The sequence below is a fragment of the Coregonus clupeaformis genome, chromosome 9, assembly GCF_020615455.1.
Source record: "Coregonus clupeaformis isolate EN_2021a chromosome 9, ASM2061545v1, whole genome shotgun sequence".
Lineage (NCBI taxonomy): Eukaryota > Metazoa > Chordata > Actinopteri > Salmoniformes > Salmonidae > Coregonus > Coregonus clupeaformis.
In genome coordinates this window covers 10579711-10651799 of record NC_059200.1, presented here as the reverse complement: position 1 = coordinate 10651799, position 72089 = coordinate 10579711, and the positions used below count along the sequence as shown (strand labels likewise).

General features: G+C 40.4%; 3 protein-coding genes across 3 annotated transcripts; 2 read left to right on the top strand and 1 right to left on the bottom strand.

Annotated features, from left to right (window-relative positions):
• Positions 1-16596: 16596 nt before the first annotated feature.
• On the bottom strand, positions 16597-22700 carry steep1 (STING1 ER exit protein 1). The gene is made up of 7 exons (XM_041885921.2): positions 22468-22700; positions 21506-21623; positions 21242-21283; positions 20194-20338; positions 19806-19895; positions 19481-19573; positions 16597-16831 (listed from the first exon to the last, which is right to left on the bottom strand). Exons 1-7 carry the CDS (start codon positions 22589-22591, stop codon positions 16769-16771), a joined length of 675 nt encoding a protein of 224 aa, XP_041741855.1. The 5' UTR covers positions 22592-22700; the 3' UTR covers positions 16597-16768.
• A 2669-nt stretch (positions 22701-25369) lies between these two features.
• LOC121574190 (relaxin receptor 1-like) lies at positions 25370-53243 on the top strand. Its single transcript, XM_041886829.1, has 6 exons — positions 25370-25514; positions 48283-48444; positions 48727-48798; positions 49074-49179; positions 49338-49409; positions 53168-53243. The coding sequence occupies exons 1-6, from the start codon at positions 25370-25372 to the stop codon at positions 53241-53243; spliced, it is 633 nt and encodes a 210-aa protein (XP_041742763.1).
• Positions 53244-55731: 2488 nt separating this feature from the next.
• Positions 55732-70547, top strand: LOC121573726 (relaxin receptor 1-like). The gene is made up of 10 exons (XM_041885920.2): positions 55732-55800; positions 56059-56130; positions 65758-65829; positions 65921-65992; positions 66807-66878; positions 66973-67044; positions 67704-67933; positions 68085-68495; positions 69000-69212; positions 69349-70547. The coding sequence occupies exons 1-10, from the start codon at positions 55781-55783 to the stop codon at positions 69543-69545; spliced, it is 1431 nt and encodes a 476-aa protein (XP_041741854.1). The 5' UTR covers positions 55732-55780; the 3' UTR covers positions 69546-70547.
• Positions 70548-72089: the final 1542 nt, after the last annotated feature.

Here is a 72089-nt window from a genome sequence, read left to right as displayed (position 1 = left end):
CCATTTTGTATACATCTGGCCCTTCATTGGACACTGTGTTAACAAACCTCCAAACGAGCTTCAACGCCATACAACACTCCTTCCGTAGCCTCCAACTGCTCTTAAACACTAGTAAAACTAAATGCATGCAATTCAACCGAACGCTGCTTGAACCCGCCCACCCGACTAGAATCACTACTCTCGGCGGGTCTGACCTAGAGTATTTTATTTATTTATTTAACCTTTATTTAACCAGGTAAGCCAGTTGAGAACAAGTTCTCATTTACAACTGCGACCTGGCCAAGATAAAGCAAAGCAGTGCGATAAAAACAACAACACAGAGTTACATATGGGGTAAAAAAAACATAAGGTCATAAAATACAACAGAAAATATATATACAGTGTGTGCAAATGTAGCAAGTTATGGAGGTAAGGCAATAAATAGGCTATAGTGCAAAATAATTACAATTAGTATTAACACTGGAATGCTAGATGTGCAAGAGATTATGTGCAAATAGAGATACTGGGGTGCAAAAGAGCAAAATAAATAACAATATAGGGATGAGGTAGTTGGGTGGGCTAATTTCAGATGGGCTGTGTACATGTGCAGTGATCGGTAAGGTGCTCTGACAACTGATGCTTAAAGTTAGTGAGGGAGATAAGAGTCTCCAGCTTCAGAGATTTTTGCAATTCGTTCCAGTCATTGGCAGCAGAGAACTGGAAGGAATGGCGGCCAAAGGAGGTGTTGGCTTTGGGAATGACCAGTGAGATATACCTGCTGGAGCGCAGACTACGGGTGGGTGCTGCTATGGTGACCAATGAGCTAAGATAAGGCGGGGATTTGCCTAGCAGTGATTTATAGATGGCCTGGAGCCAGTGGGTTTGACGACGAACATGTAGTGAGGACCAGCCAACAAGAGCGTACAGGTCACAGTGGTGGGTAGTGTATGGGGCTTTGGAGACAAAACGGATGGCACTGTGATAGACTACATCCAATTTGCTGAGTAGAGTGTTGGAGGCTATTTTGTAAATGACATCGCCGAAGTCAAGGATCGGTAGGATAGTCAGTTTTACGAGGGCATGTTTGGCAGCATGAGTGAAGGAGGCTTTGTTGCGAAATAGGAAGCCGATTCTAGATTTAACTTTGGATTGGATATTCTTAATGTGAGTCTGGAAGGAGAGTTTACAGTCTAACCAGACACCTAGGTATTTGTAGTTGTCCACATACTCTAGGTCAGACCCGTCGAGAGTGGTGAGTCTAGTTGGGTGGGCGGGTGCCAGCAGCGTTCGATTGAAGAGCATGCATTTAGTTTTACTAGTGTTTAAGAGCAGTTGGAGGCTACTGAAGGAGTGTTGTATGGCATTGAAGCTCGTTTGGAGGTTTGTTAACACAGTGTCCAATGAAGGGCCAGATGTATACAAAATGGTGTCGTCTGCGTAGAGGTGGATCTGAGAGTCACCAGAGCGACATCATTGATATACACAGAGAAAAGAGTCGGCCCAAGAATTGAACCCTGTGGCACCCCCATAGAGACTGCCATAGGTCCAGACAACAGGCCCTCCGATTTCACACATTGAACTCTATCTGAGAAGTAGTTGTTTAACCAGGCGAGGCAGTCATTTGAGAAACCGGGGGAGAAGCGGGGGGGCATGGGCAAGTTGCAGCGGAGGGTGCAGAGTTTGTGGCCGGGGTAGTGGTAGCCAGGTGGAAAGCATGGCCAGCCGTAGCAAAATGCTTGTTGAAATTCTCGATTATTGTAGATTTATCGGTGGTGATAGTGTTTCCTAGCCTCAGTGCAGTGGGCAGCTGGGAGGAAGTGCTCTTATTCTCCATGGACTTTGCAGTGTCCCAAAACTTTTTGGAGTTAGTGCTACAGGATGCAAATTTCTGTTTTAAAAAGTTAGCCTTTGCTTTCCTGACTGCTTGTGTATATTGGTTCCTAACTTCCCTGAAAAGTTGCATATCGCGGGGGCTATTTGATGCTAATGCATTACGCCACAGGATGTTTTTGTGCTGGTCAAGGGCAGTCAAGTCTGAGGAGAACCAGGGGCCATAGTGGAGTTTGGAGTGTGACTGTTTGAGGTTATGGACAGGTGTCTTTTATACTGATAACAAGTTCAAACAGGTGCCATTAATACAGGTAACGAGTGGAGGACAGAGGAGCCTCTTAAAAAAGAAGTTACAGGTCTGTGAGAGCCAGAAATCTTATTTGTAGGTGACCAAATACTTATTTTCCACCATAATTTGCAAATAAATTCATAAAAAATCCTACAATGTGATTTTCTGGATTTTTTTCTTCTCATTTTGTCTGTCATAGTTGACGTGTACCTATGATGAAAATTACAGGCCTCTCTCATCTTTTTAAGTGGGCGAACTTGCACAATTGGTGGCTGACTAAATACTTTTTTTCCCCACTGTAAATAAAGGTTAAATTAAATAAATTAAAAAAAGACACAGCTGTAATCGCTGCCAAAGGTGCTTCTGCAAAGTATTGATTTAGGGGTGTGAATACATACTTATATTTCATTTTCAATACATTTTCTAAAATTCTAAAAACATGTTTTCACTTTGTCATTATGAGGTATTGTGTGTAGATGGGTGAGATTTAAAACATATTTAATCCATTTTGAATTCAGGCTGTAACACAACAAAATGTGGAATAAGTCAAGGGGTATGAATACTTTCTGAAGGCACTATATGTCCTGCGATAGTGATACAAAACTCCACCAAAATAAAGTTAGCTAACTTTATGCTTTGTTTTTCAAACAAAAGAACACCACATCACATGAAAACATTATTTTCATTACCAGAATACAGTACATTCTGCGGGAGTATAGCTCATAAAATCCAGAGAGCTTTAGTGGGAGGGATGGGACAGCTAAAACAAAATAAATATGCTCCAAGCCCATTCGCTGTGGTCTTCACACGCATGCCAAAACTAACAGGGGAACTCACAATCCTGAGATGACTGCCACGCCTTGACTTGCTCCACAGCCTGATAGGGTCAGCTGCGAGAGCCATTTTTACACTGCGTATGCAAATTCATGGCAATATGGCATTCTGTTTTTACAGTTTTCCATGCAACCTCTCTGTGCCCCTATAAGAGGTTAGAATAAATCTGCTGAGGGTGATGCGAAGCCTTTGAGAAGAATGTGCAGCGTGGTCCGAGACCATGAACCCTGATATGCAGTGAAATCTGGAAGTAATTTCCATTGCATTTGGGGATTTAGGATGACATGCCCGCTTAATTTCCTTTGAGGAAATACAACCCGCGGGTATAATTATAGCGTTATTGCATATACAATCCCATATTGTTTATTCAATACAAATTAAAACACAGCTCTCAAACTTATAATGCCAAGCAGATAAAGAAAGGCCAGGCGGAATTCATTAGGTTGTGGCGCGTCCTCTGCTTTCCCTTTAGATGGCAGAAATTAGGGAAATATGATTAGAAGAGACAAGGGAAAAGAAGAAAAAAAACTATTCCTGTTCTGATATCCTTGAAAATCTAAATAAACTGAACATAAGAAAAGGAAAAACAAACCTATTTAATGGAGCGATGTGACTTCCAATCACTCTAAAAAATGTGAATACAAAAAAAATAATAAGTTCACTTTAACATGTTTATATTCCTTTGTGCATTTATTGGTCTACAAGCTATTTAGAGATTTAAAAGGGAATTCTATGATCGTGTGAACACTCAAGTAAACCTGAGGGAGAAAAAGAAAATGAGATGAGAAGTTCTCCATAAGATTGTTTTGCTTTAGGGGTGTGTGAAAATAATCACAATGTGAAACAGAAGTTCTTCCACCTGCCCAAAGAAACCTTGCTAAAACTTAATAATAACTGTCATGAATAAGCATTTATAAATTATTTATAAATAATGTACATTGTACTAATTACATATTGTTAAAAGCATTCAAATTAATTTATAACATGTATAATTCTATATAAATATTTACTAATTTATTTACATTTATAGAAATGTATATTGGCTTATTTATGAAAATTATTATAAGGTGTAACAAATCCTTTACTGGTGTTTAGTGTCATGGTGCAGCCACAGCAGTGCCCCGGACCCCTGTTCTGTTGAGCGGCATGACACAGTGAGAGTGAGACATAAAAGGCCTTCAGGTCAAAGCAGTGAGAGGTGCACTTCTGAGCATGCCCTACCAAGTGTAAAGTGCACTGAGCAGATGTGGTTCATGTGCTGAGGTCATGCAGGCTACACGTCTGCCTAGGGAAAAAATGCATTTGAAAAGAAAAAGGTACAAGGAGAAATTATGGCACCCATTAATCACCAAGTTCAATCTAGCCCTGAGGGTGAGAGACCAAAAACATGGTACCTTTTTGAAGGTTGTTGAGAGGGCAGTGGTAAGGGAACACAAGGCATGATGGTTAGGAGGGTTATCGTATAACATTTGAGGGCTAAATAAAACAACAGCTAAGACTGGGGAAATAAATTGAACAACACTTTTGAGATTGTTACTTGGTGCATCACAAACCCTGTTCAACTAACTGGATTGGTCCCAACAATTTCCCTTCCTACTAATGTTTCAAATAGCGTGAGTAATTGTCAATCCAACCCTAACTGCTACTTTTCATGCCCCAAAGTAGCTAAACAACTAGATAATCACAGTAATTTTATTTTGACTATATATGTTTTGTTTAATCATAGCTGTAATTTGTAAATTGTTGTAAATGTATGTTTATACAGTATATTGTGTTAAATCAGGCTGTTTATTTTATGTACAGTTGAAGTGATACAGCCCTCCTACAGTAATTGAGTTACTACTTTTTTCCCTATCCCACATATACCATTGTAAAAATAGGTTATCTGTCTAATATTGCTGTCTCATTTAATGTTCATGTCTGCTCGTAGAGACCCACTTCAAGTCTCTGTAGTACCTATGTAATGAGGAGTCCTCTGTTGAGCAGTGAGGGTTTGATTACTTTTCCTCTTAAGTTCATGTTCCTCTGGAAGATGAATTTCCTCCTATGTGCTCCCACAGTAGACACACATCCATTAGGGGAGCCATCTCATCCAATCATTCCCTCATCCTGATCAGCAGCACTCAGCTAGGCTCCACTAGCAGCTGCCTGGTTGCCTTCTCTATTAACCTCTCATTGTTAGATTGGGTCAGGGAACATACACCATACACAGTACCGTGTTGGTCAAATCTAATGGCTATAGCATACATTTGTACAGTTATCTGTTTAGGTACAAACCAGGCTTTTATCAAAATGGCACAGAAGCTGTAAAAGCTTTGAAAAATACTGAAATTATCAAATTAGAATTTATTAGTAATTCAGACCTGTTCAGGTAAAGTTCAAAGTCCAATCATTTATCCAAAACTTTGATATTGCATTCTTTGGCATATGTGTAATGCTTTCATTGATTTTTTTGTTATTTTTACAATTATTTTTGATTGCCATGAGTGCATGGTCATTGCTAGCTTTTTGGAAATTACAGTACCAAACGGTTAGTTTAAATCTAGACATGTATACAGTTACTACTACGAGATTCTTTTTTTGCCCTGTGCCAGTAGTGCAAACTGATCATTATATGTTAGTATGTCATAATTGCAACGGTTGAGCAGCTTTCTTAAAATGGGGCCTTGTTTCCACTTTAGACTATGGACTGCGTGGGGCTGGGGACGCTTTCCTTTTGTTTTTATGTTACTGTAGCTAACACAACCCCTCTAACAGAGTGTGCCACAGGGGCTGTATGGAGCAGGGGACAGAATGCTATTTATTAGCTGAAACTTCAAGTAAAACAGGTGATGTCATGTGACAGAGTCGGCGAAGGGACATTGCTGCAGGTCAATACAGCCAGGTTGATAAATGTCAGTCCCAATCTGAGATTTCACTAACAAGTTGTCAGAAAGAATATAATAATTGTGGCTTTCAGTATGGGAGTCCATGGACAGTGCTGTCCCTTCTAAAGGTTTCCCACAAGGGCAGAACAGCCTAAATGCCAAACATCACAGTTTCCCAGCAGGGTACTGAGGAAATAGCCGTGTCGTCGTTCTCCTTCAGTGATTTTTTCAACGCACTATAAACATCAAAGCGCTAGATTACTGATACTGTTGTTTTTAGTCATCATTGTTATTCGTTAATCACTTTGTATTTATTACTCGTGTCATTGTTTATATTTAATTTTTAATTTTTAATTGTTGCGTTGTTGAAAAAGGACCTGTAAGCATTTCACTGTTAGTCTACACTGGTTGTTTACGAAGCATGTGACAATAACATTTGATTTGATTTGATTTGATACTGCATAAACACAGTGCTTCTTAGCTTCGTTTACATGCACTGTATGGTCTCTTCATTTTCTAAATGTTAATCCGATCATGATGTCTAATTTTTTTCCTAAACAAAATGTGCCTTTTGTCTCTTTAAGAACCCAACTAGGTCGCTAGCAGAGCTTGCATTCCCAGTTTCCCACTGTCTCAGAGGAGCTGATATGATTGGTGCTGATGAGGTCCATTTCACATAACTTAGTTAATGTGGGCCCAATGTCAGGAAGTATCACTTCCACACGAATGCTTCTCAATGGAGAGCACAAAAGGCCTGCCGCTTGAACTTGTAATCCAAAACTTGCATGTCTACTTACTTCAAAATAAACAGTTTGCTTACGTAAGGGGTTCGAGCAAGGTCCTCTCCAATGTTTTTTTGTTTCATTGGCAGTTTCACTAGACTACATAGAAGCAACTTTGCTCGGAAAGCTGACCAAATGTTGAAAGGTTGATAGATTACAAATTAAGTAACAAATGACCATATTTGAATCACTTGTTGTTTTATACAGCTATATGCCTAGTAGCTGTTGTTTGCTAGTGTTTTGCAGTAGGCCTGTGCTTACTTTTAACGAGCATTGTTGACTTATCTGTTCTGCAGGAGGCAGGGATGCAGCAGACAGGCATTCAAATTAATTTCAGAGTTTTTCATGGTGTAGAGAATCCACTGCAGCCTAATTAATTACATGGGTAGATAAATGATAGTGTTGTGGGCAGCCAGTCCACCATCCAAACCTCCCATGAGCTGTAGCTCAGTCGAGGTTCTGGAGGGCTGGAAGGCAGGTTTCATAGGACTATGGGGATCTCAGCAGCAAGCCAAATATCATAAGACATGGCAAACAAGCCAGTAGATGCCATGCTTTAGTCATGAGTAGAGAAAATGTCCATGCAAGATAGGATTTTCAATGTAATTGTAGGGGAACCTCCCATCACTTTGGACTATTCATTAGGGCTGAGGGGTTAACTTAGGGCCAGAAACATACTCAATATCAGCAATGACATGATACTCATCGTCTTGTAACAGAAAGCCCTTTTGATCTTAGGGTGTAAATCAATTAATAGTAAATGCTCCATTGGGACTTGAAGAGACATCTGCCAAGTCTGACAGTCATATGTCATTGCATCCTTTGAGTCTCTTCTCTGGTTTTATCTCAAAGGCGTTCTTACATTTTCATTTACATTTTCGTAATTTTGCAGACACTCTTAGCCAGAGCGACTTACTTCTCTTTTGATATGATATATTCATGGTAATTTAGAAATGGAAGTGCATAATGGTTTGATATACATCCAGCTTATTCACATGTCATTAAATAATTCACTATATTTGACAAGATACATGATAATGAAATTATTTTCATCATTTTCAAAAGACAGTACGGTGTACATACTGCATGCAATGACAAAAACTGTCTTTGATTGTAATTCCTCCATTTATGTTGGAATAGGTATACCAACAAATGTAGGTATTCAGACAAAGTAACCTACTGTAGGCCTATGCTTTACAAATTAATGTAACATGAATCAACTTGAATTATTCAGAATTTTACTGCATTTTACTACATTATCTGTGCTACTGTACTACTGTACTGTAGCTGTACTGCGGATGGCATTACCCCTACCTACATGTGCATAATACCTCGACTAACCTGTACCGCCGCACATTGACTCTGTACCGGTACCCCCTGTATATAGCATCGTTATTGTTATTGTGTTACTTATTTTTATTTTTTTTACTTTAGTTTATTTAGTAATTATTTTCTTAACTCTATTTCTTTAACTGCATTGTTGGTTAAGGGCTTGTAAGTAAGCATTTCACGGTAAGGTCTACACACCTGTTGAATTTGGTGCATGTGACAAATACAATTTGATTTGATTTGATACATTCATTTGTACCATGTGACCGACCGAGCGTACATGTCTGTTTCCAAAGCCTCACTGTTCAGATAGATAGTGTGTGATAGTGATAACCAGGAACTCACCCTCCCAGTGAAACAAAAGGAGCATGTGATCCCTCCCCCAATTACTGCGCTCTAATCGGATCATAATGCGTGGCCCCTCGGTGAGGCAGGCCTGATCACACGAATAATGAGAGGATTAATTGTGTATCAACAAGGTGCCCTTCTCGCTTGATTGAGATGCGCTCAGACCCGGATGGCTCTGCCATCTGAAATGGCCATTTGTCACCGAGGCTGCAGACTGGTGCCCGTCTGTATTAACCACATCAGTGAGCCATTATCTCCACAGGGCAGCATGAGAGAGAACCCCACTGTTCCTGTCCTCTCAATCACCAGCCAGCGCCAAGGACAGCACAGCATCATGCATCTCTATTGAGACTTGTTACGCTCACTTGTTGTGTGGTACTTTATGGGTGGTACTAGATAATTGTATTATAGATCTATTACTGTGTTTGCAAATATTGAACAAGGCTTTAAATTATTAATTAATTATTAATTAATTAATTAATTATTGCCATTCCATTGCTTAGGTATTTCTCCTCTAGTCCATATTCCAAAAAGCATTAAATGTGCTATTGACTCTCCAAATGTATCTCAATTGTTTTCTACACCTGAACACAAAGTGGAAAACTGCAGGACTGACATACACCTGGACTGGCTCAATTTGGAGGCAATCACACATCAATGTATATCATTGTAGCACTATGGCATGATTTCTGTATTGTCTTCACAGTTTAAGAGCCATTAAAAACAACAAAGATTAAGACTGGGGCAAAGGTTCCTCATTTACTGGGTAAATGCCTGGTCTGTGGTCTCAGTCTGGTGTTACTTGACATGCTGGACTTGCACTTTCGTGGTTTTGAGTTACACACTCAATTCTCCAAACGTGAATAATGCCTTTCATGCCATAATTTCCTATATTAATGGCCTAACCCACTTCATTCGTCCCTGTTGAATTGATCTGATATTCAACCTCTAGGTCATGTAGTGTACATGTAATCTCATCTATACGTTCTGGTGCTGATATGTAATGCATGCCAATATTAGCAAGATTGCTTGTAGTGTCAGATTTCTCTAAAGTATCACCCCCTACCATTAACACACTGCAGTATCGCTCCACATCGATGATGTGACTATTTCCTGTAATGCAGGATGGATAGAATAAGAGCTGATCTCCCCCAGGGAAACAGGGAATAATGGAGGGAGAGAAGGTCAGTAAGAAACACATGAAAGTCAGCAGAGCAGAGAACTTCTGACTGAAAAACACAATAACACTGTACTGTAAATGAAACACGAACTGTATGCAACCTTTTGACTTTTCATATCATCAGATTGTGTAGAATTATGAATCAACTCCAAGTTTACACCATCTTCTGAAACATCTCTGCAGTTGTTTAGAATCTATCCAAAAGACATTTGCTTTTTGAAGTTAAATTGAGGACACTGATCCAAAAATGTTTCCCCTTGAAAATACAACAAATTGGGAGAGTTATTACTTTCAAAAACTCTGGTGCGTATGCCCAAACAATCAAGACAAATTAGGGAACACTGAAGCTTAAATGTTGTTTATAACCTACTTGTGCTTTGAAATTTGCAGGCATGCCAATTTTGGGTATGTAATTGTAATAGGACACCCTGCTGGGTACTGATTGCGCCCAATCCTGATTTTTTTTTCTCTCCTGCCATTTAGGATTGACAACACTGTTAGTTAGCCCTGATGTATTTCAAAATGTGTTAAGTTTCCTATTCCAACATACTGACATTTTGTTTTACTTCATTGCAAAGACTCACTAAAAAAAGGGCACTGGTAAACTGAGTAGGCCTATATATTTATTTCCAATGTACATTATTCAATGTATAAACATCTTTCAATAATTTTGCCTAGTTACTTGGCTGGATAACCCTTTGACCCCTAAATTCAAAATAAACTGAGTAGTTCTGCTTCTCCTTGAACAGTCTCATCAATATCCAGAACACAACTTTGACTTAATGCTGCCACCAAGTGGAACTATATAATAAAAGTATATAGGTCGTCAGCTGCTGAGCAGTTTTAAAGTAAGATCATCATCGTATCATCAACTCCCTCTCTCTACCGCACCTGCTGTCTCGACCTCTGAATGCTCGGCTATGAAAAGCCAACTGACGTTTACTCTTGAGGTGCTGACCTGTTGCACCCTCTACAACCACTGTGATTATTATTTGACCCTGCTGGTCATCTATGAACATCTTGAAGAACAATCTGACCTTAATGGCCATGTACTCTTATAATCATCACCGGGCACAGCCAGGAGAGGACTGGCCACCCCTCAGAGCCTAGTTCCTCTCTACACTCTAAAAAGTAAAGGTTCCTGGAGGATCCTTTAGGGGTTCTTCAAATTGAAACTGTGGGGGAAATCCTGTAAGTTCTTCAAATAACCCCTTTTAATGGATCCTCGAAGAACCTTTTGAATAACCTCCCCTATTAATATTATTATTAATAATACGCTTAACAATAACAACAATAGCACAATATTTCAGTTGTCAGTGTTTATAATGATTTTAGTGGCAAAGCAGAATATTTTTTTTAAAAATATGAGGTAAACTCCCAGCAGAGCCCCAAGTCCAATGGGTATATCCTCTGGCGTGTTGATGTTAATGTGTTGATGTTCTCCATATCCATAGCCAGAATGATTTTTGCAGTGCATGGTGATCGAGCAAGTTTCCTGTTATATTCATCAGAGGTGTAAGGAGGGTGAAGTCTGTAATCCAAAATTTTTTAGTTATACAGATGATTAACAAAACATGCACACAACAGTATTCATACCTTGGTTTTTGTGGTAAATGTGAATGAAAAAAACTGTTTTGATAATGGTTTTCATACACATACCTTGTCCATAATGTAGAGGCCTATGGGATATTCATTGTAGAGGTAAGGGAGAAGGATGGTAAATGTGATCTGCATAACATACCAATACCAATTGACATACCTTTGTATGCCTCCTCGTCTGTATACCTGCAGACACAGACACAAAAGTGAGCAGTTCAGTCATCTGCACGCAATACAGCTAGCCTTCAACATATTCTTATAGCCTACAGTACATATCCTTACCTCTTTGTTGATTGATATCCATTGAATTGTGTCCATTTTCTGTTTTAGAAAGATTTGCACAAATATGAAAAGATGGATAGTGTCATCAGAAAACAATATCAACTTAGATCATACAAAGGACAAACCTAACCTTAAATTGAGGAGATCTTTACATTTTTCAGTTAAGTGCCTGCACCTGCTGTCCTTTCAAATTCAAATCCAAATGAAGAATGCCCACCAACTAAGGAGGCTCCTTGATGAACCCCACCTCATATGGGGTTCTTGGAATAACCTTTTGGGTGCAATTTTCAGTGCCAAGGACCCTAAGGTTCTTCAAAGAACTTTGAAGATCTTAGAAGAACCCTTGTTGAACCTTTAATTTTTAGAGTGTATGTTTCTTCCTAGGTTCCTGCCTTTCTAGGGAGTTTTTCCTAGCCACCATGATTCTACACCTGCATTGCTTGCTCTTTGGGGTTTTAGGCTGGGTTCTGTATAAGCACTTTGTGACATCTGCTGATGTAAAAAGGGGTTTAATCCAGGCTCTGTCGTAGCCGGCCACGTCCGGGAGACCCATGGGGCGGCGTACAATTGGCCCAGCGTCGTCCAGGGTAGGGGAGGGAATGGCCGGCAGGGATGTAGCTCAGTTGGTAGAGCATGGTGTTTGCAATGCCAGGGTTGTGGGTTCGTTTCCCACGGGGGGCCAGTATGAAAAAAATTTAAAAAATTAAAAAATAATGTATGCACTCACTAACTGTAAGTCGCTCTGGATAAGAGTGTCTGCTAAATGACTAAAAATGTTTTTAAAAATGTAAAAAATGTTTAAAAAACAATTTTATTGATTGATTGATAGGATAGTAAAACCCTACGAAGACAATAGATAAAATCAACAATTACAGAACATAAAAGCATAATGGTAAAACACTACAAAATGTAGGCTGTAATTCAATCGTAATGGCCTAATTTAGAAGTCCAGCTTGGTCACTACAGCTGTGGTGGCTATAAGGTGACAATATTGCATTCTCCTCCCCTCAGCAAGCCCATGTCCTATAAAAACAGATCAATTTAACATAACCCATTAAGTTAGGAATGACAGCTTGTCAGTATTGAACACCACACAGTTCTTATTTCAACATGCCCCTGTTCCTCCTTATACAGCTGACACTTCTTGCACTCATTATTCTTTATTCTAGGCAAAACTGAGATATTTCACATATTTGTACAACATGTATGCTACAGCTTTAGTTCAATAATGTTAAATACTGATCTACACATTGCTCTTATTACAGGGATGGATGTGCTTCTTTACACCACCAGGTGGCAATCCAGCTCTGTAAACGCTTCATCTGTTCTTGCCACATCAACCACGTCAGGCAATAAACAAGTCTTACTGTATGTGTAGAAACTCCTATTTCTTCTTGGAGAACATCCTACCACTGATGAAAACAGGCTGCTACCAGAACTCTCCTATCCCATACTAAACAAAATAACATCAACATGCACACAAGTTTATAAATCTGCCAATATATATTTGTATTTTGTCAATCATAATCACATGTATTGTAACATTGTAGGTTTATTATACTTTGGGGAGATAACTTATAGTTGTAGGCCTACTGTAAGTTCATGCATGTACTGTAACTATGTCCTGTAAATTGGCATACAATACAGTCTATGACTAAACCTGTGGCTGTTCTGTAAATAGTGGATAAGATCTGTCCTCAAAAGCAATATTCTTTAAAACATCATATTTTGTACATTAATTGGGTGGAGTGACTTGGGAATTGGATGATTATTTTTCTTCATCCATACATACTCTGGTTAAGCCTAGAGCAATTATTTTGAGTCCTATCCTATTGCATTCTTTTGACAGCCAGACAATTTTAGGTGGTTTCAAGAATTAATAAAAAACCTAAGATGTATTAAATGTAGGCTATAAACCTTTTATTAATACACAGCTGCTGGTGTAATGTAATAATTTAGACTTGATCCCTCATAGTTTTACTTACAATCTGAGTATTGCTACATGCACACAATAATGCGATTATTGTGGATAGATTAATACACTGCTCCAAAAAATAAAGGGAACACTAAAATAACACATCCTAGATCTGAATGAATGAAATAATCTTATTAAATACTTTTTTCTTTACATAGTTGAATGTGCTGACAACAAAATCACACAAAAACTATCAATGGACATCAAATGTATCAACCCATGGAGGTCTGGATTTGGAGTCACCCTCAAAATTTAAGTGGAAAACCACACTACAGGCTGATCCAACTTTGATGTAATGTCCTTAAAACAAGTCAAAATGAGGCTCAGTAGTGTGTGTGGCCTCCACGTGCCTGTATGATCTCCCTACAATGCCTGGGCATGCTCCTGATGAGGTGGCGGATGGTCTACTGAGGGATCTCCTCCCAGACCTGGACTAAAGCATCCGCCAACTCCTGGACAGTCTGTGGTGCAACGTGGCGTTGGTGGATGGAGCGAGACATGATGTCCCAGATGTGCTCAATTGGATTCAGGTCTGGGGAACGGGCGGGCCAGTCCATAGCATCAATGCCTTCCTCTTGCAGGAACTGCTGACACACTCCAGCCACATGAGGTCTAGCATTGTCTTGCATTAGGAGGAACCCAGGGCCAACCGCACCAGCATATGGTCTCACAAGGGGTCTGAGGATCTTATCTCGGTACCTAATGGCAGTCAGGCTACCTCTGGCGAGCACATGGAGGGCTGTGCGGCCCCCCAAAGAAATGCCACCCCACACCATGACTGACCCACCGCCAAACCGGTCATGCTGGAGGATGTTGCAGGCAGCAGAACGTTCTCCACGGCGTCTCCAGACTCTGTCACGTCTGTCACATGTGCTCAATGTGAACCTGCTTTCATCTGTGAAGAGCACAGGGCGCCAGTGGCAAATTTACCAATCTTGGGGTTCTCTGGCAAATGCCAAACGTCCTGCACGGTGTTGGGCTGTAAGCACAACCCCCACCTGTGGACGTCGGGCCCTCATACCACCCTCATGGAGTCTGTTTCTGACCGTTTGAGCAGACACATGCACATTTGTGGCCTGCTGGAGGTCATTTTGCAGGGCTCTGGCAGTGCTCCTCCTGCTCCTCCTTGCACAAAGGCGGAGGTAGCAGTCCTGCTGCTGGGTTGTTGCCCTCCTACGGCCTCCTCCACGTCTCCTGATGTACTTGCCTGTCTCCTGGTAGCGCCTCCATGCTCTGGACACTACACTGACAGACACAGCAAACCTTCTTGCCACAGCTCGCACTGATGTGCCATCCTGGATGAGCTGCACTACCTGAGCCACTTGTGTGGGTTGTAGACTCCGTCTCATGCTACCACTAGAGTGAAAGCACCGCCAGCATTCAAAAGTGACCAAAACATCAGCCAGGAAGCATAGGAACTGAGAAGTGGTCTGTGGTCACCACCTGCAGAACCACTTCTTTATTGGGGGTGTCTTGCTAATTGCCTATAATTTCCACCTGTTGTCTATTCCATTTGCACAACAGCATGTGACATTTATTGTCAATCAGTGTTGCTTCCTAAGTGGACAGTTTGATTTCACAGAACTGTGATTGACTTGGAGTTACATTGTGTTGTTTAAGTGTTCCCTTTTTTTGAGCAGTGTATAATAATTTGATTAAAACATTTACATGCTTTGCAAGAAGATAGATTTCCCAAATAATCCTGTTACATGGACAAATCTGAAATCAGGCTACTTGATGGCACTCTGATGAACGCAGAAAATCGTCAATCAAAATAAACGTTCTATCACAGCGAACATGTTATTTCTGGGTTCGACATAGAAACTTTATAAATTATGTGAAAACGACTTCCACTACGCATACATTCGTTGTTCCGAACTCACTCCACGAGCACTAAAGAGGGAGGCTCCCTCGGCTGGTACCAGCACATGCGCAGAACAAATACACCGCTGGAACGCCGATGAAGGTGTTTAGATGTCCTAATAATTCGAAAGATTGCTCAGAAAACAAGGTGTTTTAATCGGTGTAGGCTTACTTCGATTTTTACTTTACGACGATTAAGACAAGCAGAGTAAGGTGTTTACATGACTATTGCATAATCTGCCTGCTGCCATAATCCGTTTAATATCGAATTATTAGTGTGCATGTAAACGTAATTAATGAGAAGCAGCCTCAGCTCGTTACCTGTGCATGAGTGACTTTCCTGAGCTTCACATCTTCATTGCTTTTTAAGCGAGTCCCAGTGCAACCCAGCTGGAATAGGGATAACCTTTTCCCTTAACAGGCAGCTCAACCAGGGTTGTTTCCTCTCATGCAGAGAGGTTACTTAAAATGCATGCCTTCCTCCTGGTATAATAATGTCTGCTGAGTATGGTTGTATTTGCCTTATGCTCATTAATATATATGTTTGATCTCAGATGTCTTATTGTACAGCCTCAGTAAGATGCTTCATAAAAACCTTTCATAGCATTTTTGACACAAAAAAATTCTGGCAGTGTGGTGAAGTTCAGTGATGTCCACCTGACATCATCTCCTCAGTCACCACTTTCTCTTGTAGTTTCAATTCATATCAAAATATTTTTGATCATATGAAACGAAATTAAACTATTAAAAAGCATATTTTTTGACATGAGATAGATATTAAGCTGCTAACTGCCACTGCATTTCTCTCTGGACATTGCTGTAAGCAGCAGGCATGATCATTGGGGTCTACTGCACAGCATATGTTATCATGCAACTCCTGGAGTCTTTGTGCAGTGAACTGTATATTATTTAAGACCAGAGTCACAGGGTCCTTAACAACATGTGACATTTGATCAATGGAGAAGTATCTAGTGAGCTTTAGTAACCTCAAGGGATTAACAGACATTTGCAGGAGAATCAATGTCAGGAGAGATGATCCAGGTGATATTGCTCACCACAGAGACAGACAGAAATTTGGTTCAGTCAAAAGCAAGCTACTCTACCAGGCAAGGGGCCATCAAATGTTGCAAACAGAGCAGTACCTTCACCTGCAATTTCACTAAGGAGTTTAGTTTATTAGGATCCATATTAGCTACCGCACATGCAGCAGCTACACTTCCTGGGGTCAACATAAAACATACAAATACATGACATGGTACAGAACAGAGTTGTGACAAATGCAAGTCATGCAAGTGTGCATTCCTGTTAAAGCCATAGCAACCACTTTTCCTGCTGTGGTTTCCATATATAGTGCGATACTACTTCAAGCATCTACTTATTTCAAGCAGTCATTTTATTGTCTCAGCTGAATAGACAAATGAAACTCAAAATAACGTTACTGTACGTCACTGCTCCACATTTAATTTTAAATCAACATAAGAAAATTGGTACAGTATATAAAACATAGCCAAAATGCTTCATAATACATTTCCAAGGGGCCATAGAGTGCAATTCTCTATGTACATTTGATTTGAAAAGTATGTACAACTGTCCTGCTTCTCTCACATCCCTCTATTTGAACTGGTTATCGATGAGGGTGCCTTTCATCTTGGTTGTCTTTGCCTCCAGTTCAGCCTGTTGATATAAATAAAATTATAAAGGCCCAGGCAGACAACATTCTATTTTTCCTGTGTTTTGTATCATATTGTACAACAGCTGATGAAACTAACACTGTAAAAGTCTGAACCAAATTTGACCAGTGTTATTTCCTGATAGTACAATCTACACAGGACCTTCTAAATCAGCAGGTTTTGCATGGGTGGAGATTTGGCTTGCCTGGTGACATCACCAGGCGGTATACATTTTATTATAAACTGGGCGGTTTGAGCCCTGCATGCTGATTGGCTGACAGCCGTGGTATATAAAACGGGTATAACAAAACATTTATTTTTACTGCTCTAATTACGTTGGTAAATCAGTTTATAATAGCAATAAGGCACCTCGGGGGGGTTGTGGTATATGGCCAATATACCACGGCTAAGGGCTGTATCCAGGCACTGCGCGTTGCGTCGTGCGTAAGAACAGCCCTTAGCCGTGGTATATTGGCCATATACCCCACTCCCCCGGGCCTTATTGCTTAAATAAACCATTAACAAAGAGAGTTCCAAACCTCTGCCAAGCTATTTGTTTCTTTTTGACAATTTTAAAATGGGAAACTATTACAGTAGGGTACTAAAGTGTTAGCCAGAAATGATTTGATGTTGAGATAACAGTTGCATTGGGCCTTTAAAAGGAACATGTAATATTTTAGCCATTATTATGATTTCCTCATGGGTTTTTTTTAAGGACACTGCTTAGAAAAGGTTAGAATGGCTTTATATTGCTTCTTACCTTATCATAATCCAAAAAACATCCATTGCCAGGATGTGAAGAAGTTTGTATTGCTAATGTTATTGCTATTGTTGTCAACTTTGTGAATGAGAACCAATTGTGATACAGGAAGTTGTATACACAACAGCCTGAATGGCTAGTTGGGATTTTTTTTTTAAAGAGCTAATTTGCAGCGTCACGCAGCGTTCTAAACAATATATTTTACTCTTGTGGATTTCTATTCCTTTGCTACTGCTGGTATGTACAGTGCATTCGGAAAGTATTCAGACCCCTTGACTTTTCCACATTTTGTTACGTTACAGCCTTATTCTAAAATGGATTAAATTGTTTTTTCCCCCCCCTCATAAAAACGTAAATATCACATTTACATAAGTATTCAGACCCTTTAATCAGAACTTTGTTGAAGGACGTTTGGCAGCGATTACAGCCTTGAGTCGTCTTGGGTATGACGCTACAAGCTTGGCACACCTGTATTTGGAGAGTTTCTCCCATTCTTCTCTGCAGATCCTCTCAAGCTCTGTCAGGTTGGATGGGGAGCATCGCTGCACAGCTATTTTCAGGTCTCTCCAGAGATGTTCAATCAGGTTCAAGACTGGGCTCTGGCTGGGCCACTCAAGGACATTCAGATACTTGTTTATGTGCTTAGGGTTGTTGTCCTGTTGGAAGGTGAACCTTCACCCCAGTCTGAGGTCCTGAGCGCTCTGGAGCAGGTTTTCATCAAGGATCTCTCTGCTCCATTCATCTTTCCCTTGATCCATCCCCACAGCATGATGCTGCCACCACAATGCTTCACTGTAGGGATGGTGCCAGGTTTCTCCAGACGTGACGCTTGGCATTCAGGCCAAAGAGTGCAATATTGGTTTCATCAGACCAGAGAATCATGTTCCTCATGGTCTGAGAGTCCTTTAGGTGCCTTTTGGCAAACTCTAAGCGGGCTGTCATGTGACTTATACTGAGGAGTGGCTTCCGTCTGGCCACTCTACCATAAAGGCCTGATTAGTGGAGTGCTGCAGAAATGGTTAACCTTCTGGAAGGTTCTCCCATCTCTACAGAGGAACTCTGGAGCTCTGGAGCTCTGTAAGAGTAACCATCGGGTTCTTGGTCACCTCCCTGACCAAGGCCCTTCTCCCCCGAATGCTCAGGTTGGCCGGGTGGCCAGCTCTATGAAGAGTCATGGTGGTTCTAAGCTTCTTCCATTTAAGAATGATGGAAGCCACTGTGTTCTTTGGGACCTTCAATGCTGCAGACATTTTTTGGTACCCTTCCCCAGATCTGTGCCTCGACACAATCCTGTCTCAGAGCTTTATGGACAATTCCTTTGACCTCATGGCTTGGTTTTTGCTCTGACATGCACTGTCAACTGTGGGACCTTACATAGACAGGTGTGTGCCTTTCCAAATCATGTCCAATCAATTGAATTTACCACAGGTGGACTCCAATCAAGTTGTAGAAACATATCAAGGATGATCAATGGAAACAGGATGCACCTGAGCTTACTTTTTTGAGTCTCATAGCAAAGGGTCTGAATACTTATGTAAATAAGGTATTTCTGCTTTTTACAAACCTGTTTTCACTTTGTCATTATGGGGCATTGTATGTAGATTGATGAGGAAATGTTTTTATTTAATAAATTTTAGAATAAGGCTGCATGGTAACAAAGTGTAGAAAAGTCAAGGGGTCTGAATAGTTTCCGAATGCACGGTGTGTAATTTACATTCGGCACTAGTTGCAGGTTGAAATGTTACTTGCATAACCTTTGAGTGTATGACCAACACAGACTACAGTTGAGTGGGTGTGAACACTGGGTAACTGAGTCAGAAATCCTATTAAGATCACACACTAGGATCAGGATAAAGCTCAAACACTTGACAGGAATGGAATTGGAATCCTCACCAGCTCTTGGAGTCTCTTCTTGCTCATCCCCTTTCTTTCCAACTGCTTCTCAATCACTTTAGCATTCTGGGCATATGAGTCAGCAATTTCTCTCTGAAGAAGATGAAACGGACAATAGTATGTACTGTATAATCATCTCTACTGTTTTTGAGCACATGTTCATCCAGCCAGCAACAATCATTTTGACGTTGGGAGAATGACTTGCATATAATCTTCAGGTTTAAGATTAGGCTTCAGGCTGAAGATTAAATTAAACAATTCAAAATTTGGTCTCCAACACGCACATGCACACACACAAAGAGAAACACCATAAATGCAAACCTACCGCCTCAATTTCCTCTTCCTCTTCATCAACGGTAGACACGGTGACAGAGCTGAATTTCCCCATGTCTTTGGTCCTTTTTGTCATCATTACCTGGTATAAGGATTAATAAAAAACGCTAAATTCAAAGAAAGGAACATTTCTCTCTGATTTTTCCTCATTTAAGTTATAGCAGTTGGGCTATCAATGAAGCGTGGGAACATAAATGGGATTTCATGTCCTGTCTTTGTCTGCTCAGAAATACTGACTGGCAGCACAATGGACAGATTTAACACACTAAGCTTTTACACTTTTCGGACCAATCATGTAATAAAAAAGCAATTACTATGTAATGAATGCAAATTATTAGTTTAACTACAAAACTAAAAATCTGAGGAAACGTGTCACATACCCTGACTTTTTTAGGAGCCTCTGGCTTTTGACTGTAGACACTGGTGTTCCCAATCCCAAGTCCAAACTTGACAACAGCTCCATCAACGATGAATGTAACTGGGGTATTCTTCATTTGGTGTTGATAGAAAAGAAGTAGGCCACACCTGTTCAGAAAGACAGAGCAAAAGATGACAGAGGTCAGCCAGTCCATTTTGAAATGTAACATTTGTATTCTTTTCTGTTCACTTGAGTTTACTCTTCCATTTTCTTAAAGTTCTGTGTGTTAGATTTATATTGTGGCTGAGAACAGAGGAGCGGTTCTCAGAGGCTTTGGATGAGGACCAAAGAACAGCAGGAGAGAAGAAATAGGTTACATCAAATCAAAATTTATTTGCCACATGCGCCGAATACAACAGGTGTAGACATTACCGTGAAATGCTTACTTACAGCCCTTAACCAACAATACATTGATTTCTTAATAAAAAAGTAAAATAAAACAACAACAAAAAGAGCAGAAGTAAAATAAAATAACAGTAGGGAGGCTATATACAGGGGGGTACCGGTGCAGAGTCAATGTGCGAGGGCACCGGCTAGTTGAGATAATATGTACATGTGGGTAGAGTTAAAGTGACTATGCATAAATAATGAACAGAGTAGCAGCAGCGTAAAAAGATGGGGTGGGGGTGCAAATAGTCGGGGTAGCCATGATTAGCTGTTCAGGAGTCTTATGACTTGGGGGTAGAAGCTGTTGAGAAGCCTTTTGGACCTAGACTTGGCGCTCCGGTACTGCTTGCCGTGCGGTAGCAGAGAGAACAGTCTATGACTAGGGTGGCTGGAGACTTTGACAATTTTGAGGGCCTTCCTCTGACACCGCCTGGTATAGAGGTCCTGGATGGCAGGACATGTAACTGAACAAGAGTTATAAATAATATTACAGCATATAACAACAATTATATTAGTGACTTTTTGTTCTCAAAGTTGATTAAGAGTAGGCTATTTGGCCTAAAGTTCAACTGTGAGAGTTAAAATCACTCATATTTAAATTATACTGTAAAAATCAAACTTACTTTCCGCATTTCTTGCGATACTGCCTTTCAATTCCCTCTGCCCTGTGATGAAAAAAACAATATCAATCTGCATACGTTTAATATTTTGGGCATTTTTTCAGAAACACATTTACCAACCGAAATTGCATAGGCTAATTCCACAAAGCAATTTCTCAACACATTTGAGATCAAACTGATGAATTATGATACAGATGGATGGTGTGGAAGGCTCATCAGCATGATATCTAGATAGTAGACCGAGACAAGTGGTGAACTTTTCAGTACCTTTTTATGTAAACATTCTCATCATCTTCTACATTACAGAACTTATGTGCATGTTTGGCAGCATCTATTACTCTTGCTTTGTCTCGTGGCCGCATGGGTAGTTTCTCCAGTTGACAGTCTGTAAAAACAAGGGAAAATAACATTTACTTCATTTAGCAGACGCTCTTATCCAGAGCGACTTACAGTTAGTGAGTGCATAAATGTTTACCCCCATACTGGCCCCCCGTGGGAAACGAACCCACAACCCTGGCGTTGCAAGCGCCATGCTCTACCAACTGAGCTACATGATGTCAGTTTCGTGTCCTAATACAATATTTGACAAGTATGCAAAAACGGACGGCATTTTCTCTATGGTAGCTCAAGATTGTGAATCCATAAACTGAACTATGTTAAACCAAGACAATATAAAAAGGCTGAAACAGAACACATCTTTCTCCACCTCCATGTTATAGCTGAGCAGTAGGCATCCAAAATAACCCGACACCTTGTCTGCTTACTCAATACTCACGGGAAATAACATTTCACCCTGTAAACAGCGTGTGATACTGATGGTTTAAGATCAACGAAAATAGATGCACTAAAGCTGTGGTGTGATGAAATATTTGAAAGCTTTCTCCTGTCTAGATTATTGACTGTGAAAAACCTCAAATGTAATTTCTCTGCCTCTTATCAGCCTGTGTGACACAATGGCCGGGGTAGCTACTGTTGGCTAGAGCTAAGTTAACATTTGTGGTGGTTGCAGCAAAGTTAGCTAGCTAGCTACCTACCTACCTACCTACCTACCTAGGGCCACGCTTACCCGGAAAACTAGCTAGCTCTCTCTGCCATGTTATTCTTGATTAACTAGCTAGGTATAGATCAAACACATACCTTTATATACACCCTTTGAATACTAGAGCTAGTCAACGTTTGCTAACTACCTAGGCTAGCTAGATAACTGTGCTAACTAGTTAGCTACTCACCGAGAACCAACACCATTTGCCCACACAGACAATAATACACATGAAGAGGCTTTTCTCCGTCATCGTATTCCTCTCGATCTCGGGTGTCCGAACAAACAACACTTCGTGAGACGACTTTCGGCATTGTTCCTAAAGTTAGCTACTTCAAATTGGCCAAACAGAGTAACAAAAAGTCAATAGACAAGAAACGTTTTGGTTTAGCTAGCTACGTTAGCATCGATTAATGATTACGTAGACATTAGTACGTCATATAAAGGCGTGTATTAAACGTTCCTTTTCCAGCACTCCCAATAGGTGGCGGTGTTGAAGTAAAATAAGAACAGTGAGATATTATTTGCACATTTTTAAAGTGCTTTGGTACTATTTTCACAAGTATGTTGCACATTTTCACAACTCTTAGTACAAAGCTCCAAACTGGTCACACTTGTAACGCAGCCAGTCTTTCATTCAAAATCTGTCATTCATTTGGATTTTAAACATCTCTCACCACACAACAATTGATTCAAAATATACGTTTATTGTGAAATGTAATGACAGCATTGGTTTAATCAAAACACAACATAATGGTATCTCTTCAATTTAGTCGTTTTAACTACCAGTTAATGAAATAGCAAACAATGCAAGATACGTGTTTCAAATCGCACTTAGAAGTGCTGAAAGTAATATGCTAGTACTGTAAATTACAGTAGATTACACATTTTTCACATTAGGCAATACACTTACATTGCCCAATAAAATTGACAGTAAATCTACAATTTCCATAATATCTATCCAATGTGTAATCAAAGGTTTGATCAATGAAAAAAATCCTCTACAATCATTCATGCAAAAAATAAAATAAAAATTTCAGATAGAATTGCAACATACGTTTACTGTCTGTAATCAAATGTAAGAAAATAAATTAAACAAATTAAATTAATGAAAATAAAACATAACGTTTAGCACGCATTAATTTGCATCAAGCCTGTCTTGAGCATTTGGCCATAAATTCTCATCCACATCACAGTGAATGTCGTCATTGTTCATGCACCGCGGGAAAAACCTTTTGGCATGGCAAATCCAAGCTTGACATTGGTCTGCATTGATGTCGTCGCATGCCTCATCCATGGCCAGGAGGGTGGCACGCTCATGGGGATGGCGATCGTACACCTTTCACCTCCATGCTGAAAGAAATTCCTCAATAGGGTTGAGGAAAGGAGACCCTAAACCTGCCCCCATACTTCTTTCCTCAACCCTATTGAGGTTTTTCTTTCAGCATGGAGGTGGAAGGTGTAGGATGTCAGGTTTCACCATGCAGAGGTGGTTCGGGCATGGCCCATCCCCGATGCCTGACCCACCTCTGCATGCTGGAACCTGACATTGTCCCACACAATGACATAGGTGACCCCTTCACCTTGACAGGCCTGCTCAATTTCATTGAGAAACACAATGAGGTGTGCAGCGTTGTAGGATCCAAGTAATGGCCTACGTCCTACCACACCATGTTCAGAGATAGCTGCACACATGGAGATGTTTCTCCCACGTTGTCCAGGCACTTTGACGGTTGCCCGTTGGCCGATGAGGTTCCGCCCATGGCCATGAGTTTTGGCCAGGTTGAAGCCCGCTTCATCAATAAAGATATACTTATGATGGTTCACAGCAGCATCAAGCACTATCACCCTCTAAACATATATTTTGGTTAGTTATTATTATAGTATAGTTCTAATAGGATATTGTGAAGTAGCATGTACATCAAATAGTAACAGTAATACAGTATATAGTGCTGTACCTGAACATACTCGGCCCGCAGTTGTTTCACCTGGTCTTAGTTACACCCGGTCGTTGTTTCTCTCAAAAGGCACCAGGAAAATGTTTTTCATAGATACCTGGTGACTCTTCAAAAGGCATTGTTGGTAAGCTGATGGATGCCACATTGGCAAAGGTGTCATCGTTCTCCTCAATGGCCTGCTTTATTTCGGACAGCAGTATGTCATTCATGGCCCTCACCATTTCCACCACTGTCCACTCCTGCTGGTTGGTCAGCACACGGCCACCACCATGGGGCCATCTGTCAATTCTGTGGGTAGAACAGAGTATACTGTCAATAGATCATACTGTAAGAATAATGTAACATGTTTTGTGAATTTACATGCATTACAATATGTCATTTACTGTAAATGTAATGGTAAAGCATAGTGCATATCCTGCAGACCTACTGGTTTTCTTGGCAAAATGTTCTCATGATCGAATTGACAGTTGATCTTTTCAGATTGGGGTGAACTAATCTGTCAGTCTCTGCCATGGTAAGGCCTCTGTTTAGCACATGGTCAACGACGATGGCCCGGACTTCATTAGACACAACAGTTCCCTGCCGTCTGCCCCCCTCTCTCTGATGACCACTTCTTTGAAGGGGCCCATGCCTACCTCTGACAGGTCCCTTGTCCACGAGCTCTTTGATTTCATCCTCTCCCTTACTGTCTATCCTTCTCCATGTTGAAAGAAATTGTAAGTGTTCACACACACCCTTTTACATGTATATGGTGACCAATTGTAGTTACCACTATGTGAAATCAATTAGCAATGACGAGTAGAGACATTTGAAACCCCCACCACATTTGAAACCCCACCTCTTTAAGGAACACTTGGGATAGGATAAAGTAATCCTTCTATTTGTTACATTGGCAGAGTAATTGTATGAGTGGATGTTCAGCCAATGCAATGTGTGTGTGTGTGTGTGTGTTTGAGAGAGAAAGAGTAAGTGAGTGAATGAATGAGTGAGTGAGTGAGTAAGAGAGAGAGAGAGAGAGAGAGAGAGAGAGAGAGAGAGAGAGAGAGAGAGAGAGAGAGAGAGAGAGAGAGAGAGAGAGTGTGTGTATGTACTGTATGTGCTCTGCACTGCATGCACTTAACTGCAAGTGGTTATATGTTTGAGAGACCTGACAGTGGAGCCTCAGCCTCGCTTGCGATCACTTGGATCAGGACTACAGCAAAAGAGATGCATCTCGTTACTGCTCCTATAATGCACCATTTATGCATCCTCATTTATATTTCTCTGACAGCCGTCATAGGTAAGTCAGTTCATTTGAGTATCAATAATAGGATAATAACTGTATAGACTGAGATTCAGGCATTGACAGAATCAATGAATACCCAGCTTCTATGAATAATGTGCACTTCATTCTCATTAGTGAAAAGTGAGGAAGTTGAATCAAACTGTTAATGGATGGCACTTAAAGTCTTTACAGCTTATTTGTGATTACATACACAGATGGTTTGAATTGCCTGTGAATGTCTGCTAAATAATATATATGAATTTCCCTCCTGTGTATAATGGTGCCATTGACACACAGTATTACATTATAATTGTTTTGCATTAGTCCATTAAGTATGACATCTCCCTCGAAATAGTGTTTTAAACATTAAGGTAACAGTAATTATGATTCTGAATATGAGTAGCATACAATTAATCCTGTATTAACCCATTTGGATAATAATTATATCTGTTACCTATATGGTTTCGGCGGCAGGTAGCTTAGTGGGTAAGAGCGTTGTGCCAGTAACCGAAAGGTCGCTGGTTCTAATCCCCGAGCCGACTAGGTGAAAAATCTGTCGATGTGCCCTTAAGCAAGGCACTTAACCCTAATTGCTCCTGTAAGTCGCTCTGGATAAGAGCGTCTGCTAAATGACTTAAATGTAAATGTTTCTCATCATTATTGTATGAGTACTGAATGTTAGTTTATGCATGGTACCATAGAGGGTATAATGCAAAAAAATGATTAGTATTCTGTTCATCATATATATTATTATTATTATATCTCCCATAGTAGATGACAATCATAACTAGCCTAGTGTATGTTTAAATCCAATTCATTTAACTAAACTCAGAAGCACATTCATTATTAAAAACAAACAGGAAAAAACAATATCTCCTGAGAACGACGGTGTGGATGGAAGGTGATGAGGAAATGTCATCAGTGTGATGCCACACAGCATTCCTGAATACATTAGAATACATTTATCTTCCTGTGTACTCTAGTGGTTCACCCAAGCAGCAGGTGGGTGGGGAGTTTCACAGTGTGAATACATGCAAACAGCCACTTGTTGCAATGTTTGCTTTTTGTACCAATTCGTTTTCTATATCTGTTTTGTTTGGATTCCCCTAGTTGTGCATTTTGCAGTGATTGTTTGCAGAATGTGAAATAGTGTTAAACATGGAATGACTTGCTGTTTTTTTATTTTAAGAAAGGCACTAATGTAAGATCCACATTTAGTAACTGCACTGAACGGAAGCAATGTATGATTGAAAGAACCACATGTTTATGGAAATTAAACAGTTGAATGAGTTGGGGTGGTATCCCACTGGGCACACCATGTCATTTCAACGTGGATAATTGGGTAATATTTGAGATTACAACCTACAATCAGTGGCCAGTTTGTTAGGTACACGAAAATGGTTCGCTCTCACAGACAGTGAGTCATGTGGCCGTAGCTTGCTATATAAAGCAGGCAGACAGGCATGGAGGCATTCAGTTACTGTTCGATTGAACGTTAGAATGGGCAAAATGAGTGACCTAAGTGACTTTGAGCATGGTATGATCGTCGGTGCCAGGCACGCCAGTTCCAGTTTCTCAGAAACGGCTGGCCTGGGCTTTTCACGCAGACAGCAGCAATCATGTGAGTGAAAACAGCTCGTTGATGAGAGGTCGAAGGAGAATGGCAAGAATCGTGCAAGCTAACAGGCGGGCCCCAAATAGGAAAATAACGGCGCAGTACAACAATGGTGTGCAGAACGGCATCTCGGAACGCACAACTCGTCGGTCCTTGTCACGGATGGGCTATTGCAGCAGACGACCACACCGGGTTCCACTCCTATCAGCTAAAAACAAGAAGAAGCGGCTCCAGTGGGCACGCGATCACCATCACTGGACAATTGAAGAGTGGAAAAACATTGCCTGGTCCAACAAATCCCAGTTCTTGAATCATCATGCTGATGGCAGTGTCAGGATTTGGCATAAGCAGCATGAGTCCATGGCCCCATCCTGCCTGGTGTAAATGGTACATGCTGGTGGCGGTGGTGTAATGGTGTAGGGAATGTTTTCCTGGCACACGTTATGTCCCTTGATACCAATTGAGCAACGTTTCCATGCCCTGAACAATTCAGGCTGTTCTGGAGGCAAAGGGGGGTCCGACCCGGTACTGGATGGGTGTACCTAATAAACCGGCCACTGAGTGTATAATTCATTCACTTAAAAAGACAGCCAAAGTTAGTTGAATTTTCAATGTGTTATCATTATGCTTTCAACCATCTAAAAGCCCAACCAAATTCCAATGGAAAAACAATGTCTGATATGTTGCTTATTTATACAACAGATTAATGTGTTATCACTGTGCTTCATCTAATAGCAGAACCAAATGACCTGGATTGCAGTTGAGATTACGTTAAACGTACATGGTGCAAGTGATCAATGCCATTCGAGATTCTGCTCAGATTATTACAGCAATTGTGAAGATCTCCCCAGTCCTGCGATGACCTATGCATGCTATCTTGAACATGCACACTTCATAAGATTACATAAGAAGAAATGTATAGTTACAGTAACCTCAAAATGTGGACCTGGATGTGGTACTCATTTTATGGTTGAATGTTACATTAGTTTAAAAGCCTTAACTTTAGGCTATATACTGTATTACAAAAGTAATATTGAATTGCATTTGATTGATAATGCAGCCAAATATCCACATTTGAAGGAGATTTAACTTCTGCTTGGATAGTTCCATTTCTGCCACTGACTTAGTCTGGCTTTAATTCCACTTTGTCTACAAATTAATAATATATATTTTGGATTCACATCTCCATCTCAAACAAAAATCTAAGTTAAATAATAGGACAAAATCAAATCCAATTGTAAATGTTTGATTTCATTTAGGCCTAAATCCAACATATCAATTATTAATTCAGTCAGTGGCACAGATGGAACTATCCAAGCATTAGATACATCTCCTTCAAATGTTGGTATTTGGTTGCATTGACAACTAAACACAATTCAATATTTAAGCGATAATGCCAGAGAAGCCGGTGTTTGGAGGATATATTGGCACGGGTGTGATTTCGTCGAGGGCCGGCAAACTGTGCCAATATATCCTCCAAACACCGGCTTCGAGGGCATTATCACTTTTATACAACGGATTACCATATTCAAATAATGATTTACATATTTTCATTAAAGACTTTATTTTTATTAATTTATTCATACTATTTCATCCTTCCTCAAGATATAGTCCCGACACAAATCTAGGGTTGCTACCCAAGCCTGCTGGTCGTTAATTCTATCGGTTCGGTTGCCAGAGACGCGACCAAGTCGTTCAGTCTTTTTGTTCTGGATCTATGGCCAGTCATTAGTTCTAAATGTTCTATTGGGGCGGCAGGTAGCTTAGTGGTTAAGAGCGTTGTGCCAATAACCGAAAGGTCGCTGGTTCTAATCCCCAAGCTGACTAGGTGAAAAATCTGTCGATGTGCCCTTGAGCAAGGCACTTAAACCTAATTGCTCCTGTAAGTCGCTCTGGATAAGAGTGTCTGCTAAATGACTAAAATGTAATACTGGCTGGCAATGTTCTTATCCCTTGCTTTCTAGCTAGCTAACGTACAGTCACGTCAAACAGTGCAGCCAGAAAACGACAAAGTAGCTGCATTTATTTAAGCTGTTTTCTAGTGACATTTATTTGTATACATCCATATCAATGCTAACGAAGGCGCAATTTCACCTGGCATAGAAAATGTGCTCTCTCATCAGGACACTGTTGTTCAGAGGAGCTAGCCAACAACACAGCTAACACAATCACTTCAAACGGAAGCTGGAAAGACCACAAACTAGCTTTGTTTCGTTTGACCTGTTTTCTATTGATATTTATTTGTATACATTACAGGTCAAAAGTTTTAGAACACCTACTCATTCAAGGGTTTTTCTTTATTTTTACTATTTTCTACATTGTAGAATAATAGTGAAGACATCAAAACTATGAAATAACACATATGGAATCATGTAGTAAACAAAAAAGTGTTAAACAAATCAAAATATATTTTATATTTGAGATTCTTCAAATAGCCACCCTTGAAGACAGCTTTGCACACTCTTGGCATTCTCTCAACCAGCTTCACCTGGAATGCTTTCCCAACAGTCTTGAAGGAGTTCCCACATATGCTGAGCACTCGTTGGATGCTTTTCCTTTACTCTGCGGTCCGACTCATCCCAAACCATCTCAATTTGGTTGAGGTCGGGGGATTGTGGAGGCCAGGTCATCTGATGCAGCACTCCATCACTCTCCTTCTTGGTAAAATAGCCCTTACACAGCCTGGAGGTGTGTTGGGTCATTGTCCTGTTGAAAAACAAATGATAGTCCCACTAAGCCCAAACCAGATGATATGGCATATAGCTGCACAATGCTGTGGTAGCCATGCTAGTTAAGTGTGCCTTGAATTCTAAATAAATACAGAGAGTGTCACCAGCAAAGCACCCCCACACCATAACACCTCCTCCTCCATGCTTTACGGCGGGAACTACACATGCAGAGATCATCCGTTCACCCACACCGTGTCTCACAAGAACGCGGCGGTTAGAACCAAAAATATCCAATTTGGACTCCAGACCAAAGGACACATTTCCACCGGTCTAATGTCCATTGCTCATGTTTCTCGGCCCAAGCAAGTCTCTTCTTCTTATTGGTGTCCTTTAGTAGTGGTTTCTTGTCAGCAATTCGACCATGAAGGCCTGATTCACACAGTCTCCTCTTAACAGTTGATGTTGAGATGTGTCTGTTACTTGAACTCTGTGAAGCATTTATTTGGGCTGCAATTTCTGAGGCTGGTAACTCTAATGAACTTATCCTCTGCAGCAGAGGTAACTCTGGGTCTTCCATTCCTGTGGTGGTCTTCATGAGAGCCATTTTCATCATAGTGCTTGATGGTTTTTGCGACTGCCTTGAAGAAACTTTCAAAGTTCTTGAAATATTCCGTATTGACTGACCTTCATGTCTTAAAGTAATGATGGACTGTCATTTCTCTTTGCTTATTTGAGCTGTTCTTGCCGTAATATGGACTTGGTCTTTTACCAAATAGGGCTATCTTCTGTATACCCCCCCCCCCCTCACAACACAACTGATTGGCTCAAACGCATTAAGAAGGAAATAAATTCCACAAATTAACCTTTAAGAAGGCACACCTGTTAATTGAAATGCATTCCAGGTGACTACCTTGTGAAGCTGGTTGAGATAATGCCAAGAGCGTGCAAAGCTGTCATCAAGACAAAGGGTGGCTATTTGAAGAATCTCAAATATAAAATATATTTTGATTTGTTTAACACTTTTTGTGTTACTACATAATTCCATATGTGTTATTTCATAGTTTTGATGTCTTCACTATTATTCTACAATGTAGAAAATAGTAAAAATAAAGAAAACTTTGCTGGGAGACCAAAGGGTAGCTGTAGATTGATAAATTTTCCGGTAAGGAGGTTCTGCCCAGCCTTTTTTTGTCTGATAGTGGATATAATATTGAAGATCTGATGTTTTAAATGTACAAATTCCACATTTTATACAAGGTTTGTCTATATTGAAATTTGGTTAGCATGATGACATAATCCTGTGGTTGAAATTTCACCCTAAAAACAACCAATCCAATCTACTTTTTTCAAATCCAATGTATATTCCACGTAGATTCCATGCACAATAGGTTGATGAATTATGTTGAAACAACTTTGATTCAACCACTTTGTGCCAAGTGCGATGTTGCTTGTGATTATGCAGAGCATCACATGTCTGAAATGAAATGTACAGTAGTAAAATGATGTGAAATTCTCTAATGGCTTAATTCCCTTGGGTATCTCAGTTCTACAAATACAAACAATTGAACTGTAAAGTGAACTTTTATAATGTTTTTTAAATGTTTTATATACACATGAAATGTGGCAAACTGTTGTAATAATTTAGAACACAAACATCCATTCCACCCCCGGAGCTGTTCCACTGCCGCTATGGGGAATGTGGGGGAATGTAGGGGAACCTGCGTGACGTCTTGAGGCTGTGAGGTCACACGAGTGGTGGCAGATCAGTCAGAGTTCAGAGTACAGCTTCCATCAGTCATGTGACCTGACAGCATCACGAACTCAGACATCTTGAAAAGAAGGCAAAACTATAATCACAGATGTCATGTACCATCTATTCTTTCAAAGGTCTTTGCTGTTGGACTGTCTACTTGTTATATATCAAAAAGCTTGTTCATTTGTTTTTATTTCATCACTGTATTTAACCATAGTTAATAAATGTCATGCATAATTTAGAATAAATCTATGGTCTCTATATGAAATATGACAGTGACAAATAGGTGCACTTAAATGTTTCCTGATACCTCCAGGCCCTATACAAAGCCATTGTGCTCATACAATGTTTTCAGTTTTTCATCAATTGTCTTAATTTCTCTGTATTTCCTATGTCAAATTAAATCTTACAGGTTATTTTACAACTATGCAGAGTTCCACATAAAGATTAAAATATATATATATATATATATAGAGAGAGAGAGAAAGAGAGAGAAATAGTGACACAAGGAATAAATACACAGTGAATAACAAATAATAATAACGAGTAACAATACTTTTCCCACACTTTGTTGTGTTACAGCCTGAATTAAAAAATGGATTCAATTGAGAGTGTCACGACTTCTGCCGAAGTTGGTGCCTCTCCTTGTTCGGGCGGCGTTCGGCGGTCGTCGTCACCGGCTTTCTAGCTGCCACCGATCTAAGTTTCTTTTTCCATTTGGTTTGTCTTGATTGTACACACCTGGTTCCCATTACATTATATTATTTCCCTATTTAACCCTCTGGTTCCCACATGGTTTTGTGCGTGTTTGTTCTTTGTTTTGTGTCTAAGACTTATGTGAGCTGGTGTGTTTTCCCTGCGTGGAAATTAGTGTTGTTTATTTTTCGAGTAAAGTACGTTGTTTACTCAGTTCTGTGTCCTGCGCTTGACTCCGTCCTACCGCTGCACATTGACACATGACAGAGAGTTTGTGTCACTGGCCTACACACAATACCCCATAATGTCAAAGTGGAATTATGTTTTTACTAATTACTTACAAATGAAAAGTTGAAATATCTGGAGGCAATAAGTATTCAACCCTTTTTTATGGCAAGCCTAAATAAGTTCAGGAGTAAAAATCATGTTTACCATGATTTTTGAATGACTACCTCATCTCTGTACCTACAATTATCTGTAAGGTCCCTCAGTCGAGCAGGGATTTCAAACACAGATTCAACCACAAAGGCCAGGGAGGTTTTCCAATGCTTAGCAAAGATGGGCACCTATTGGTAAATGGGTAAAAATAACAAAAGCAGACAGTGAATATACCTTTGAGCATGGTGAAGTTATTAATTACACTTTGGATGGAATATCAATACACCCAGTCACTACAAAGATTCAGGCATCCTTCCTAACTCAGTTGCCGGAGAGGAAGGAAACCGCTCAGGGATTTCACCATGAGGCCAATGGTGACTTTAAACCAGTTACAGAGTTTAATGATCGTGATAGGAGAAAACTGAGGATGAATCAACAACATTGTTTACTCCACAATACTAACCTAAATGACAGAGTGAAAAGAAGGAAGCCTGTACACAATACAAATATTCCAAAACATGCATCCTGTTTGCAATAAGGCACTAAAGTAAAACTGCAAAAAATTATGTTTGGGGCAAATCCAACACAACATATCACTGAGTACCACTTTTCATATTTTCAAGCTTGTCATCGGCAAGGACTAGTGAGTTTTTCAGGATAAAAAGAAACGGAATAGAACTAAACCCAGGCAAAATCCTAGCAGAAAACCTGGTTCAGTCTGCTTTCCAACATATACTGGGAGACAAATTCACCTTTCAGCAGGACAATAACCTAAAAAACCAGGCCAAACATACACTGGAGTGGCTTACCAATACGACATTGAATGTTCTTGAGTGGCCTAGTTAAAGTTTTGACTTAAATCTGCTTGAAAATCTATGGCAAGACTTGAAAATGGCTGTCTAGCAATGATCAACAACCAACTTGGCAATTTCTAAAATAATTGTACAAATATTGTACAATCCAGGTATGTAAAGCTCTTAGAGATTTACCCAGAAAGTCTCACAAATGTAATCGATGCCAAAGGTGATTCTAACATGTATTGACTCAGGGGTGTGAATACTTATGTAAGTGAGATATTTCTGTATTTCATTTTCAATACATTTGCAAAAATTTGTAAAAACATGTTTTCACTTTGTCATTATGGGATATTGTGTATCGATGTGTGATAAAAAAAAATCACTTTAATACATTTTGAATTCAGGCTGTAACACAACAAAATGTGGAGGGGTAAATTGACTAGGCAACAAGATAGATAATAGACAGTAGCAGCAGCGCATGTGGTGAGTGTGAAAGTGTGTGTGTGAGTGTGCGTGTGTGTGTGCGTGTGTGTGAGTGTGTGAGTGAGTGTGTGGCGTCAGTATGCTTGTATGCGCATGTTGTGTGTGGGCATATGTAGTGTGTATGTGTGTATGTACAGTACATACAGTGGGAAGAACAAGTATTTGATACACTGCCGATTTTGCAGGTTTTCCTACTTACAAAGCATGTAGAGGTCTGTAATTTTTATCATAGGTACACTTCAACTGTGAGAGACAAAAATCCAGAAAATCACATTGTATGATTTTTAAGTAATTAATTTGCATTTTATTGCATGACATAAGTATTTGATCACCTACCAACCAGTAAGAATTCCAGCTCTCACAGACCTGTTAGTTTTTCTTTAAGAAGCCCTCCTGTTCTCCACTCATTACCTGTATTAACTGCACCTGTTTGAACTCGTTATCTGTATAAAAGACACCTGTCCACACACTCAATCAAACAGACTCCAACCTCTCCACAATGACCAAGACCAGAGAGCTGTGTAAGGACATCAGGGATAACATTGTAGATAGCACAAGGCTGGGATGGGCTACAGGACAATAGGCAAGCAGCTTGGTGAGAAGGTGTGGTGTCGAGAAAACTATGCTGAGATGCTGTGAGAACAAGAATTCCGCAACACTGTCCTTTGATTATAAAGGTTTATTATATCAAAGTATTCCAGCGTCAATTTACAGATATCTGCAGACATCTGGAGAACAACGACCCAAAATAATATGTTGTTCTGTCCTCCTTTGTTTTAACCGCAGTATTTATATCCTATGCCCTATGTAACATAATATGGGTGTTTTCCCTACAGAACAATCCCAGGAGGCCACCTAACAGACTTCCTCGGCTTTAGGGTGCCCCTATAGAACTACTCCCCAGATGCTCCCTTTAACCCCCCCCGTTGTCCTAGGGTCAAAATGACCCGCCACTGTGTTGAACCAACTTTATTTAATTTTTATATTTTTGGGATCATTTGTGAGAAGGAGTCAGTGAGACTTTAAAGAAAGTATCACTGCCTCCTTCCCACAAATGATCCAAAAAATATAAAAATTAAATAAAGTTGGTTCAACACAGTGGCGGGTCATTTTGACCCTAGGACAACAGGAGGGTTAAGCTGAGTCAACATCCTCTAAAACCATTTGAAACCATTAGCAAAGTCATAAATTCCTCAGATACCACATATTTCCCCCCTTCGAGACGAATTAAGTCTCGAAAACAAAAAGAATAGGTTTATGACAAATAACAATTTTTCTCTTATTGAGTAACTTTTAACAATAAACCAAAACAATTTTTTCTATGGAGTGTAAATAAATTTCTATGAAATATGAACAAATCTCTATGGAGTGTAAATACATTTATATGAAATATGAACAAATCTCTATGGAGTGTGAGAGCGAAAAACCTGTCTGGCAGCTTTCTTTCCAAATATCCATCAATCAATCAAGACAGTAAAATTCTCTCATGGCCCCTCTGCCCCAGGCAACCACTTAAGTACTCCAGATCAATTCATACATCTTTATCAATGCATTTTAAACTATGATGCAATTTGAATACACATGAAAGCCTCAGCAAACAAAATACAATCAAAAATGTCCACATTCAGGCTGGTCAACGCATCGGACCCTCCTGTGGATTCTCTCTATCCCTGCCTAGACCCAATATCCCTAAGCATCCACGAAATAAACAAAAACATCTGAGATCCCCACATGTACCCAATAACAGCAAATATCATTCTACAAAAATTAATACAGAAAGAATAAGACACAAATTATGTATTACACATGCAAATATGTCTATATATCATTGCAGACACTGGAATGTAGTCCACTACACTTCATCTCCTCAGCAGTGTCGACTTCCAATGCATCTTCGATGATGGAATCTGAACCTTTCCACACCTTCCTTGTTCCACTTCCTCCAGTCCCTTCATATTGTCCCTTCATATTGCCCCTTCATATTGTCCCTTCATATTGTCCATGTTTGAGTATTTGAATCCCCTCTACACATTCCCCCATATGCTTCTGGAAGAAAAGAAAAGACCAAACAGTATCTTTTGCAAAACAACACATTCAAATTAAAACATCAATATCAACTAAAAATATAAAAATGATATATAAAATGAATCACATACCATTTCCCCCGTTTGATTCATCACAAAATACAAAAATCATCATAATATTTAAACCCATGTGAAAAATGATCGGATATTCAAAATGGATATCTATCTATCAATACTCCTTTGAGTCTTGACAGAAGGTTAAACCCTCTTATCGTTTCATTTGCAAAACCCTTCAAATTATAGGTAATATTATCTATGTTATCTCCCCAAAATTTTACACCATACCATGGAAAAAATCCCAGTCCCCACTTCTCTCCTAGACTTATCCTCCAATGGTAGGCTTCCCAGACTATTAAACTTCTCTCTTTCAGAATCAGATTTATCTCTTTCCCCGAGCTTCCCCTCTTTTAATTTTTAAAACCTCATATGGAAGCTTCAACTTCAACATGTAACAACATCCTAGCCATCCATAGGGTAAGAATATATTCTCTCACCACAAACCCCAGATGTTTCTAAAATCCCCAATAGTCACATTATCAGGCAAAAGCTGATCTTTCACCATCAATGTCCTGCTCTTCTTACTAACTGGAATATAAAAAGTTACATTATATTTCTCATTACTAACCTTATGTTCATGCTTACCCAAAGTCATCACATAATCATCACAATCTGATATTCCCATAAACATACCCTTTCCATCATATTTTTTATTAGAACAAAAACAGCTTTTAGCCCTCACTGGTTTCACCTCCAATTCTTCGTGAAGCGCTGTTAACTGATTTTCCTTCCTATCTAACAAATTCATATAGGTTAATTCACTTAACCAATAACACTTAAACCTAGGCCTAAACAAATGTTTCCACAACTACATTATTTTATCTCTTAATGATTGTTGCTGATACAACAGCCATTATAAAGCATAAGATTGACACGTACTTGATAGAGGTTTAGCTACCGTCTCTAAGATAGAACCCCATGTGCCTGGTGCTGGAATTCTCAACAGGCATGGACCCTCAAGATTCCTTACTGATCTTACAGAATGAGTTAACTCCTTGAACTAAAGATTCCTACCTGCCCATCCATCTTTAATTTACAAACAGAAAAATCAAATCCATATGCCTTCCATTTAGTTTCTCTCTTTCCTAACGAACAGTATTGATCAGATATATCTTCTTGTCTTCTATTAAAATCAAACAACTCATCCTGTACCTCCATGATAGTATTCTGCACTCTTTCAGATGAATCTACATCATTCTCTACTACCATCTGCTCTCCTATCTCAACACTATCCTTACTACCATTGACAGCACTCTCCATCCGTATCATAAACTCCTGAGTCACTCTTGCTACATCCTTTAGTTTCAGGAAAGTTGTTGTTGGTGTCTGTGTCATATTTCCTACATTTGTTATTGCCGTCCTACCATTAATCTCTTTCAAAGTTGCTATTAAAATAGTTGCTTTAGTTGATGTATTAACACTCTTAACTATTTCCAGTGGGAAAGTTACAGATATCCTCTGTGTATTATTTACTGTTGGAGTGGCTACTGTAATATACTTCTCCTGAACTCCTTTGGTGACTGTGGAAGCTTCAACAGACTTCAAATCTTCCATCATAAGCGTCACCTTACGAGTTACATAGCCTTTTAACCAATAATTCTTAGCCGGAACAAATTTTAATGTTTGCACTAAATAAGTACACATATATTCACCCTGATCTTTCCATGTAACATTACGCAAAATAAGTGAGCAATCACTCATAACCCTCTTCCACTTCATATCGTTGTACAAAATATACTTCCTTTCACTAGGTGAAACAGCTTCTACTTCTTATCCTCATAACAACACTTCTTCTCCATAATTATCTCTCCACATGAGAGGAATCTCACCTCTACACATTCCTTCTCTCACATCTACAAGGAAGATGAGCTGTACCACCCATCCTAACCCTAATGACAGTCTTTTCCTCTAAAATTGGTGCTGGAGCAATTGGCTCCCTTGTAATCAAATGTGATTTATTTATAGCTTTAATAACTGTCAATGTTGAAAGAGTTGAATTGCTTCTCACTGTTGTTTTAATAGACTGAAGTGTTGATGTCATTGTTGTTGATTCATCCATTTTCCCCAAAGCTTTGAACTCTTTCCTTGTATTTCCATCTATCACCACTAGTGTCACTACATTAACTCTCAGTCCCAACTCTAATCCCTCACTTTCAAACTGTTAATTATAAAAAATACATTCATAATCACCTTGATCCCCCTGCTGGGAATTGTAGATACTACAATCACCCTCAATCTTCTCTTATCATTCAGCAACGCATACTTTCTCAATGCAACTGCTCCTAACAGATCTAAACTCCTACCATATCTATCTTCCCACTGAACTCTAAATTTCCCTTCACCACTGTTCTCTCTCTCTCTTCCTACTAACATTGAAGCTTAGCTGACTGTCCTAGAGTTACTTCAATTATAGTTTTCATAACTTTTTAGTCTGACTTTTCCCCCAAATTTTTCAAAAACCATTTCACTGATTTATCCACAAATTCCTTTCCCACTAATTTTAGGATATTTGATCCGGAAGTCCCCACCTGCTTATGACTTCTTTACACAAAAACTTGGCAAACGACTGAGCATCTTTTAGCTTAGTTTGAAATCTTATTCCCCTCTTGGTGTAGGAATGTAACCAAGAATAACAGTCACCCCCTTTTAAACATCACTTTTCAGACAGATTGTCCTCCTTCCTATGATATAGTCAATCTTTTCAATCAAATATGGTTCCCAAAAACCCTACTCCTTTGTAATCTTTCTCCTAATCTCCCCCCTTGCAACATTAGCTAACCCCTAGCTTCCTAAATCATCAGGTCCAGAGGCGCTACTATCAACCCCTCATGGTTTCTCCCAAAATAACAAACATTCTTACTCTGAGGATTTTTCTATTGTCTTCAAAACACCTGCTTTTGAAAGTCCTTCAATTTCTGGTTCAATCCCTTGGATTGCTTAATCTTTCAATGGATACTGATTCTTCCAAGGAGGTCTGCCTCCTCGTCGAAGTTCAACTTTCACCTCAATTGGGCTGATTTCACAAATCCAATATCAGTACTACTTTGATATCACAAACATTCTTGAACTTTTTGCAACATCTCCTCTTTAATAGATTCTCAATCCATCTTCACACTTCAAACAGATTCATTTGTCATCCGTACAGCTTATGACTCTCCTTGTCCTTGAGCCAAAATCATCATTTTCAGAAATCGCTGATCTTCACTCCTCCAAATCCCCCAATTCTCTTCCATCATTAACAATTGGTAAACCTTTTCCTTTGGCACTTCTACCAGACAGCCGTCTGGTGTACATCTTATTGTACCGTTCAACTTACACAATGCATCTCTTCCCAACAATACAATAGGTGTATGTTCTGATACCAGTATGGGTATTGTAATTTTCTAATATTCATAGCAGAGCTCAATTGGTTCCTTAAGAGTAATCAACTGTTTTACTCCCTCAAATCCCTATCCTAATTAGTTGATTTTACATAGTGAGATGTGTAACCTCTTCAGGCTGAACACAGATAAAAGCAGTTCCGCTATCCATCATCACTTCCCATAGTCCGTTGTTTATTTTCACTTCAATTTGTTGGATCTTTTTTCCCTAAACTGGTGCTACCAGCTGACACCCCCCTTTCGGATCTTCTAGGCACCCCTAGAATCCTTGCTCCTTGCCCCTATAAGGGTTCACCTGTCCTCCAGATGATCTTCACTTGCTCCTGTATCTTCCTCTGAAATTCCCTCTTGTGTTTCCTTCTGGCCCATTACTCTCACAGCAAAGTCACCAACCTGTCCACACTCATAACACACTTCTCAAGATTGCTGGAAGTATGGCTTAAATCTTCCTCCTCTTCCTCTTTCTAAGCATTCTCGACCTCTTCCTCTCCAATTCTTTGTCTTTCCAGAAACTGTCTATGGATATGAAACAACTTGTACCACTAGTTGTGGCTGGTACAATTGCATTTGACCTTGTTCAGTTGAAGCTGTGGCAGTGATTGTTGATTTGGTGCACACTGATTCTTCATAACCAAAGCTTTTCTTCTCCTTCTTATTCTCCCCCCAGTTGTATTTCATCAAGTTTTCTGAGAGTTTCTTGGTCCTGTTCTTTCTTGTTGTTGACATATCGGTATTCTTCAAAGGCGTATATTCTATGTTCTGTCCTCGAAATATCATCTTGCATCATCTTCTTACTTGTGCTCTCTTTCCTTGGCCTCAATGTATTATTCTTCTCCAATTCTTGGGACCCTTTTCTCAGCAGTTTTTTCTTCTGTATCTTCAGCTTCTTGAGTTGTTGTTCCAGTTCTCTTACTTCTTCTAAATTATTCGCTTTATCCAGGCATAATACGCATCGGTCTATATCTCTTTCTATTTCTTCTGTGCTAGTCATTGTAGGATAAAATCCTCTTGAATATGAAGCACCTTTAATCTCCAAATCTTCATTGCTTTCTCCATCTTCACTTTCCTCAGAGATCGAATCTCTAGTATCCTTCTTCTTTCTCCAACTTCCATCACCCCTTCTTTCCTCTCTTGCCAACTTCCTTCTAATCACAGAGTCATATCCACCCATGATCTCTTCTCAATCACTCTGATCATCATCATCATCATCATCATCTTCTTCATCTTCAAGTTCCATCTTCCTGAACCTCACGCCACCCTTAGTTTCCAGACATCTCGTTTTCTTCCTACTTTTGGAGTTTTGGATTCATCTTTATCGTTGTTTCTGCTTGTCCTCTCTCTATTATTCAATCACTTTCATCATGTTGATGACGTCAGGGTTAAGAATCCCTTCCACTAGCTATGGTTGTTCAATGTCAAGCCAACGTTTATTCCCTTTCCAGATAACCTTGCAATACCATTAACTAGAGGATTACTATTTTCTACTACATCAACAGGAGTAATTACTTTCATAGTTTTTATGTCCTTTTTCCCCCTTGTAACAACTCTTTTATATTCCTTTATTGTAAATTATTTCATTATTTTAGACTATATAGCTTATAGTTCCCTCTTTTTTTTTCTTCCCAAATTAATTAATTAATCAATTAATTTATTCATTTATTCATTTTATTTTATTTTACCTAATTATTGATTAGTGGCAATCTTACCACATCCGATCAGGAAAGTAAATGAAAGTAGTCAACTTCAGAGCAATCCAAAAAATAAAGACCTCTAATCCAGCAACACTACAGCACTCACAGCCCCATTGCTTAATAAGCACCCAATTACCTTAATTTTACAGAATAATGTCAGTACTCGATTCCCCCTCATCTCTAATCAAACCCACTCATGCACAAAAACTCCAAAATGCAATTCCTAATTACATCAATTGATCAGTCTGTTGCCAAGTCCTTGTCAAATTGTCATAACATCAAATATGCTAGGCACCCAAAATATCCTCTATGGGAAGGTATGTTTTGTAAATAGAACAGTACTAGCCTTGATTTGACTTGATCCGTTGCAGCACACTCTGTCGCATGATGCACTCGTCAGCACTTCCTCACTCTCTCTGTCTCCTCCTTCCTATCGTCTCTCATATGACAGAATAACAAAGGACAGACAAGAATTTAGTATTTTATGCACTCACTGAGTTATTTCAACCATTCAATACTCCTCTGTTCACATTCGCGCTAAGAAATAAGCAAACAACTTAACTCAGGAATAGTATAAATAGCTCAATAAGATTTTATTTTATTTATTTTTAATCCGTCAACATATCTCTAGTTTATCAATTCGATAGGTCTCAAGAAAACAGTTTCATCGCTAAACAACAGCCGATTTAACAAACAGAACATTCTATTCGTGTTCAAATCTCCCCCACTCCCTGTCTGTCTGCTCTGCTCTGAGACTGCGTCTCCCAGCAACTCAGTGCAGGCAGAGGAGTGGCACATTTGCCCTACGTAACTCTAAACTCATAAAATCACACGCATGCGTAGTTCATACACCAATACGATTTCAGAGTGGAGGGAGCTCTCTCCCAGCTAAACAACAGAAAGTAGACACACCAACTTTACCTCCGTTCTTCATGAGGCAAACAGTAACATTTAACAGAGCTCACAAACCAACATAAAACATTGAACACAAATCCTACTTTGAAGTTTCTTAACTTCCCTTTATCCTAATCTGCAGATTTATAGTGATTTTCTTATCCATTACAAAACATCTCTATACACTATTAAAAACTCCTCCCTGTAGGCTCATGATATTCTAATAGTTAGTAAACGTTCTCTTTTTATAGAGAGTCATGACATTTTTAACCTTAACGTCCAAGGGGGCTCACATATAGTTAACAACCACCAACGTTCTCACCCACGGAGACTCATAAGATCTCCAACACAAATCCCATCCCAACATGAGTCGACACACAGCTCAGACACAACAGAGACGTCTCCACTCCACCATTTTTCTCTCTCCCATACACACACATACATACACAGTTTAAGAGGCTTGTCCCATTCCTATGGACCTCTAAGGTAGTATTCTACCTCCAATGCGCCGTATAGTTCCATTGTTCCTAAATTTCTGCTACCACGAGTTCGCGGACATTTCGATGAGCGGTCACATCAAACATATAATTTTTCAATCATAAATTGAGCGGTAACTTGCAACCGAATATATATACCACAACCTCAAGTCCCCGGGACTTACCTAAATACACCTAACGTGCTGTTAGGATTTTTCGGCCCATCCTAATGATCGCCTCGTTAGAGGGCTTTCCTAGATTCACAATGTCCTAATTTGTATACATTTACCTTAGTTCCTGGCATTTCCTTCATTGTACAGTGGGGAAAAAAAGTATTTAGTCAGCCACCAATTGTGCAAGTTCTCCCACTTAAAAAGATGAGAGAGGCCTGTAATTTTCATCATAGGTACACGTCAACTATGACAGACAAAATGAGGAAAACAATTCCAGAAAATCACATTGTAGGATTTTTAATGAATTTATTTGCAGATTATGGTGGAAAATAAGTATTTGGTCAATAACAAAAGTTTCTCAATACTTTGTTATATACCCTTTGTTGGCAATGACACAGGTCAAACGTTTTCTGTAAGTCTTCACAAGGTTTTCACACACTGTTGCTGGTATTTTGGCCCATTCCTCCATGCAGATCTCCTCTAGAGCAGTGATGTTTTGGGGCTGTCGCTGGGCAACACAGACTTTCAACTCCCTCCAAAGATTTTCTATGGGGTTGATATCTGGAGACTGGCTAGGCCACTCCAGGACCTTGCAATGCTTCTTAAGAAGCCACTCCTTCGTTGCCCGGGCGTTGTGTTTGGGATCATTGTCATGCTGAAAGACCCAGCCACGTTTCATCTTCAATGCCCTTGCTGTTGGAAGGAGGTTTACACTCAAAATCTCACGATACATGGCCCCATTCATTCTTTCCTTTACACGGATCAGTCGTCCTGGTCCCTTTGCAGAAAAACAGCCCCAAAGCATGATGTTTCCACCCCCATGCTTCACAGTAGGTATGGTGTTCTTTGGATGCAACTCAGCATTCTTTGTCCTCCAAACACGACGAGTTGAGTTTTTACCAAAAAGTTCTATTTTGGTTTCATCTGACCATATGACATTCTCCCCAATCCTCTTCTGGATCATCCAAATGCACTCTAGCAAACTTCAGACGGGCCTGGACATGTACTGGCTTAAACAGGGGGACACGTCTGGCACTGCAGGATTTGAGTCCCTGGTGGCGTAGTGTGTTACTGATGGTAGGCTTTGTTACTTTGGTCCCAGCTCTCTGCAGGTCATTCACTAGGTCCCCCCCATGTGGTTCTGGGATTTTTGCTCACCGTTCTTGTGATCATTTTGACCCCACGGGGTGAGATCTTGCGTGGAGCCCCAGATCGAGGGAGATTATCAGTGGTCTTGTATGTCTTCCATTTCCTAATAATTGCTCCCACAGTTGATTTCTTCAAACCAAGCTGCTTACCTATTGCAGATTCAGTCTTCCCAGCCTGGTGCAGGTCTACAATTTTGTTTCTGGTGTTCTTTGACAGCTCTTTGGTCTTGGCCATAGTGGAGTTTGGAGTGTGACTGTTTGAGGTTGTGGACAGGTGTCTTTTATACTGATAACAAGTTCAAACAGGTGCCATTAATACAGGTAACGAGTGGAGGACAGAGGAGCCTCTTAAAGAAGAAGTTAAGGGTCTGTGAGAGCCAGAAATCTTGCTTGTTTGTAGGTGACCAAATACTTATTTTCCACCATAATTTGCAAATAAATTCATTAAAAATCCTACAATGTGATTTTCTGGATTTTTTTTCCTCAATTTGTCTGTCATAGTTGACGTTTACCTATGATGAAAATTACAGGCCTCTCTCATCCTTTTAAGTGGGAGAACTTGCACAATTCGTGGCTGACTAAATACTTTTTTTCCCCACTGTATTCTTTTTGAATTTTATTCAAGCAAAATATCCCTATAGACACTCCCCCCTGTTTGCGTTGCTTTCAACACAAACAAATTTTGAACGGACTCCTATCCCACAGCAAATAACAGCAAAGCACACACGCAAGTTCTTAACGGTGCATTCATTCAACGCACACACACAGACACATGAACTGACCAGTGCTCAAAGTAGTGAGAAAACTCACCCTTAGCTGCCGGACTCTGGAGCGAGAGTCAGATCGGCGCCCATGAATGGAACGCTGAGAAAAGACGCAACACGACCTAAATACCTCGTCGCCATTTTGTGGTGTCGAGAAAACTATGCTGAGATGCTGTGAGAACAAGAATTCCGCTGACACTGTCCTTTGATTATAAAGGTTTATTATATCAAAGTATTCCAGCGTCAATTTACAGATATCTGCAGACATCTGGAGAACAATGACCCAAAATTATAATGTTGTTCTGTCCTCCTTTGTTTTAACCATGGTATTTATATCCTATGCCCTATGTAACATAATATGGGTGTTTTTCCTACAGACCAATCCCAGGAGGCCACCTAACAGACTTCCTCGGCTTTAGGGTGCCCCTATAGAACTACTCCCCAGATGCTCCCTTTAAGCTGAGTCAACATCCTCTAAAACCATTTGAAACCATTAGCAAAGTCATAAATTCCTCAGATACCACAAAGGCAACAACTGTTGGCGCAATTATTAGAAAATGGAAGAAGTTCAAGATGACGGTCAATCACCCTCGGTCTGGGGCTCCATGCAAGATCTCACCTCGTGGGGCATCAATGATCATGAGGAAGGTGAGGGATCAGCCCAGAACTACACGGCAGGACCTGGTCAATGACCTGAAGAGAGCTGGGACCACAGTCTCAAAGAAAACCATTAGTAACACACTACGCCGTCATGGATTAAAATCCTGCAGCGCACGCAAGGTCCCCCTGCTCAAGCCAGCGCATGTCCAGGCCCGTCTGAAGTTTGCCAATGACCATCTGGATGATCCAGAGGAGGAATGGGAGAAGGTCATGTGGTCTGATGAGACAAAAATAGAGCTTTTTGGTCTAAACTCCACTCGCCGTGTTTGGAGGAAGAAGAAGGATGAGTACAACCCCAAGAACACCATCCCAACCGTGAAGCATGGAGGTGGAAACGTCATTCTTTGGGGATGCTTTTCTGCAAAGGGGACAGGACGACTGCACCATATTGAGGAGAGGATGGATGGGGCCATGTATCGAGAGATCTTGGCCAACACCTCCTTCCCTCAGTAAGAGCATTGAAGATGGGTCGTGGTTGGGTCTTCCAGCATGACAACGACCCGAAACACACAGCCAGGGCCACTAAGGAGTGGCTCCGTAAGAAGCATCTCAAGGTCCTGGAGTGGCCTAGCCAGTTTCCAGACCTGAACCCAATAGAAAATCTTTGGAGGGAGCTGAAAGTCCGTATTGCCCAGCGACAGCCCCGAAACCTGAAGGATCTGGAGATGGTCTGTATGGAGGAGTGGGCCAAAATCCCTGTTGCAGTGTGTGCAAACCTGGTCAAGACCTACGTATGATCTCTGTAATTGCAAACAAAGGTTTCTGTACCAAATATTAAGTTCTGCTTTTCTGATGTATCAAATACTTATGTCATGCAATAAAATGCAAATTAATTACTTTAAAATCATACAATGTGATTTTCTGGATTTTTGTATTAGATTCCGTCTCTCACAGTTGAAGTGTACCTATGATAAAAATTACAGACCTCTACATGCTTTGTAAGTAGGAAAACCTGCAAAATCGGCAGTGTATCAAATACTTTTTCTCCCCACTGTATGTGTTGGGGTGTCAGTGTACAGCGCCTTGCAAAAGTATTCATCCCCCTTGGCGTTTTTCCTTTTTTGTTGCATTACAACCTGTAATTTAAATAGATTTTTATTTGGATTTCATGCAATGGACATACACAAAATAGTCCAAATTGGTGAAGTGAAATTTAAAAAATTACTTGTTAAAAAAAATTCAAAAAAATAAATAACGGAAAAGTGGTGCGTGCATATGTATTCACCCCCTTTGTTATGAAGCCCCTAAATAAGATCTGGTGCAACCAATTACCTTCAGAAGTCACATAATTAGTTAAATAAAGTCCACCTGTGTGCAATCTAAGTGTCACATGATCTGTCACATGATCTCAGTATATATACACCTGTTCTGAAAGGCCCCAGAGTCTGCAACACCACTAAGCAAGGGGAACCACCAAGCAAGCGGCACCATGAAGACAAGGGAGCTCTCCAAACAGGTCAAGGACAAAGTTGTGGAGAAGTACAGATCAGAGTTGGGTTCTAAAAGACTATCCAAAATTTTGAACATCCCACGGAGCACCATTAAATCCATTATTAAAAAATGGAAAGAATATGGCAACACAACAAACCTGCCAATAGAGGGCCGTCCACCAAAACTCACGGACCAGGCAAGGAGGGCATTAATCAGAGAGGCAACAAAGATAGCAAAGATAACCCTGAAGGAGCTGCAAAGCTCCACAGCGGAGATTGGAGTATCTGTTCACAGGACCACTTTAAGCCGTACACTCCACAGAGCTGGGCTTTACAGAAGAGTGGCCAGAAAAAAGCCATTGCTTAAAGAAAAAAATAAGCAAACACGTTTGGTGTTCGCCAAAAGGCATGTGGGAAACTCCCCAAACATATGGAAGAAGGTACTCTGGTCAGATGAGACTACAATTGAGCTTTTTGGCCATCAAGGAAAACGCTATGTCTGGCGCAAACCCAACTCCTCTCATCACCCCGGGAACACCATTCCCACAGTGAAGCATGGTGGTGGCAGCATCATGCTGTGGGGATGTTTTTCATCAGTAGGGACTGGGAAACTGGTCAGAATTGAAGGAATGATGGATGGCGCTAAATACAGGGACATTCTTGAGGGAAACCTGTTTCAGTCTTCCAGAGATTTGAGACTGGGACGGAGGTTCACCTTCCAGCAGGACAATGACCCTAAGCATACTGCTAAAGCAACACTTGAGTGGTTTAAGGGGAAACATTTAAATGTCTTGGAAAGGCCTAGTCAAAGCCCAGACCTCAATCCAATTTAGAATCTGTGGTATGACTTAAAGATTGCTGTATGCCAGCGGAACCCATCCAACTTGAAGGAGCTGGAGCAGTTTTGCCTAGAAGAATGGGCATAAATCCCAGTGGCTAGATGTGCCAAGTTTATAGAGACATACCCCAAGAGACTTGCAGCCGTAATTGCTGCAAAAGGTGGCATAGTTATACACGCTCAAGTTTTCTGTTTTCTTGTCTTATTTCTTGTTTGTTTCACACACAAAAAATATTTTGCATCTTCAAAGTGGTAGGCATGTTGTGTAAATCAAATGATACAACCCCCCCCCCCCCAAAAAAAAAAAAATCAATTTTAATTCCAGGTTGTAAGGCAACAAAATAGAAAAAATGCCAAGGGGGGTGAATACTTCCACAAGCCACTGAAAGTATGTGTGAGTGTGTGGGTAGAGTCCATTATGTGTGCATAGAAGAATTAGTGCAAGAAAGGGTCAATGCAGATAGTCCAGGTAGCCATTTGATTAGCTATTTAGCAGTCTTGTTTAGCAGTATTATGGCTTGGGGGTAGAAGCTGTTCAGGGTCCTGTTGGTTCCAGACTTGGTGTACTGGTACCGCTTGCCATGCGGTATTAGAGAGATCAGTCTAGCGCTTGGGTGTCTGGAGTCTTTGACAATTTTCTGGGCCTTCCTCTGACACCGCCTAGTATCGCCTATGACTTCATTATCTTGTTTTTGATTACTTCTATCCATTGATACTCGAAATACGGCCATGCTCTCTGAAATAAGAAATAAGAAAGTATTTTAACGTAGTTTTGGATTGAATCAGATATGTTTTAGTGTCTCCTTTAGAATCATCCACAGACATCAGCCTCTATCCTGGTGCTGATGTCTGCTCACTGGGCCAGTTCCCCTGTGGCAACCTGTCTGTGTGCCTGCCCCAGCTCTACCACTGCAATGGGGTCCAGGACTGTGCTAACGGAGCTGATGAGGAGAACTGTGGTGAGTCTTGAACCACAGCAGTTACAGGAGGGTAAACAGATGGTTAGTGTGCAGTGTCTGGTCGTTGAAGTGGGAGGGAGGGCAGTGGTGGTGGAAATAAGATAGCATTTAGAATACTAATTTCTGCTTCAATGAATCTGCACTGAGATATTCATCAAGCAATTTGTCACAGTCACACAAAATATGAACAAACATGTTGATAACTTCACACAATTAAGTTCCGCACAAAGATATACAAATGCACAAAAATAAAACATGTCTCTATCGTCTTTCCCTGTACAGTGGACAACAGCGGCTGGCCACATCTTTTTGATGCCTTTATGAAGAAAAATGTTGAAGAGTCGAAGGAATGCAGTGAGTATAAAATATATTTTCAGAAGCAAATGCACTGCTTTACATTAATAATACGTTAACTAAAGCTGAAGTAAAGCAAAAACGTAATCAACCCATTTGAAATATGAAATCATACATTGAGGTCATCCATTCATATCCTTCTGTTACTGTGAATAGTATAAATCATTTGAGCAATTACAAGAAACTTCTTGGAATTCTATCAAACAATAATTACAGGAAATGGTATGTGGGGCATCTGCGTGTGTGCATGTTTCTTCTGTGCTTCTCTCCTGCAGTGTTGGACGTGTTCCCAGAGGTATGTTTCTGTGAGGCCGGGAGAGTAAATTGTAACAAAAAGGGACTACTCAGCGTCCCAGCTGTGTCTTCCAATATAACAGCTCTGTGAGTATACTGGATTCCTACCCTTGGGAAGTCTAACACTAGAACACAGTTATTGGTATTGGGATGGCTAGAGTAGATTGTATTGTAACATCTGGACAAAATGTGTACATCTATGATGGTGTCGTGGCAGTCAAACTAGCAGCTATCTCTACCCTCAGTGAGCTGAACAGCAACCAGATAACAGCTCTCCAACCAGACCAGTTCATCCGCTACAGACACCTTGAGAGACTGTGAGTGTGAACCCCTCTTTTGACCGTTCCTTCTTTCTCTGCACTTGAATCTATTTAAAGGTCCTGTACAGTCAAAAACATGTTTTTCTTCAAATCCAATGATATTGGGATGAAACCAGATCAACAAAGTATGAAAAATTATTGTTGCTGGTACATACAGTGAGGGAAAAAAGTATTTGATCTCCTGCTGATTTTGTACGTTTGCCCACTGACAAAGAAATGATCAGTCTATAATTTTAATGGTAGGTTTATTTGCACAGTGAGAGACAGAATAACAACAAAAAAATCCAGAAAAACGCATGTCAAAAATTGTATGAATTGATTTGCATTTTAATGAGGGAAATAAGTATTTGACCCCCTCTCAATCAGAAAAATGTCTGGCTCCCAGGTGTCTTTTATACAGGTAACGAGCTGAGATTAGGAGCACACTCTTAAAGGGAGTGCTCCTAATCTCAGCTTGTTACCTGTATAAAAGACACCTGTCCACAGAAGCAATCAATCACATTCCAAACTCTCCACCATGGCCAAGACCAAAGAGCTCTCCAAGGATGTCAGGGACAAGATTGTAGACCTACACAAGGCTGGAATGGGCTACAAGACCATCGCCAAGCAGCTTGGTGAGAAGGTGACAACAGTTGGTGCGATTATTCACAAATGGAAGAAACACAAAATAACTGTCAATCTCCCTCGGCCTGGGGCTCCATGCAAGACCTCGTGGAGTTGCAATGATCATGAGAACGGTGAGGAATCAGCCCAGAACTACACGGGAGGATCTTGTTAATGATCTCAAGGCAGCTGGGACCATGGTCACCAAGAAAACAATTGGTAACACACTATGCCATGAAGGACTGAAATCCTGCAGCGCCCGCAAGGTCCCGCTGCTCAAGAAAGCACATATACATGCCCGTCTGAAGTTTGCCAATGAACATCTGAATGATTCAGAGGAGAACTGGGTGAAAGTGTTGTGGTCAGATGAGACCAAAATCGAGCTCTTTGGCATCAACTCAACTCGCCGTGTTTGGAGGAGGAGGAATGCTGCCTATGACCCCAAGAACACCAACCGTCAAATATGGAGGTGGAAACATTATGCTTTGGGGGTGCTTTTCTGCTAAGGGGACAGGACAACTTCACCGCATCAACAGGGCCATGTACCGTCAAATCTTGGGTGAGAACCTCCTTCCCTCAGCCAGGGCATTGAAAATGGGTCGTGGATGGGTATTCCAGCATGACAATGACCCAAAACACACGGCCAAGGCAACAAGGGAGTGGCTCAAGAAGAAGCACATTAAGGTCCTGGAGTGGCCTAGCCAGTCTCCAAACCTTAATCCCATAGAAAATCTGTGGAGGGAGCTGAAGGTTCGAGGTACCAAACGTCAGCCTCGAAACCTTAATGACTTGGAGAAGATCTGCAAGTACTAAGTCTTGTTTTGCAGAGGGGTCAAATAATTATTTCCCTCAATAAAATGCAAATCAATTTATAACATTTTTGACATGCATTCTTCTGGATTTTTTTGTTGTTATTCTGTCTCTCACTGTTCAAATAAACCTACCATTAAAATTATAGACTGACCATTTCTTTGTCAGTGGGCAAACGCACAAAATCAGCAGGGCATCAAATACTTTTTCCCTCACTGTAGGTAAAATTTGATTATTGATTATTGGGCAGGTTAGCGTTTTTCGTCATTAATCTTATTAAGTCATCATCTCATCTCTATAGAGCTGCTGCCTATGCTTTCTGAAAAAATAGTTATTCAAAGTAAATAAGGCATACTTTTATGACTACTGAATGCTAACTATCAATCAGTTAGATCATGTATTTTCAGGTAGAGATACCTCACGAAGCAACTGCTTTCAATCCCTCTCAATCTGTAGGCCGTCATTATAAATAAAAATGTGTTCTTAACTGACTTGCCTAGTTAAATAAAGGTAAAATACAAATACAAATCTTACCTTCTCTCTTCTCTCCATCTTCATGTCTGCCCCACACAGACTGGACAAATAGGCGCGCAATGGATTATAGTCATATAGTTAATTACCACATTTTCTGCACTAAACTATGTAGAATGTTGGCCTGTTGGAAACTAAAACGTCCTACTCTAGAGCACAGTTTGGGCTTGATCTGATTAATCTCTAGAGAAACTGTGCATTGAGCTCACAGAAGAAACCAGAACGAAATGGAATTCAAATAATTTGGTAAATTAGTTGTTTAAAAAACGAAAAATGACATTTTGGTTCATCGCTCAGCACTACCTCCTGGACAAGACTCGTGACAATAAATGTTAATTATTGGGGATGTATGCGACAACACATTTAGCCAGTCATTTTAATATACCAACGGTAACGTCTTATTCTCTTACCAAACATAAATAAGTACCGCTTTGTAACCTTCATCGCAGAAGGCGTGTTCGCAGAGGGGCGTGGTTTACATAGCTAGCTAGTCTACTGGTGCCAACATTTGACTGCAGGGTGTAATATAAATATAATTATAGATTTCCCCTATTCGTGTGTGGCAAAGATACTTATAGTTTTTCCCTTTTGTCTGTGTCTGGTGTTAGCTAGTTACTGGCTAGCTAGGTCTTCATCCATCCTGCATGGGAAAATGAAGGCTATGACTCTGTTCCGAACTCCCACCCAGTTGTCATGTCAACACACCTGTCAGTGCCTCTGCGAACCGCAACAGATGAGATATGTCAAACCGGACATGTATAATTTATGAAGTGAACCCAGACCTTTCCCTGTCCAGTTTCAACTGAAATTGTCCAACATGAACCGAGCTAGATAGCTAGGTAGCTTGATATAACAGTGCTGGCAGTTTCATTTTGGATATACATTTTACTGCCAGAATTTTGTATATATCGATGCTGTTACAATAACCAAATAACCAAATAATTTGTGAAACCATGATGTGATGTATGACAGGATTAGATGTTGCATGCATTATCAATCTTGTTTGCTTGAGATGATCGCACTGCAACATTGTGTCTAAGTTGCTTGACATAGATAGGTGTTTCAAAGAACTGTCAGTCAAGGTGAGCTCCCCACCCACTCAGCCTATTAGCTTCCCACCCACTCAGCCTGGTCCTTCAGGTTGGTCCTTCAGCTTTACTGATAGTTAAATATGAGAGATAATGTACATTTTCTCCAATTCTGAGCATTTTAAATGGGAACAAATATTGATATTTTACTTGGGAAATAGGATGACTGTTCAGGACCTTGAAATGCATGCAATTCAAGTTGTATGTCTAATGTTAATTAAAAAAATCACAAAGAGGGGTTAAAACCCTGGACAATAAAATGCCACACCAAAAAATGTGTTTAAAAAAAAATATATATATCATTCAGTAAATGTTTCTATTCATCCATACTTATGAAAAGGCAGGATGTAGCCGTACCTTTACCTTCAATAGCCACTTCTGTTGAAGGTTAACATGTTTTGTGGAATGTCCTACATAAATAATTGTCCAGATTGTCCAGTCTCTCTATGTTACACCATAAACAGAGAGGACTGCATCCACCAACAATGTGTGGCCTCGAATGGTACAGTATCTCCATTCAACTGAATGATAAAGCCATTGTTTTTGGAAAGTTGTTAATTAAGAAAGTTGTGTTTGTCACATACTAACATACTCCTCAATATAATTATCCTCGCTCTGACGATCGTCATGTAGTTTTGTCTCATTATTGATGAGATCTTATTTTCTTCCTCATTATACCAGGGCTTTCTCATTAAAACCTTTTAATATGTTTCTGTTCCACAGACACTTGGAAGACAACAGGATCAAAAGTATCGCCAAGCAGGCATTCTCAGGACTCTACTCACTAAGAAGACTGTAAGTCCAAATTCATTATGGGCCACAGTCTGACCGGCGGTAACATGTGCACATCCCTTCATCACCACAAATCGTTGCCCTACATCACACTTCATGAAAACGTATTGAAAGTTATGTAGTATGTAGTACTGTAGAATGTGTATGTGGGCCAACAATTTGTGTTGAGCTCCTTGAGAACAAAACATTTTGGGAAATAAAAGAGAACCAGTCAATGACTAATTTACTGACTAATTTACTGGCGCATCCTTGAGAAGTGTAAATACATTCAGATTGAGATACTGTAGTCTTTCTCCGCTATTCAAACCTAAGACATGTGAAGCGCCCAGGTCTAGTAGACATAAATCAGATGATGCCCGGCTGGTCTGTAATTAAAGGAAGACATGAAAGCCCTTCATCCTCCTCCGTCAGGATTCGCACAGAGGACAGGGCATCCTGGAGATTATATACCAGTCACTCTGACAGCTAGCCTTGGATAGTTGACAGCAAAATCAACTACTCCTACTTTCCACTTGTCACAGCTATTTTCACATCCAGCTTAATGTTAGTGGGAAAAGGCTTGTAAGTAAGCATTTCACGGATAAGTCTACACCTGTTGTATTCAGCAATTGACAAATAAAACATGATTTGATTTAGTGTCTCTCCTCTGTATTCCTGAGGGTCCCAGGGTGTTATCGGTGTCAGTGCTCTGTCCTAATACACTCAGATAGAATTTGCATGAGGAACAGATGGATGTGTTACCCTACCCTACCTCATTCCATATTACTTGCAAGCAGTGGAATGTTCAAAGTGAAGCAGTAAGATCTGCAATTACAACTGTCCCTTTGTCAATATTGTTTTATTTACTATATGTTGTCCCATATTAAATATGAATATCTGGCTTTTCATCTTAAATGTACCTCCTCATTCCCTTTGATGTGTGTTTTTCCCTCCCTGTAAAACTGGCCTGCTGTGATAAGATTTCTCAGTCAGAATCGGATTACATCGTTGAAGGCTGGCATTTTTGGAGACCTGTGGAACCTGGAGTGGCTGTAAGTGAACTGGTGTGGAGGATGTTTTCAGTTACCTTAAAGACACCTTCATTAGGAAATGCTTCAGTGCCTTTTTTTTTCTTCTTTTTTTTCACCTTTATTTAACCAGGTAAGCCAGTTGAGAACAAGTTCTCATTTACAACTGCGAACTGGCCAAGATAAAGCAAAGCAGTGCGATAAAAACAACAACACAGAGTTACATATGGGGTAAAAAAACATAAAGTCAAAAAATACAACAGAAAATATATATACAGTGTGTGCAAATGTAGCAAGTTATGGAGGTAAGGCAATAAATAGGCTATAGTGCAAAATAATTACAATTAGTATTAACACTGGAATGCTAGATGTGCAAGAGATTATGTGCAAATAGAGATACTGGGGTGCAAAAGAGCAAAATAAATAACAATATAGGGATGAGGTAGTTGGGTGGGCTAATTTCAGATGCGCTGTGAGATCCTCAGTGGGATTCATGAGATTGGTAGACAGTATTTATCTAATTGATACAAAAACACCTGTTTATATTGTTGGAAAATGTGCTGCACTGGGCAGTTGTTTTCAGTGACCTTAAAGGGATAGTTAGAGATTTTGGCAATAGGCCCTTTTTCATACTTACCCAGAATCAGATGAACTCATGGATACCATTGTTGTCTCTGCATGCAGTTTGAAGAAAGTTAGAGGTAGTTTCTGGAGTGATTGCTAACTAGCATTAGCGCAATGACTGGAAGTCTATGGGATCAGCTAGCTGATTGCGCTAACGCTAGTTGATCCCATAGATTGCTAGTTAGCAATCGCTCCAGAAACTACCTCCAACTTCCGTCAAACTGCACACAGAGATATATAAATGGTATCTATGAGTTCATCTGACTCTGGGTAGTAGAAAAAAGGTTTGGCTTAATTGCCAAAATCTTGAACTATCCCTTTAAAGCCACCTTCATTCTCTGCCTCAGAGAATGCCTCAGTACCTTGTTTGTGCTGCACTATTTTCCCAAGAAATCAATGAGCATAAGGTATAATACAGTGTGACATTTATGGTGTAGCTAACAATCCTCATGTGTGATACATGATGGGATGATATCAAGGCCTATGTACTAATGCCCCCTAAGACTGTTCTTTGACAACAATAATTACAGCTCACGTATAGCTCCAGAAGCTCTCTATTCATTTTGTCTAATGTGACGGATGTGAAACTCGTGATAATTACATGATCAAAGTCAACAAACATAGATGTAAAGGGTGGAGTGTGACACATAAATGGATCTATTTCCCTCTGTTCCCTCTGGGTGTAGGATTCTTGATGAAAATAGAATCGCATCTCTGAGACAGAAATCGTTTGAGGGGCTGATATCTTTATTTTTCCTGTAAGTATCATGCCACTGTGCTTATCACTTTAAGATCTCATGAGATATGCATCATCATTTAACCAACATGCTCTTTAAATGTAATTTAATTTGGCTGCAGGTCTTTGTTGAACAATTCCCTAGAATCCATCCCCAAGAAATCTGTCTGCCTGGAAATGCCTAGATTAAACTGGCTGTGAGTAACAACAGAATAACATCTAACCCACTATGATGGATAATATATGTTGTTGTATTTGACAACTCTTAATCATATTTCCTCATAACCATGTTTATTATTTATGACTGTTTGTCATAATCACTCTGCAACAGTATCTGTTTTCAGAAACGTATCATTTTCTCGTCAAAACACTACCTTGAGTATTTACCAACTACCAGATACTGATACTGATATCATGAATTAATGCCATTCTGGTCTGACACATCTTTTTCACAGAGAACTGGAAGGGAACAGGATTTCATCTTTGTGGGTTTCCAGCTTTCAAAACTGCACCACTCTAACAGTACTGTGAGTTTTGTTTAATTAAAAATATATATTTTCCTCAACTCATTTACAAAATTTTGTAATCTTTGTACCAAATCCAATTACATAGAATGTCTTTACTGTCATTAATTTATTTTACAACAATTACATCTTCACTAGAGAGATGAATGTAATGATATGATTTATATTTCAAATTAAATTCTGCCCTACCCTAAGGAGAAATGTCCTACCGTAAAACCCACACTGGTAAGTGGTGCTAATGCTAAAGCTATGTACTTCAGTCTGGAGCCTCTGCACTACTGCAGCTGATAATGATAATTCAGTCTGAGGGAGAGAGACCACTGGAGCCCACACACATTACATTGGCAGTTTCTATCACTAGTGATTGCCTCTAGGGCCATGTGTGATGCTGAGAGTAATCAGTACAGTCAGGGAAGAAAAATTCTGAAATGCGTGGGGTGTATTAAAGCTTAGACACACCGGTAGGATTGCCAAACGTTTGCCTGCCTAAAGTACTTAACACCTCTGAACAGAGTGTCGGCAGTCAATCTGTTTTGTGTTCACACAGCAAAGACCTTGGAAGTCGTCAGCCACTCAGCCTTAAAATAGCATTGCTTGACAATGCATATCTGTGCGTATTGCTTATGGTCTAGATTCGAAGCTATCTGCGCTAATGTTGGTATTTTGTAGAAATCCCTTGTTGATACTAGCCAGATGGCTACAGCTAGATAACTACTTCGCAAGATGATGAATAAACAATTGAATGAACTCTCATAATCACATACAGCCAGCGCCAGCCCATAGCCAAATGTTTAGCTAGCTAGCTAACGTTAGCATATTCGCTAGCTCGCACAAAATAGCTAGCTGGCTAGCTAAGGACACTGCACTAACTCGGCAGCTAACACAGGCAGCTGTTTCATGGAAACTTGGAGGAAGTATTTAGTGTTGTGTGCATTGCGTCTGTGCACTTAGCTAGCTACCATCCCATAGCCTACATTGCATATGAAGTGTGACTAGCTCATCCAATGGATGTATGAAGAAAATGCCCTATTTGTACCACAAAGAAAATTGTTGGCTTCCCAACGTTGGGATTCTTGCCCTCTGATTGGCTCAAAGTCTAGTTGTTGGCCACTGACGAGCATAGAGCTCGCAAGGTTGTAGTCCTAAATCCTGGAAACAAGTTACCTGTGGTTTGTCAAAGATTATGGATATACTGACATCATACATGTCTCTCCGCACTAAAAATGAAAGTCGTTGTCCACAAAGCGGCACAGCGGGCTGTCTAGCTCCCGCCTATCCATTCTTTGAATTGGTGGATACATCTCATTATTGTAATCCTTTTTTCAATATTCGATGAGGGTTGTTGACGTCAAACGCCTGTATTCAATGGAGAGAGATGCTATGCTACTAGCCTTATGCCATGAATATGTATAGCCATCTTGAGACAACTCCAATATAAAGTATTTTTTCTCAAAGTTGGCGGGATGTCACGTGTCTTACAAATATTTTTTATTTGATTTATTTTACCTTTATTTAACTAGGCAAGTCAGTTAAGAACAAATTCTTATTTACAATGACGGCTTACACCGGCCAAACCTGGACGACGCTGGGCCAATTGTGCGCCGCCCTATGGGACTCCCAATCACGGCCGGTTGTGATACAGCATGGAATCAAACCAGGGGGTCTGTAGTGACGCCTCAAGCACTGAGATGCAGTGCCTTAGACCACTGCGCCACTCGGGAGCCCATATCAGTACACTCATAACAACTTAAGCGTTATGAAACTTCTTTTTGATCAAATAAATCTCATGTAGCAAATAAGCCATTAATGTTTTTTTAAATTTATTTTCTTTATTTTTTATTTTTTAGGGGGTAGATCAGCTTTAATACTTCAGATAGATTGTAACTTCCACCAATGTAATTGTCTGCATCACTTCCAATCCAACCATATGTTTTTTTTCTCGCAAATATATACAGTGAAGAAAAAAAGTATTTGATCCCCTGCTGATTTTGTACGTTTGCCCACTGACAAAGAAATGATCAGTCTATAATTTTAATGGTAGGTTTATTTGAACAGTGAGAGACAGAATAACAACAAAAAAATCCAGAAAAACGCATGTAAAAAATGTTATAAATTGATTTGCATTTTAATGAGGGAAATAAGTATTTGACCCCATCTCAATCAGAAAGATTTCTGGCTCCCATGTGTCTTTTATACAGGTAACGAGCTGAGATTAGGAGCACACTCTTAAAGGGAGTGCTCCTAATCTCAGTTTGTTACCTGTATAAAATACACCTGTCCACAGAAGCAATCAATCAATCAGATTCCAAACTCTCCACCATGGCCAAGACCAAAGAGCTCTCCAAGGATGTCAGGGACAAGATTGTAGACCTACACAAGGCTGGAATGGGCTACAAGACCATCGCCAAGCAGCTTGGTGAGAAGGTGACAACAGTTGGTGCGATTATTCGCAAATGGAAGAAACACAAAATAACTGTCAATCTCCCTCGGCCTGGGGCTCCATGCAAGATCTCACCTCGTGGAGTTGCAATGATCATGAGAACAGTGAGGAATCAGCCCAGAACTACATGGGAGGATCTTGTCAATGATCTCAAGGCAGCTGGGACCATATTCACCAAGAAAACAATTGGTAACACACTACGCCATGAAGGACTGAAATGCTGCAGCGCCCGCAAGGTCCCCCTGCTCAAGAAAGCACATATACAGGGCCGTCTGAAGTTTGCCAATGAACATCTGAATGATTCAGAGGAGAACTGGGTGAAAGTGTTGTGGTCAGATGAGACCAAAATCGAGCTCTTTGGCATCAACTCAACTCGCCGTGTTTGGAGGAGGAGGAATGCTGCCTATGACCCCAAGAACACCATCCCCACCGTCAAACATGGAGGTGGAAACATTATGCTTTGGGGGTGTTCTCCACCAAGTACTAAGTCATGTTTTGCAGAGGGGTCAAATACTTATTTCCCTCATTAAATTGCAAATCAATTTATAACATTTTTGACATGCATTTTTCTGGATTTTTGTTGTTGTTATTCTGTCTCTCACTGTTAAAAAAAAACCTACCATTAAAATTATAGACTGATCATGTCTTTGTCAGTGGGCAAACGTGCAAAATCAGCAGGGGATCAAATACTTTTTTCCCTCACTGTAAATAACATTCTATTGGTAGCAAGAATTTTGTATAATAATTTAAAGTTTTGAATCCGGCGTCGTTTTGCGTATCAATTCATAAACACTATGCCATGGAATCGGTACGTCAAAAATCTCTTCCCAACTATTTTGCAATCTATATGGGACGGCTGTCAATCCTTTGGTCCTTAAATGAAACTGGTATACTTTTTTATTTATCACAATTTTCTTTAACCAATTATATTCTTTAATGCAAGGCTGGCAGACAAGTTCCTTACTTTTTCCCCCTTCCACTTTCCTTTTCCATTTTTGTGGTAATGCTGCAATTATTTGGTTGTAATTTTGTGTAGAGCAGACATTTCCATATGTTTTTGTTAGCTGCATGTGCGACATAACTCCACCAGTCCTACCGATAATATAATTTACGAAGATTATACCTTTTGTAAACATTTTGTCAAAAGAAATAGGTTTTTTATCAATTAATATATTTGAGTTTAACCACAATATTTGTTGCATTATTTGTTCTGTCGTTTCTGAAGGATTAAATTGAAATTGCAACCAACTTTCTATGGCTTGTTTTAGAAATAGTGATATTTGGGAGATTATTTCCTTTTCAAATAATTTAAAGTGAGAGGTTGTAATCTGAATAAAGGGAAAAATGCTATTCTTGAACATTGGGTGAGACAATCTTACTAATTTGCTAGAGAACCAGTTCGGATTTAAGTATAACTTTTGTATGACTGAAGCTTTTAGTGATAGGTCTAATGCTTTAATATTTAATAATTTCTGTCCTCCGAATTCATATTCATTATATAAATAGGCCCATTTAATTTTGTCTGGCTTGCCGTTCCAAATAAAATGGAATATTTTTTTCTCATATAATTTAAAAAACTGTTTGCTAGGCGTAGGCAAGACCATAAGCAAATAGGTAAATGGGGATAATACTAAAGAGTTAATCAGGGTGATTTTTCCACAAATTGACAGGTATTTACCTTTTCATGGTAGCAAGATCTTATCTATTTTTGCTAACTTTCTATTAAAATGTATTGGAGTGAGATCATTTATTTCATTTGGGATATGTATTCTGAGTATATCCACATCACCATCAGACCATTTTATTGGTAAACTACATGGTAATGTAAAAATTGTATTTTTTAGTGATCCAATACGTAATATAGTACATTTATCATAATTTGGTTGTAATCCAGAGAGGTTAGAAAACGTATCTAGATCCTCTATGAGGCTGTGTTGGGATTCAAGTTATGGATTTAAAAGAAAACATGAATCATCAGCGTACAATGACACCTTTGTTTTTAAGCCCTGGATTTCTAATCCCTTGATATTATTGTTGGATCTGATTTTAATAGCTAACATCTCGATGGCAATAATAAATAGATATGCCGATAGTGGACAACCTTGTTTCACTCCTCTTGACAGTTTAAAACTTTCTGATAAATAGCCATTATTTACTATTTTACACCTAGGGTTACTATACATGATTTTAACCCAATTTATAAGAGATTGTCCACAATTGAAATGCTCCAGGCTTTTATATATAAACCCCAGTCGTACTTTATCAAATGCCTTTTCGAAGTCTGCTAATATAGTAGGCCTGGTTTCCCAGATTTTTTATAGTGTTCTATTGTTTCCAGTACTTGCCTTATATTATCTCCAATGTATCTTCCATGTAAAAAACCTGTCTGATTAGAATGAATAATGTCCGACAATACCTTTTTAATTCTATGCGCTATACATTTTGCTAGAATTTTTGCAGTGTAACCGGCCTCCAATTTTTTTAATGGACTGGATCTTTATATTTTCCACTTGTATCCTGTTTCAGTAATAATGAAATCAGACCTTCTTCTTGAGTGTCTGATAATCTACCATTTACATAGGAGTGGTTAAAACATGCTAATAACTGTCCTCTGAGTATATCAAAAAAGGTTTGGTATACCTCGACTGGTATGCCATCCAACCCTGGAGTTTTCCCAGACTTAAAGTCTTTAATTGCATCCAGAAGTTCCTCCTTTGTAATTTCACCTTCACATGAGTCTTTCTGTATGGCTGTTAATTTTACATTATCAATAGAAAAAAATCTCTACAATTTGCTTCAGTTAGAGGAGATGGAGGCGATTGAAACGAAAACATATGCTTAATGTTATTAATGTTTTTGTTGACCATACAAAACGTCCTTGTTTGGTGGGCCAAACAAAGAAAGATCTCCACCTGCTGGAGCGAGACAGATTTTCCGCTGAGTTGGGTCTCTCTCTTCCTCTTCCTCTCTGGGTTCGTTCAGCCATCATTATGGGGGGAAAAATGAATGGCTAAAGAATAGGGTTTTGGAATAAACGCCGAAAACAAGGTCTGAGGTTAACACAGTCTGAGGTTAACACGTTTTGTTCTATGAGATAATAGCAGTCAGTTAACATTACCTTTATAATTTATGAAGCTTTTATGTGCTTTTATAAATGATAAAAATTCTTCCAAATTCACAAAAAGTGATGTAAGCTAATGAAGATTATCTCATAGAACAAAACATTTAAGATCTCCTGAACCTGTGTTTACCACATACCTTATTTTCAGCTTTTATCTAAAAACCCTACAAAAACTCCATTCATTTTCTCCCTAGGTGTCACGAATTCCGCCGAGTCTGCTCCTCCTCCTTGTTCGGGCAGGCTTCGGCATTCGTCGTCCCCGGAGTACTAGCTACTACCGCTTGATGTTCTCTATGTTTGTTTGGTTTTGTCTTGTTGGTGCACCTGTTTCGTCTTATGTATTGATTATGTCACCTATAAGTTTCCTTTGGTTTTGTTTGCAGTTGTGTGTTGTTGTCCGCCTGTCCGTTGGTGTACATTGTATTTTGTTGTTAGTGTATTTACGCACTGTTTGCGTAATCGCTCGCCTCCTGTGTTCGAGGCCCGTTATTTTTGCATTGTCGTGGTGAACTAGTAAAGTCGTTTTGACTGAGCTTCTGTGTCCTGCGCCTGACTCCTACACCGCATCCACATCAGCTTTGTGACACTAGGCTTTGTTTAATGAACCATGGCGGAGTTAGTGCCTACAAAAAGACGCCTTTACTATTTCTCTCCATTGCGATTCTACAAGTGGAATCGGGTTTGCCACTACCGGGTCGGCACGCAGCAGGTACCGCTTTTGTTCTAGCAAGAGAAGGAACAGCCTCCCACTGTGATAGGTACCTATCGTGAGTCTATCGGCAGTGAGATTCTTGGTGTGTTTCATGCTTTAGCTCTCTCAATTGAAGGTGATGGTGGAGTCAATGTGGGGTCGAGAATCTGGAAATACTCTGGTAGACTCTTTGGGTGTTTCTCAATATGCATACTATCATGCTCCACACTCTCATGCTCCGAGTGTATTCTCCGAGGACGTTCTCTTGAGTACGTTCTTGTGAGGACCAGGTTGTGGAGAACGCATAAAACATTACATTTGAGAAGCACTCGCACTCCCGCCACTATATTACCTCACGCTGCACCTCCCCATTCACTGAACCTTCTTCCAACCAGGACAATGGCAACAGAGACAAAACAAGATATACACAAAACAAATGTTTTACTTTATAACTATCAGCTAGCTATATGTGAATTGTATTAATGTAGCTAACCAGATAGTTGAACAGGCAAAAATGACCTAAAACTAATGGGTAGATGTCAATTATTTTTGGGTAGCTAGCTCTCTGACAATTCTTGATGGCTTTCTGGCTAGCTAACTGTAGTAGCTAGCCAGTTAGCCCTATTGACTTACTATGGGTTTGCGATTTACGCAAACTTCAGTGGGCATTGTAGGCAGGTAAACATGCCAAAATTAACACAGCATATACAGTGCATACGGAAAGTATTCAGACCCCTTCACGTTTTCCAAATGTTATTATGTTACCGCCTTATTCTAAAATGGATTAAATAAAACATTTTCCTCATCAATCTACACACAATACCCCATAATGACAAAGTGAAAACAGGTTTTTTGTATTAAAAATAAAAAACAGATACCTTATTTACATAAGTATTCAGACCCTTTGCTATGAGACTCGAAATTGAGCTCAGGTGCATCCAGTTTCCATTGATTATCCTTGAGATGTTTCTACAACTTGATTGGAGTCCACCTGTGGTAAATTCAATTGATTGGACATGATTTGGAAAGGCACACACCTGTCTATATAAGGTCCCACAGTGGACAGTGCATGTCAGAGCAAAAACCAAGCCATGTGGTCGAAGGAATTGTCCGTAGAGCTCCAAGACAGGATTGTGTCGAGGTACAGATCTGGGGAAGGGTACCAAAACATTTCTGCTGCATTGAAGACCCCCAAGAACACAGTGGCTTCCATCATTCTTAAATTGAAGAAGTTTGGAACCACCAAGACTCTTTCTAGAGCTGGCCGCCCGGCCAAACTGAGCAATCAGGGGAGAAGGGCCTTGGTCAGGGAGGTGACCAAGAACCCTATGGTCACTGACAGAGCTCCAGAGTTCCTCTGTGGAGATCGGAGAACCTTCCAGAAGGACAACCATCTCTGCAGCACTCCACCAATCAAACCTTTATGGTAGAGTGTCCAGACGGAAGCCACTCCTCACATGACAGCCTGCTTGGAGTTTGCCAAAGGCACCTAAAGGACTCTCAGACCATGAGAATCAAGATGCTCTGGTCTGATGAAACCAAGATTGAACACTCTGGCCTGAATGCCAAGCGTCACGTCTGGAGGAAATCAGCACCGCTCATCACCTGGCCAATACCATCCCTACGGTGAAGCATGGTGGTGGCAGCATCATGTTGTTGCGGGGATGTTTTTCAGCGGCAGGGACTGTGAGACTAGTCAGGATCGAGGAAAAGATGAACGGAGCAAAGTACCGAGAGATCCTTGATGAAAACCTGCTCCAGAGCACTCAGGACCTCAGACTGGGGAAAAGGTTCACCTTCCAACAGGACAATGACCCTAAGCACACAGCCAAGACAACGCAGGGGTGGCTTCGGGACAAATCTCTGAATGTCCTTGAGTGGCCCAGCCAGAGCCCATCTTGAACCCGAATGAACATCTCTGGAGAGACCTGAAAATAGTTGTGCAGCGACGCTCCCCATCCAACATGACAGAGCTTGAGAGGATCTGCAGAGAAGAATGGAAGGAACTCCCCAAATACAGGTGTGCCAAGCTTGTAGTGTCATACCGAAGAAGACTCAAGGCCGTAATTGCTGCCAAAGGTGCTTCAGCAAAGTACTGAGTAAAGGGTCAGAATACTTATGTAAATGTGATATTTCAGTTTTATTGTAATTTTTTTGCATTTGCAAACATTTCAAAAAATATGTTTTTGCTTCGTCATTATGGGCTATTGTGTGTAGATGTAATCAATTTTAGAATAAGGCTGTAACGTAACACAATGTGGAAAAAGTGAAGGGGTCTGAAGACATTTCGAATGCACTGTATTTATTAACATATCAAGTAAAAAATATTGTTGTCAGGCAACATATAAGATGTGAATAGGCAACATTTATTTCCGAAGTCGGAGTGCATTTTCTCTCGCTTCAGCTCAAATAATGTCCGGCAGTGAAAAAAAAATATTTGCATAATTTTTTAAGTGGTTGCATCATATTTCTGTGCATACTTTCCGTTAAGCTTGCATCCATGCATGCTTAAAAATATGTACACACGGAGTACGCATTCGAGAAGTGCCCATGCTCCAATTTGCATGCTCGGAGCACAGTAGTATGCATTTTGAGAAACACCCTTTGACTTATCTAAACCTGAGTGCTAAATATAGCATGTATCCTGTGATGTCAGCTTAATGCCTCGATCACACCGACAGTGTCATTGCATTTCTGTACACCAGAAGTACATTAATTTCCAATGGAACACTGCCTTTGCCTTGCAGCATTGCATTGCAGAGGAAGTTTACAGTGCATCCTGTGTGGTGCATTCATTGGATTTATCGAACATATGCATCAAATTATATGCGTAGAAGGCTTGATGGAAATGGTAGCAGAAGGTGAATGTTGAACTTCTGCTGCGCACATATCCAGATGATGCTGCATACCATTTTGCGCAAACGCTGTAGGTCTGATCGAGGTGTAAGCATTTGCTGGCCGAGAGTACTTAGCACCTCTGAATGGAATTTGCAGAGTCCGCACCGATTTTCCATCAGGTATCAGGTGAAAAATGTGGGTGGCCCCTAAAACACAGTGGCTGAACCAGCAGATGAATGCTTGACCACTTGATCCACGTTCGATGTGCGATTATTGAGGCAGGGCTGGATTTCCTTTGGTGAGGGATGAGTAAAATCAATAAATCAAATAGAGTTTGATAGGTATTAGTGGGAGAAAATAATTTGTTTTGCTTTTATATAAATAGTACCTAATTTCTTAAGGATATACCTACTATCAAATTAAACTCTAAATAAAATCTAACAAACAGTGTATGTAAATTACTATTCAAGTCATGTAACTGGTCTAGTAGGGACTGTTCTTGAATAACAATTACTACTTATAGGGACATTTATTTTGCAGGGCTCTTCGAAAGAACAGAATACAAACCATTGAGGAGGGAATCTTTTTTGGAATGCCAAACCTGATAGACCTGTGAGTTAACTTTACTTAACACAACATGATATGGGTCAAATAATGCTGTAGAATGTATTTCATTGTTGAAATTATTATTTTGTCATTCCAGGGACGTATCTGTAAACAAAATTGAGGAGTTCTCCTCAACTATGTTTAGAAATCTTCAAAACCTAAAACAGTTGTGAGTATATCCAATTTCTATTTGAATCCTATCCCTAATATACACTGAGTATACCAAACATTAGGAACACCTTCCAAATATTGAGTTGCAACCCCTGCTTTTGCCCTCCGAACAGCCTCAATTTGTCGGTGCATGGACTCTACAAGGTGTCGAAAGCGTTCCACAGCGATGCTGGCCCATGTTGACTCCAATGCTTCCCACAGTTGTGTCAAGTGCCTTGCTCAAGGGCACATCAGCAGGTTTTTCACCTAGTAATCTCAGGGATTTGAACCAGCAACATTTCAGTTACTGGCCCAAAGCGCTTAACCACTAGGCTACCTGCCAAGCCTTCCAAAGGCACTTCAATCTTTTGTCTTTCCCATTCACTCTCTTAATGGCACACATAATCCATGTCTCTATTGTCTCAAGGCTTAGAAATCCTTCTTTAACCTGTCTCCTCCCCTTCATCTACACTGATTGAAGTAGATTTAACAAGTGACATCAATAAGGGATCATAGCTTTCATCTGGATTCACCTGGTCAGTTTATGTCATAGAAAGAGCAGTGTTCTTAATGTTTTGTATACTCAGTGTATATACTATTTTGAAAGATGTTCTTGTTACTTACAATGGATTTACTGAATGCGTTTGATCCACTTTGTACGATCAAGTAGGAGAAATACTAACTTTATATTGTTGAGTTGCAGTTTATTAACTGCGCTGCTCAAAGAGTCTTCCATCAACCTGGCCTTGAGGCCATGTTGACCACAGAGACAGGGGCGATAAATCAAAGTGATATAACCTGCCCTGTATTGATGTTTCCCCCTCTTCTCTCAGGAACATCTCAAATAACCCTCTAACTCATATCTATGATGATCAGTTTGACATGTTTGTCAATTTGCAGTCTCTGTAAGTAATAGTTTTTATTTTATACAGTACTTATGTGACATGGTCTACTAGCTTTAGGGAATTGGAGAAAGAGTAATGTTTTTGCTCCCCTCAGGAGTATAGAGGAGGTTGAGATACCAAACATCAGTATTCAGATGTTTCGCTCTCTTAGCAACTTGTCCCATATGTGAGTATATATTCTGTCTTCATTTATTATTCTTATGTCATCAACATTTTATTTCATACTGTATAAACGGTAAGGCACTAAGCCTGTAGAAGCTGCTAATTGGGATTTAATTCATTTAATAGTTTGTTAGAAGCTTACTGTACATGGTAAAAACTCGGGATAAATATAGTATGCGTAAATGTCTAAACATTCGTTGCCAATTACCTACCAACAAGTAATGAATTCATGGCTTCTCATGCATGCATAATACAGGACTGTTTATAAGTGTTTGATAAGCTACTTACAAACAGTGGACCAACGACTAATTAGCAGCTTATACAGGCTTAATTAGGCCATTATACAATAAATGGACTCCTAAAATAAGCAGCTGTGTTGCTTGGTGTACAGTAAGGTGTTGTTACTACAAATAATGTTTAATCAACAATAATGTTTAGTCAGCACAGGTCAGGTCCACACTGCATATAAAGCACCAAAGCCTAGTTAGAGGGCAGTTAAGCACTCTGTATAACTGTATCCATTTGTTAGCTAATCTCTCTTCTCTGACAAAGCACATTATAATACCCTAAAAAAATTGTTAACTGTTAACTTCAGAAGTAAGTTTGTAAATTCATTCAAAGGTGATTAATTGTGATATTTTTAAATATTTTTTCTTGACCCAGTTATTTTAAGAAATTTGAATACTGTGGCTACTCTCCTAATGTGCGAAGTTGCAAGCCAAACACTGACGGGATTTCAACATTTGAGAATCTTCTTGCGAACATCATCCTTCGTGTTTTTGTGTGGGTGGTGGCCTTCATCATCTGCTTTGGCAACGTCTTTGTGATCTGCTTGAGGTCTTGCATTGCATCTGAAAACCACCACCACACCATGGCCATCATATCACTGTGCTGTGAGTAGACTACCTCAACACAATGAGGGCAGCAATCACTTCTCATTACCTTGTACTTAGCTAACTCATTATTTATTGAGATTCGTAAAACTCCTCTCATAACAAACTATACATACTAACTAAGATCCCTGAAATCCATCCTATCTGTTAGGTGCTGACTGCCTGATGGGAGTCTACCTGTTCTTCATCGGTGCGTTTGACATCAAATACTGTGGAGAGTACAACAGACATGCCCAGCTGTGGATGGAGAGCCTGCAGTGCCAGTTGATTGGCTGTCTGGCCATGCTGTCCACTGAGGTGTCAGTCATGCTTCTGACCTACATGACTCTGGAGAAGTACCTGTGCATTGTGTTCCCCTTCCACAACTACAGAGCCGGACGTAAACAGACGCTCTGCTACCTCATCTTCATCTGGGTCCTGGGTTTCATTATTGCCGTCATTCCCTTATGGGACAAGCAGACATTTGGGAATTACTACGGCAGGAATGGAGTGTGTTTTCCACTTCACTCAGACGAGATGGAGAAACCAGGGGCCCGATGCTACTCCACTGGAATATTTCTGGGTAAGAGGAACATCCCTCTGAGCACGCTGAAAATACATCTTTTTGGTTGAAAATATGTCCTTTTGGTTGAAAATGTATTGTGCTCACTGGGATAGGAATCAGCCCTGATGGTGGTGAATCAACAAAATAATGAGGATAATATGAGATGAGGATGGAATTCCACAGGCCTTGGATTGTGTTTCATGTATTTCCCTGGGTGGACATGAGACTGCCATGAAAAAAAGGGTTTATCATCTCATCATCATCATCTTAGATCTCAGCTAGACTTTTCTCTCACAGCGATAAGGACTTCTTATATACCAATTAGTTCTACTCAATTCTAATCCGTTCCAATCAGTTCAAATCTCCATGAGAAAAGAAAGATCACGAATTTCAGCAAGTTTTGCAATACCTTTACACTGATTATGGTTTTACCAACATAATTTGGTTTTATTCAATGCATATGTCAGGACGGGTACATTGTAAAGTGTAATGAAAGCATGTTTTTCACATTTTGTCCTTCAGGGTTGAATCTCTTTGCATTCATCATGATCGTCTTCTCCTACACCAGCATGTTTTACTCTGTACAGAAAACAGCTAAGACAGCAAGACAGTCTGTCTACAACAAGGAGGTCTCTATAGCCAAGAGGTTTTTCTTCATCGTTTTCACAGATGCCATGTGTTGGACACCTATATTCATCCTAAAGATCCTCTCTCTTTTACGAGTGGAAATAGCAGGTAAACCAGATACATGTGGTTACATGATTACTACTATTAAATTGCAATCATTATGTTTAATCTTTGTGAACTCCTCGTCCTCTTCCTCCGGCTCCTCCTCCACCCCATCATCCTCCTCTTTCTCCCTGTCCTCCAGGAACAATCGTTCTATGGGTGGTGATCTTCATCCTGCCCATCAATAGTGCTTTAAACCCCATCCTGTACACCATCACTGCCAGCTCCTTCCAGGAGAAACTCAAACTCTGCCTGAAGGCCAAGTGCAAACAGGCTGGGCTCAGGGAAACGTCCCAAAAAGTATCTGAAGTCTACCAGAACCCCAGTGCTCCCCCTTAATGAAAAGGACCCTCTCAGTCAGGGAGCTGGCCAACCGTCTTCCTGGAGAGCTACTGCCTGGGTATGCCGGCTTTTGTTCCAGCCCTTCTGGAACACACCTGATTCAAAACATCAAGATCTGGCTGAGCATCTGATTAGTAGGATCAGTGTGTTTGAGCAGGGCTTGAGCAAAGCCTGCATACTGAGTAGCTCTCCAGGAGGAGGGTTGGCTACCCATGTTCTTATTTATTTGATAGGGGTGAGATGTATTCTTGTAATCATTCTTTACCAGCAAGAGAACACATTTTCTGGGAACCAATTTATTAACAAATGTTTTGTGTGAATACGTAAAGTACAGTTATTGTAAACACAGATGTGCAGAATCACCAATTATTTTGCCTACCCAATTGATATTGCACAAATTGTATTGTATAAATGTATAATAAAAAATGTTACAAAAAATATTGAAAACATATATGGAATTGAAAAGGTGTAAATGAGTGACGTGTTTTGGGTTTTAGGGTGTGACATTTGGTTAGGTTTGGTATATTTGACATTCAGATGCAATGTTACTACTTGCTTCTCAAGCGCAACTGTGACAAGAAGGTAAACAAGAAAACAATTGAAAACGAATTATGATGGTGAAAAAGGGCCGGGGGATTTTGGGAGAGAAACTACACATTTCACTAAGCCAGAACTCAAAATAGCATTCATTCGTTTTTCAATATTTAAATGTTTATTGATTTTCTACTCTGTTTTACAGTAAGAGCAGTATAATACAAATAGGTAGTAAATGAAGAGTAAATAGTAATAGATGAGACAACTAAGATAAACACATTGTTGTGGGCTAAAATGCAAGTTATTTACAACTGCTTCATTGAGTACAATACAATGGCCTGTTATGTTACAAAAAGTATTAACTCAAAACTACCCTGTAGTTTACAGAAATGTAATACTTGTGTGTTTATGGCTATTACTTCCCCACAATTGTTAAAATTATGTTAAACGCATTAGTTATTCAATGGAAGTGTGACACTCTGGCTCCACGGACCTTGATATTTGAGCCAGGGTTGTTTAGTTTCATTGTTTGGGTGTATTTCTATGTTGGGGATTTCTGGTTGTGCATTTTTTTGTGTTGTGGGTTATTGTTTCTTTGTTGCTGTTAGTAGTATTCAGTATAGAACTTCACGGATCGTCATTTGTTGTTTTCTTCGTGGTTGCTTTAAGTTAATAAAGTCATCATGTTCACTCGCAACGCTGCGCATTGGTCTCCTCCTTCAGACGATCGTGACAGAATAACCCACCAAAAAAGGACCAAGCAGCGCGTCCAGGAGCAAAGGGTCCTTGGGCACAACCGGAGGAACATCATCGCCCTCGTGAAGAGCTGGAGGCAGCTGCAGCCGAGAGGAGGTGGTCTGAGGAGGAATATCACCGCCCTCGTGAAGAGCTGGAGGCAGCTGCAGCCGAGAGGAGGTGGTATGAAGAGGAAGCGCGGAGTCGAGGCTGGAAGCCCGTGGTTACTCCCCAAAAATTTTTTTGGGGGGCACATGGCTAGGCGCCTGGGCAGCAGGAGGCTGCCACAGGGAGAAAAAGGAGAGAAGGCTATCGGATTACGGGAGCCATTGGCGAGTAGAGGAGGGGAAGTTGTTGTGGCACGGCATGAGAGACTGAAGTGTGTTCCCAGTCTGGTCCGGTCCGTTCTTGATCCCCAGTTAAGGCCAGTGGTGGGTGTTCCCGGTACGGTCCGGCCTGTTCCTACTCCACGCACCAGGTCCACGATGTGCGTCGCCAGCCGGCCTGAACTGGCCGTCTGCCCAACGGCGCCTGAACTGCCCGTCTGCCCAACGCCGTCTGAACTGCCCGTCTGCCCAACGCCGTCTGAACTGCCCGTCTGCCCAACGGCGCCTGAACTGCCCGGCTGCCCAACGCCGTCTGAACTGCCCGTCTGCCCAACGCCGTCTGAACTGCCCGTCTGCCCAACGCCGTCTGAACTGTCCGTCTGCCCAACGCCGTCTGAACTGCCCGTCTGTACTGAGCCTGCAAAGCCGCCCGTCTGCCATGAGCCTTCAGACCCGTCAGCCAGCCATGAGCAGCCAGATCCGTCAGCCAGCTATGAGCAGCCAGATCCGTCAGCCAGCCATGAGCAGCCAGATCCGTCAGCCAGCCATGAGCAGCCAGATCCGTCAGCCAGCCATGAGCAGCCAGATCCGTCAGCCAGCCATGAGCAACCAGATCCGTCAGCCAGCCATGAGCAGCCAGACCCGTCAGCCAGCCATGAGCAGCCAGACCCGTCAGCCAGCCATGAGCAGCCAGATCCGTCAGCCAGCCATGAGCAGCCAGATCCGTCAGCCAGCCATGAGCAGCCAGATCCGTCAGCCAGCCATGAGCAGCCAGATCCGTCAGCCAGCCATGAGCAGCCAGATCCGTCAGCCAGCCATGAGCAGCCAGAGCCGTCCTGCCAGGATCCGCCAGAGCCGTCCAGCCAGGATCCGCCAGAGCTGTCCAGCCAGGATCCGCCAGAACCGTCTAGCCAGGATCCGCCAGAGCCGTCCAGCCAGGATCCGC

Coding starts and splice junctions, on each gene's coding strand:
- steep1 (XM_041885921.2), bottom strand. CDS start 22,591: ATGCCGAAAGTCGTCTCACGAAGTGTTGTTTGTTCGGACACCCGAGAT. Junction 21,624..22,467: donor GCAAATGGTGTTGGTTCTCG/GTGAGTAGCTAA, acceptor TTGTTTTTACAG/ACTGTCAACTGGAGAAACTA. Junction 19,574..19,805: donor AGGAAGAGGAAATTGAGGCG/GTAGGTTTGCAT, acceptor CATCTTCTTCAG/AGAGAAATTGCTGACTCATA.
- LOC121574190 (XM_041886829.1), top strand. CDS start 25,370: ATGTTTGAGAGACCTGACAGTGGAGCCTCAGCCTCGCTTGCGATCACT. Junction 49,180..49,337: donor TCTTCCAATATAACAGCTCT/GTGAGTATACTG, acceptor CTCTACCCTCAG/TGAGCTGAACAGCAACCAGA. Junction 49,410..53,167: donor TACAGACACCTTGAGAGACT/GTGAGTGTGAAC, acceptor TCTGTTCCACAG/ACACTTGGAAGACAACAGGA.
- LOC121573726 (XM_041885920.2), top strand. CDS start 55,781: ATGCCTAGATTAAACTGGCT. Junction 55,801..56,058: donor ATGCCTAGATTAAACTGGCT/GTGAGTAACAAC, acceptor TCTTTTTCACAG/AGAACTGGAAGGGAACAGGA. Junction 65,993..66,806: donor CTTCAAAACCTAAAACAGTT/GTGAGTATATCC, acceptor CTCTTCTCTCAG/GAACATCTCAAATAACCCTC.